At 44.9% G+C, this 72,089-nt stretch overlaps 2 protein-coding genes across 2 annotated transcripts; one reads left to right on the top strand and one right to left on the bottom strand.

Annotated features, from left to right (window-relative positions):
• Positions 1-3,504: 3,504 nt before the first annotated feature.
• LOC134338762 (C3a anaphylatoxin chemotactic receptor-like) lies at positions 3,505-4,443 on the top strand. The gene has a single exon (XM_063034807.1). It carries the CDS (start codon positions 3,505-3,507, stop codon positions 4,441-4,443), a length of 939 nt encoding a protein of 312 aa, XP_062890877.1.
• A 41,318-nt stretch (positions 4,444-45,761) lies between these two features.
• On the bottom strand, positions 45,762-47,715 carry LOC134338761 (probable G-protein coupled receptor 139). Its single transcript, XM_063034806.1, has 2 exons — positions 47,646-47,715; positions 45,762-46,636 (listed from the first exon to the last, which is right to left on the bottom strand). Exons 1-2 carry the CDS (start codon positions 47,713-47,715, stop codon positions 45,762-45,764), a joined length of 945 nt encoding a protein of 314 aa, XP_062890876.1.
• Positions 47,716-72,089: the final 24,374 nt, after the last annotated feature.

Genomic DNA, 72,089 nt, shown 5'->3' with positions numbered 1-72,089 from the left:
TGTGCTTCCTGAGGTGGTGGTGGAGGTAGATACTGTCATGATCCTGTCCGTGATGTCGGCATTCCGGTTCACAGTCTGGTCCATCGTTCCTAATTCTAGGTTTTCCAGTTTTCCCTTGTCCTGTTATGTGCCTTAATTGTGGCACATGATTCTCGTTTTGGGCTGGCTACATAAACAGCTCCTGGGTTCAGCTCCAGTGGCTGGACTGTTCCCTTCCCTTCCCTTCTTTCTGAAGCCTCTGCCTGAAGCGTTGTCTGCAACCTCTGCCGGAAGACTTGCCTGAAACCTCGCCGGCCTCCTCGCCTGTATCGCTGTCAGGTTCTACCTCCGAGCAAGGCCGGAGCCTTGCTGAATCTAGATAATGAACTGTCTTTCGTTGTGTGGAACTGTCTCTTTGTATCCACGCCTTCGCTAGGTAGGTCCAGCCGTTTGCCACTACCTGCTGTTGAGAACCGTCTCGTCGTGTTCAGCATTCTGTGTATGAGTCCCGGAACCTACGTCCTGTTCCCAAGAAGGCGTCCGGCTCTGTGTTCTGTGCATGAGTCCCGGCCCTTCATCCTGTTCCCAAGGAGGGGTCCTGGCTCTGTCTTCCATGCTCCTGTCTTTCAATCCACGGCTCCGTGTTGCCATGCTCTAGACCAAGGCACCGTGGTGCCATGCTCTCGACCAAGGCTCCGAACGCTCAGTCCTCGTCCAAGGCTCCGAGCGTCCAGTCCTCGTCCAAGGCTCCGAGTGTCCAGTCCTCGTCCAAGGCTCCGAGAGTCCATTCCTCATCCAAGGCTCCGTGTTCCTGTTCTGCCAAGGCCAATTATCTGAGTTCCTGTTCTGTCAAGGCCAAGACCCTGTGCTCCTGTTCTCCCAAGACCAAGTCAAGCCTTCGGGGTCTCGTCCTGTCCTTGTGCCTCGCTTAGCCCAGGAGTACCTCGTCCTGCCCAGGAAAGCCTCGAACGATCCAACCCTCGTCCAGTCCTGTAGCCACGTCATGTCTTCGACTAGTTCTGGAGTCCGAGCCTGAGTCAAGACCCAGCTCCTGGGTCCTTACCCAGTCTCTGGCTCGGAGTCCATACCCAGGCTCCTAGTTCCCAGTTCCTTGTTCTTGTCCCGCTTTCCCAGCCAAAGTCCTAGCCCAAGTCTGTGTTCTTGTCCCATCTCCTGGTCTGCATCCAGTCACGTCCCATGCAGTTCCTAGTCCTTCAGTGTCTGTGTCGTGCATTTGGGTCGGCTCCCTGCGCCCCCATTATGACGAATACATTGAGATTTTTAAGAGACGTTTGGATTGGCACATGAATATGAGGGAATTGGACATTGTGTCAGCAAACGCTATTAGTACTGTTGACCATGTGACTATTAATTTAGTTATTTCGGCCCAATATTATGAAATATCCCTGTGTTATATTCTTCCGCATTCTACAGTACTCTGCAAGCGTTTGGACATATACAGTGACATGCAAAAGTTTGGGCATCCCTGGTCAAAATTTCTGTCACTGTGAATAGCTAAGCGAGTGAAAGATGACCTGATTTCCATGAAGTTAATGATGACACATTTCTTTAATATTTTAAGCAAGATTGCTTTTTTATTTCCATCTTTTACAGTTTCAAAATAGCAGAAAACGAAAAAGGGCCCGCAGCAAACGCTTGGGCCCCCTGCATGGTCAGTACTTAGTAACACCCCCTTTGGCAATTATCACAGTTTGTAAGCGCTTTATGTAGCCAGCTAAGAGTCTTTCAATTCTTGTTTGGGGGATTTTCGCCCATTCTTCCTTGCAAAAGCCTTCCAGTTCTGTAAGATACTTGGGTCGTCTTGCATGCACTGTCTATTTCAGGACGACCCACAGATTTTCGATTAAGTTTAGGTCGGAGGACTGTGAGGGCCATGGCAAAACCTTCAGCTTGCGCCTCTTTGAAGTAGACCATTGTGGATTTTGAGGTGTGTTTAGGATCGTTATCCTGTTGTAGAAGCCATCCTCTTTTCATCTTCAGCTTTTTTACACACGGTGTGATGCTTCCTACCAGAAGTTTCTGGTATTTAGTTGAATTAATTCTTCTCTCTACCAGCGAAATGTTCTCCGTGCCGCTGGCTGCAACACAAGCCTAACGCATGATCGATCCACCCCCGTGCTTAACAGTCGGTTAGGTGTTCTTTTCATGAAATTCTGCACCCTTTTTTCTCCAAACATCCCTTTGCTCATTGCGGCCAAAAAGTTCTATTTTAAATTCATCAGTCCACAGGACTTTTTTCCAAAATGCATCAGGCTAGTGTAGATGTTCCTTTGCAAACTTCTGACGCTGAATTTTGTGATGTGGATGCAGGAAAGGTTCTCTTCTGATGACTCTTCCATGAAAGTCATATTTGTGCAGGTGTCCCTGCACAGTAGAACAGTGCACCACCACTCCAGAGCCTGCTAAATCTTCCTGAGGGGTCTGTTGCAGCCAAACGGGGGAAACAGTTACCTGAAGATGCTTTGCTATCTTCTTATAGCCTCCTCCTGCTTTGTGGGTATCATTTATTTTAATATTCAGAGTGCTAAACAGCTGCTTAGAGGAGCCCATGGCTGCTGATTGTACGTACAAGGTTTGAGGAGTCAGGGTAATTATAAAGCCTTGAAATTTGCATCTCCTGGCCTTTCCTAACGATGACTGTGACCACGCCATAGCCCTAACAAGCCAATTAAGGTCTAAGAACTTGATAAAATTTATCTGAGAGCGCAAATCTCTTGGGGTGCCCAAATATTTGCATGGTGCTCCTTTCCTGTTCTTCACTCTAAAATTGTACAAATGAAAAATAATACACTAATCTTCCTTAAAATGTTGAAAAGAATGTTTCATTTTTAACTTCATGACTTTCGGAGATCAGTTCAACTTCTACTCACTTCCCTATTCACAGTAACAGAAATTTTGACCAGGGGTGCACAAACTTTTGCATGCCCCTGTATTTAGAGACACATTTAGAACAGGAATATCTGCCCAACGGGGCCTCACCGCCCAGCAACCATCCTATTTAACCGTAGCCTTATTAAAAGATATTTTACAATGACCAAATAACCTCATAACTAGTACGTCTGTGGAATGTGGCGAAGAGCGGAGTACCCGGAGCAAACGCATACGGTCACGGGAACTAGTATTAGTGGTTGTAGCCACCTGATCACTCGAGTCCAGTACAGTATTCTCCTGGCTGCAGAGGCTGATACAGGATCCACATAACCGGAGCGTTCGGTTGGATACGCCTCCGTGTGACTTTGTTTCACTTGAGGAGGCTAAAACACGGGCAGCCACCACACGGGGATTGACAGTTCTGGGCGGTCGGGGTCCAGCGGCAAGTAATGGAAGAAGTTTGTGGTCTCTGCGCTGCAGCAGACTTACTCCGATTTACTGCCATATTATGTGTCCTGTTTCTGTTCCGTGCGGACCCCTTCCTTCTTCGTTTCCTCCTTCCCTCCTCCATAGCTTTTCGCACAATTCTTCACCCCTCTAACTTCCACAATTTTTCCACCACCAGACACAACAATGTCGGTCTCCAAGGGAGTGTATAATTCGACGCTCACTGGGAACATCACCCTCTGCAATTTCACGGCCGGTGGATCCAGGAGTGAGTGGGGAGCACCTTCCATCATGTCAATGTTCATCCTCATCCTTACCTTCCTACTGGGCGTCCCGGGCAACGGCGCAATCATCTGGGTGTCTGGCTTCAAGATGAAGAGTAAGGTCCACACTGTGTGCTTCCTGAACCTGGCCATGGCTGACCTGATTTGTTGCCTGTTACTCCCCTTCCCCATGGTCAGCATCTCCCATTTCTACTCTGGGTACGTTATCAATTTGCCTTGGGTATTTATTACATCCACTATTCTCCTAAACGCTTTCGCCAGCATATATATGTTATGCCTGATCAGCATCTATCGCTGCCTGGCTATTACTCGGCCCATCTGGTTCCAGCAACATCTGAGCCTCACATGGGTACGTGCGACCTGCTTCGTGGTCTGGGTCATAGCCATCGCCATATGCCTGCTATTATTCTTCGATCGAGATCATTCCGAATCTATCATAACTTGGACCGTCTTCAGCTTCGGCCTCCCCCTTGTAATTATGATCATTTGCTACGCCCTCGTTGGCTGGAGGCTGCGCGGGGAAAGGTTCGCTCAGTCCAGGAAGCCCGTACGCCTGATCGTGACGGCGGTCTCCGCCTTTATGATCTGCTGGCTCCCCATCACTCTCTGCGCCCTCATAACCATCTTCTCCAAAAGTTTTCATCCGGACTGGGTCATATTCACTAAAGCTCTGGCCTCATTCAACAGCTCCCTCAACCCTTTGGTCTACGTCTTCGCCGGCAGAGACTTCCGTCAGATCTTCAGGCGCTCCCTGTTTGCCTCGCTCCAGCTGGCCTTCACCGAGCCTGAGCTGAAGGGTGAGACGCAGAACCGCAATCCCACCTCAAATACGATTGTCTGATTGAATACATCATGGACCCTCAGCCGACCAATATCTCCTGACCACAGACACAGTAGACAGTCAGCTGCAAATATGGGCAGCACTGGAGGCTTTCCTGCACGCTTATCTCTATATTTAGAACATAGAGATTAGAACAGTACAGCTCAGGGACAGGTCATTCGGCCTACAATTGCCGGATCAATTAAACTAGTAAATTAATAGTCAATTAATCTAATCCCCTCTGCCTACGCATTGTCGATATCCTTCCATTAACACACATCAAAGTTGCTGGTGAACGCAGCAGGCCAGGCAGCATCTCTAGGAAGAGGTACGGTGGACGTTTCGGGCCGAGACCCTTCGTCAGGACGAACTGACAGAAGAGCTAGTAAGATATTTGAAAGTGGGACGGCGAGGGGGAGATCCCAAGTGATAGAAGACGACAGCAGGGTGAGGGAGGGAGCCAAGAGCTGGACAGTTGATTGGCAAAAGGGATATGAGAGGATCATGGGATAGGAGGTCTAGAGAGAAAGAAAAGGGGGAGGGTTGAAACCCAGAGGATGGTTAAGGGAGAAAAAGGAGAGAGAAAATATAATGTGTGTACATAAATAAATAACAGATGGGGTACGAGGGGGAGGTGGGGCATTAGCGGAAATTTGCGAAGTCAATTTTCATGCCATCAGGTTGGAGGCTACCCAGACGGATTATAAGGTGTTGTTCCTCCAACCTGAGTGTGGTTTCATCTTTACAGTAGAGAAGGCCGTGGATAGACATATCAGAATGGGACTGGGACATGAAATTAAAATGTGTGGCCACTAGGAGATCCTGCTTTCTCTGTGCTACACATGCCCTTACACTTCCTTCCTTACCACCATTCAGGACCCCAGACAGTCCTTCCAGGTGAGGCGACACTTCACCTGTGAGTGGGCTGGGGTGATATGCTGCGTCCGGTGTTCCCGATGTGGCCTTCTATATATTGGCGAGACCCGATGCAGACTGGGAGATCGTTTCGCTGAACACCTACGCTCTGTCCGCCAGAGATATGTCTATCCATTGTCTTCTCAAAATTCCGCTAATGCCCCACCTCCCCCTCGTACCCCATCCGTTATTAATTTACATACACGCATTCTTTTTCTCTCTCACCTTTTTCTCCCTCTGTCCCTCTCACTATACCCCTTGCCCATCCTCTGGGTTCTCCCCACCTTTTCTTTCTCCGTAGGCCTCCTGTGCCATGATGCTTTCATATCCCCTTTGCCAATCAACTGTCCAGCTCTTGGCTCCATCCCTCCCCCTCCTGTCTTTTCCTATCATTTTGGATCTCCCCTCCCCCTCCCACTTTCAAATCTCTTACTAGTTCTTCTTTCAGTTCGTTGTGACGAAGGGTCTCAGCCCAAACTTCGACTGTACCTCTTCCTAGAGATGCTACCTGGCCTGCTGCGTTCACCAGCAACTTTGATATGTTGCTTGAATTTCCAGCATCTGCAGATTTCCTCGTGTTTGCAACCTTCCATTAAGCTCAGTCTGCCGATACAAACATCTCTTAAAAGTCTCTAAACTATCTGTCTTTACCACCATCCCAGGCAGCGTATACCAAGAACCCATCACTCTGTGAAAATTATTTGCCCCTCGCGTGTCCCTTGGAATTACGCCCTCTCCTCTGAAATGCATGCCCTTTGGTGTAGACATTTTAAACTTGGATAAAATATACTGTCTTGTCTGTGCCTTTCACAACCTTCCAAAACTCGATGAACTCTCCCCTCTCTTTTCTCGGCCCAATTTTCATTCCGATATAGCAGTCCATGGCCTCCTGCACTGTCGAGAAGAGGCCACACTCAGGTTGGAGGAACAAGAACTTTTCCATTTGGGTAGCCTCCAACTTGATGGCATTAGCATAGATCTCGCAAACTTACGATAGTGCCTCCCTGCTATACCATTCCCCATCCCTTATTTCCCTCTCTCACCTTACCTGTCCATCGCCTCCCTCAGTTGCTCCTCCTGCTTACCTTTCTTTCATAGTCTTCTGTCCTCTCCCCTTCTCGAGCACTGCATCTCTTTCACCAATCAACTTCCCAGCTCTTTACTTCATCCCTCGACCTCCCGGTTTCATTTATTACCTTGTGTTTCTCTTTCACCTCTCCTCACCTTTTCATTCCACTCCTCATATCCCCCCCCCCACCCCCCGCCCCGGTCCTGCCGAAGGGTCTCAAGCCGAAACGTCGACTGTACATTTTTCCAAGATGCTGCCTGGCCTCTTGAGTTGCTCCGGAAATTTGTGTGTGTGTTTCTCGGATTTCCACCATCTGAAGATTTTCGGTTTTTTATGTGGGACATCCTTTCCACATCAACTCTGTCTCGGCCTTTCAATAATCGAAAGGTATTAATGAGATCGCATTCATCCTTCTGAATTCCAAGAGTACAGACACGGAACTATCAAACGTTCCTCGTATGATACCTTTTCATTACCGGAATCATCCTTGTGAACCTCCTCTAATCCCGCTCCAATGCCAGCACTTCTTTTCTTCGATGAAGAGCCCAAAACCGTTCACAATTCTAAAGTGAGCCCTCACCGGTACCTTATAAAGCCTTAGCATCACATCCCTGCTCCTGTATACTAGACTTCTTGAAAGGAATACTAACATTGAATTTGCCTTCTTCACCACCGATTCTACCTGCAAATTAACCTTTACGTGTTTCCTTTGCATTCTGATATTCGGATTTTCTCGCCCATTTTGAAAATAGTCTGCACACTTTTTCTACAACCATAGTGCATGACCATACATTGTCCAACATAAAACTTCATTTGCCACTTTCATGCTCATTCCCCTAATCTGTCCTTCTGCATCCTGTCTGTTTCAACACTGGCTGCCGCTCCACCATTCTCAGTACCATGTTCAAACTTGGCACCGAACCCTACAGAACACCACTAGTCACTGAAACCAGCAATAAGAGGATCCTTTTATTCCCATTCGCAGCCTGCTACCAATCCGCCAGTACACTATCCACGCCAGTGACTTCCCTGTAATACCATGGTCTCTTAATTTGGTAAGCAGCCTCAGGTGTCTCCTCGTGTCAAAGGCCCTCAGAGAGTCCAAATATACAGCATCCACTGCATTCGCTTTATATAAATTACGTGTAATCTCCTCAAAAAACTCCAACAGGCAAGACTTTCCCTTAAGAAAACCATGCTGACTTTGTCCTATCTTGTGCTGTGTCGCCAAGTAACTTGCATTACTCTACTGAAGTACTGCTACATTCCCCTCTGCATTCTCCCTATTTCAAGTTGAACTCAGCCATATTGTGATTACTGCCTCCGGTTTATTACACAAACCAATCATGCATTGCTGATACCCAAGTAGGCTCAATGACAAACTCTTCTAAAAAGCCATCTCCTCGGCATTCAACAAACCCACTCTCTTGAGATCCATTTCCAACCTGATTTTCCCAATCCACCTGCATGTTGAAATCTCTCATGACTATGATAACATTCCCTTTTTGAGAAGCCTTTTCTATTTCCTGTTGTAATCTGTAGTTTACATCCCAGCTACTCTTGGGGCGCCTATGTATATCTGCCATCAGAGTCATTTTACCCTTGCAGTTGCTTAACTCAGCCCACAAGGATTCAAAATCTTCCGATCCTATGTCACATCTTTCTACTGATTTGATGCCATTCTTTACCAGCAGAGCCGCGCCACCCCCTCCGCCTTCCATCCTATCCGTCTAATACAATGTGAAGCCTTGGATATTTAGCTCCCAACTGGAACCTTCCCTCAGCCACGGCTCATAATGAGCACAATATCGTACCTGATCATTTGTAATAGTGCAACAGGATCATCTACCTTATTTCTTATACTCCGTGCATTGAGATATAATATATTGCCGACTTTATTTGCTACCATTTTTGATTCTACATCCCTTATGCACTGATAATCACACTGCTGACTCCAATTATGTCCAATCATCTGCCTGCCCTTCCTGACTGCACGCCATTTTTGTTTGGTTTTTATTTTTTGCCATCGTCCTATCCTGAGTTTTTCAAATCACCATCAATCCAATAGTTAAGGTATATCAGTGCTATTTGCCCAGGATAGAGGTTCTATTTGCGACCCTTTCTGGAGGAAAGCACTTCAGAAAAGTAGACTTAGCTGAGGTCGACCTACAGATGGAGATGCAAGAAGAGTCCAAAGTGTTTATCACCATAAATACTCAAAAACGGCCTTGTCGCTGTAATAGGCTGATTTTGAAGTAACATCAGCACCTGCTCTCCGGCAGAAAGCTATGGACCAGGTATTTCAAGGCTCCCAGGCATTTAGATTACGTCATATTTACCAGTAGATATGACAATGAACATCTCCAAAGTCCATGACACCGTTGAAAAGATTAAAAGATTTGGGGCTCTGAGAACGACACATATACTGTTCACCTCTGCCCACTACCTGTCATTTAGATCATCGAGTTAGAATTCAAGGGGATATGATGTCACTGTGGAAGAAAAATATCAATGTTTTGCATTGTAATGGGCATTGAGGGGCGAATGATTTGCTTTAAAATGTGAAATCGAAGTTCATAAACATTTATCTGTAATTAATGTACTCTGTGTGACTGAAATGTCCCTTGCAGCCGAGATATAAAAATAACTGTATCTGTACTTCTTTGTTCTGAGAATTTTTATGTTTCTGCGGTTGAGCTAGATTGCCTGAAATATTTTTGAGAACTAACACTTTGATAAAATGTGTAGCTGCTCAAGGATTTTTTTTTTTATTGCTACTTCGCTATTCGGTAGCGTTGCTGGATTTCCACTAAAATACTATGAAACTGATTATTAAGCTTTGCATTCAAGTCGTTATGCAGGATGCAGTGGACTAATTATACATTGTTTTCTAAAATGTTAGACATTTTTCTCTGTAAATGCTAGACAAAAGTTTAAATAAGGAACTGTCTGGTCATACAATGTCCTGAGGTACGTGACTTCACTGTACTGCTGTAAAAATCCACCTCAGTGTCTCTTGTCATGTATCATTCATGTATAAATATGACTCAGTATTCTTGTTTGACGGAGTCTCAAGACCCCGCTTTTGGGAGCCTGGGCTCTCCATGATATCATGCAATCTATAAAGATTTTCCGAAGCATCTCCCTTCGGGTCCGAGCACTCTTTTTCCGCTTCAGTCACCAATCACTCTAGCAGTCAACATGTCTATTGGCAATGTTGGAACACAAGCGTGAAGGATATACAGCCTCCCAATGCAGAGATGGTGACCAGAGTTTGTTCATAAAGATTCCAACAGAATATCAGTTGCTTGGCCGAATGCTACTGTGAGACGTAGCATTCCCAAAACTGGGACACCGCGATTAGCTATAACTGGGAGTCCACTAACATAAAAAAGTAACATGGAATCCCCGAGCCTATCAAAATAAACTGAACAAGTCTGAACAGAAAGCACTGGATACCGCATCCCAAAAGAGCGAGTCACTCGAGAAAAAAAAGCACGAAGAAATGTCATTCATTGACATGCCTTGTTAAAGCTAACGAATTCGGGTGATCCAGTACTCTGAGAGCTCAACACGCTCCTGGACCCCGCACAGTCAGCGGCATTAGGACCCGAGTAGGCGGTCACTCCCGACAAATGTACTGTATACGTGCGGATGCTCTCCTCTTACGCAGATGAAAAGGCGTTTTCCATCTTCTGAGATTAACGTGATTATAGAACTGTAGTTTATATTGGTTTACGTCAGTTTTTCGGTGTTTCTTTCTTGTGGCCGATTTGCGGGGGGGCTGAACTGTTAACAGTTGCGTATAAGAGGCGCTGTTGGGGACATTGGTGTCACTGTCCCTGTTCCTTTCTGAAAGTAATGGGTCGAAAATCTGATGTGTCGGGAGTCTTTGATTGTTATTGTGGCCGATTTTTTTAAAATGTGGGCGAGGGGGAATATTGGGGTTTGCGAGTTTTGTTTCTGTGCTTTTTCGTGCCGGATAGACTATGGGGGTCGATGTGTTTTCTTTCATCAACACCTATGGTCTTTTGTATTTAATGGCCATCCGTAGTTAACAAATATCAGCGTTTAATCATAAATGCAGCGATAGTAAGACAGATGGCAATGATTTGCATAACTTATACTGAGTCAACACACACCACAATGTCAACAAAACACAATTTCATTTAGGGAGCGACCACTGCTGTTTGCCCTGGGGTTGAGCACTGGAGAAGAGGGCGGCGTCACCAGCATCTGAAGCCCCACCCACCCACACGACGCCACGCTTTAAAGTATTTGTCTTCTTCCCGCAGTCTGTCCGCAGCGACTTTCCTGAAGTGAAAATGCGTGGTGGGTGGAGGCCTCTCGGGAATGCACTCAAAATACTGTTGCTTACAGGGCATGCGCTGTGTTGCGGAACATCTTGGGGAATATAGTAGATTCGAAATACTTCAACCGCGCATGCTCGAAAGCTCATGCGCTCTTTTGGAGTGCAGCAGCCTCCTGGGAGTTCTGGTTTCACAATATTACAAGGTCTCAATGATTTCTGCACGTTAGACTAGAAATGCCCAGTATAACTTCAAAAGTTATTTTCATTTCTCTATGAGATCTAATAAGGACGGTATATATTCCCCATTTATAACAGCCCTCCAGAAAGATGGGGGTGAACTGCGACCTTGAATCGCCACAGTCTGTTGAAAGGGGCTGCAGTGGCCGAGGATGCAGGGTTCAGAGCCATTGATGGTGGTCGATTTGGTTTAACAACCCGTGATCGAATGGCAGAGCAGTCATGATCGGCCGACTAGCCTAATTCTCATGCCTTAAGGATTTATGAACTTGGGATAGCGGATGGATCGTAGGTGGTTGGTACTGCTCGCTGCACCCCCGCCCCGCCCCGCGAGAAAAGCAGCAGGATTGAGTGGGGGTGTCACCGGACTTGTCTGGGTGAGAAAACAATGTGAATTGTGCTAACATATACTGTCCGCCAGTGGTGGAGAGTGGTGTCTAACGTCAGGAGTGGCAGGTGAGATTTTTCCTGTCACACGAGTCAAGGTTGTTAGTCCTGAATTGTACCCCAAACCTAGAGGACTATTCGATCACTCTTAGTCTGGGGTCTATCCTTTGACTTGTTTGGCATGGGTGACCCTAACGAGAGCCAAAGCAGAAAGCTCTGACTCCAGCCGTCAAAGCTCGCTGGGCCACTGAGGCAAGCAAGCTCCCAAACCCAACAACAGCCTTCTTGGGGTCCTCTTGGCCGGCGCTGCGGTAGGTACAAATGGTTCGGGGAGGGGTCAAGGCCATATCCATTGGCTCATAGAATGTGAGGAGTCGACTAAGGTACTAAAAGGCACGAGAGAGACGGCACGGTGATGGGCACTGCAACAACGACTTCCAAGATCAGACACAGAGTGAAGCCCGTTCTACATTCTCTCATCCCATACTCCCGTGGTCAGTTACACAATGAAGGGCCCTCCTAATCGTTCCATCACACATTCCCCGAATCAGACACACAGAGCAGCACCATGTACCCCGTCCCATCACTCACAACCAGCGCCCGACACAGTAAGTGCCAGTGAGGAAGAAATCGCTGATAGTCGCTATGTACTGGTTATGAAAATCTTGTTCACATAGTAGTTTGGATTTCTGAAACATTCATGGACTCAGGTTCTTAGACTATATTTTGTGTCTGATCGTATTTACTGATATCTGATATGCACTTGCGGAACTTTATATTGCTGTGTTATGCGTCACTGTTGGTATTTTTTTTTTACCTTGGCCCCGGAGTAACACTGGTTCGTTTGGCTATAGTCATGTATGATTGATTGACAGTTAAATTAAACTATGAATTGTTGATGCACAGACTCATGGCGTCGTAGTTAAACATTGGGGGACGTAATTCCAAAGCACCGTCACACTGGAGACAACATTTCAGGGATTCTCCTCGCGGACCCTCGGCCAAGCGACATTGCTGGGGACCGATTTGAGCGTTTTCAGTGAGAGTGTCCTCCCCTTTTGCATCGCGGACCGAGAGCGGAGACTATTGCAGAATGCGTTCAGAACACAGAATGTTGAACAGTGAAATACGGGAACAGGTCGTACGGCACACCATTTCTGTGATAAACCCCAAACTACATTAACCTCTTTAAACTTGGTGCAGGTCCCTTCATCCATTCCATTTTAAACACCATAGGACTATTAGACGTAGAAGCAGAATAAGGCCATTCAGCCCATCGAGTACACTCCACCAACACATCGAGTCTGATTTATCATCCACCTCAACAATATTCTCTGGTCTTCTGTCAATATACTACGACACGTTTTCTTAATCGAGAGCTCAGCAATCTGCTGGGTAGCGGGATGGAAATACATATCTACCAAAAGAGGTGGAAGACGCTCCTTCCCTCCGGTAGTCTATAGGTCAACCTTTGGCACAGTGTAGCATATGCTTAGATCTCCCGATCAGTGTCACATGCAGCCGTGAGAGCAGGTGGTTTGTGTAGCGGGTGTATATCACAAATCATGACTATGCCACCTGTGACGACCTGTGTCTCTGAAGGACATCGATAATGGCTGGGCTAAACCATCTTGTAAGGATACTGACCAGAAGAAGGCAAACGAACACGGTGGCGACTTTCCGGAATTGAAAATGCGCGTTTGGGGGAGGAACACACACAAAATACCGGTGGAACACAGCAGGACAGGCAGCATTAAAAGGAAGAAGTGCAGTCGACGTTTCGGGTCGAGACCTTTCGTCAGGACTAACTGTAAGAAGAGAGAGTAAGAGATTTGAAAGTGGTTGATCCTGCTGAATGTAGTCTACAATGCTGTTGCTTACAGGGTGTGCGCTCCGTTGTGAAGGATCTTGGGAAATGTATTAAATGAGGAATAATTCAACCGCGCATGCTCTATAGCAAATGGGGTTAAATTCAGAAATTAACCACATGGCCTCTTTATATACTTAACGTCTCAAAAGTAAACGGAAATGTTTTGTTATTCACTGCTCTCTGAGTAAAGTATTATCTCATGATGTCAAGACATCAACTTCCTCATATTGAGCTTCCTGCAACTTCAAACCCGGAGTGTCTCTACCGAGGTGGACTAACTCATCACTTCGGCTCATTCGGAATTAAGACCGCTCCTTTGCTAAATCAGCATCCAATTTCCGCACAAGAAACAACTCCTCAAAATACCTCGAGCACCCGAGGAATTCCACCGTCCGTCACTGTTCAGGTCCTGTGGAAGGTTACTTCCGTGCGCTCAAGGGAACTTAACTTCCACGTGCAAGTATCCAAACCTGCTGAGGACCAGGAGGGAGCCGGAGATTCCAGGGAAAGGTGAGATGAATTTCCACGGGATTTACATCAACTTGGGAATGTACTTTCAGGAGTTATTTTCAGGAGGTAACTCGGTTAGCCAGTGAAGGCAGGACAGTGGGATTGTCAACATGCAGATCAATGAGGAGAACTTCAGAGATTACAGAGGTTGGGCTCCTTTTCCATGCGGTCGAAGACGTTGACGGAAAACCTGACAAAAGAAATTCAGATAACAGGTACAGAGATAGTGTAGACAGTCAGAATCCTTTCCCATTGTGGGAGCAACTTTGAGAGAAAGGCTTATATATATCATGAGGTCATGAGGACATGATTATTTTGGAATAGGAGAGTGTAATGCCCTGCTTCATATTTTTACCAATATTTTGTATGTATTTCATTTTTGCAGTTCTGTGAAAGCAGTTTGCTTTCAGCTTGCTCCGTTTTCAGCTTACGTTTCAGTTATTATTGAAGATGCCAGAGGGTCGTGGATTTGTGGAATTCGTTGCCACATAGAGATGTGGAGGCCCGATCATTGAGGGTGTTTAAGAAGGAGATTGACAGGTATCTAAGTAGTCAGGGTATCCAGGGATATGGGGAAACAGCCGGAAATTGGAACTAGATGGGTGAACAGTTTAGCTCATGGGGGAGCAGCGGAGCAGACTCGATGGGCCGAATGGCCTACTTCCGCTCCTTTGTCTTGTGATAGTTGTCTTTTGTGATAAGAGATGAGGAGAAATGTGTGCAATCCAATTACAATAGTCCAATTTAAGGGAGGCATCTCTGGTGAGGGACACTAAGTTGAGCTTGGGGCTTTTGTTTCAGTCGAGATGAAGAAGGTAGACACCAGAGAGAAGAGGTTGCAGGATTCGACCCGGAGCGAGACCGTGATTCGAATAGGCCCGGGGTGAGATTGATTGAGGATCGTTGATCTGAAGAAACTGTGAGCTCCAACTTGTACACATTGGCCTGTTTCATTAAAATGGTTCCTTTTCTTCCTTTTATGTTCTTTTCTTTACGAACCCCTTCGTCAAATTAAGAATCATAAAGATAATCTTTTAATCATATGCGGTGTACTGGCTGTTAGTTCGTTACACTAATTTGTATCAGGGTAACAAATTACAGAGGTTTGTGTTGGATGCCCGCTTCAATCTCACGGGTTTAGCGGGGCCGGAGGTTCTCTTCCCGAGACTTAAGTAGCCGTGGAAACCATGGTAGATCATACACTATCCACAACACCACAAATCTTGATATCACCTGCATACGGACTAACCTACTCATCCGCACTTCACTCCGGTTCATTTATGAACACCACAAATATCCCAGTAGAGTTCCTGCGGAATCCACTAATCACAGACATCCAGCTACAATAGGTCACTTTGACTGCTACGGTCTTTCTGCTCTAGGGAAGCCAATTCTGTTTCCAAACGGCAAATCCACCATCGATCCCAAGCATTTAAAATTGTTTGGACAAGCTTCCAATGAGACACCTTCTCAAACACCTTATTAAAATCCATGTAGACAACATCAACAACTCTACTTTCATCGATAGCTATTGTCAGTTCATCGAAAAGCTTACTCACTAAATTTAGTAAGACATGCGTTGCCCCATACACAACCATGCCGGCTCTCCGTACTTTAGCCATTCTTTCCCAAATGCTCATAAATCCCAACCCTAAGAGTTCATTCTAATAACTGCCTTGCCACTGACGTGAGACTCACTGGTCTATGCTTTCCTGGTTACTCCTGGTTCCTTTTTTGATTAATGGAACACATTAGCTACCTCACAGTCCTCCGAGACCTCGCCTGTGTCTAGACAGGACACGAAGATATTGGTCAAGATCCTAGTAATCTCTTACCGTACATCTCTCAATAACGTTGGGTACATCCCATCAAGCCCTGAGGACTTGTCCACCTTGATGCTCTTTAAAAGACCCAAGACTACGCCCACCTTTGTCCAGCAATTCCCTACCGCATCAATACGCAGACTCTTCCATAACAATCCTTCACGTCCTTCTCCTTGGTAAATACTATGGAAAAGTACAATTAAGGACATCATCCACATCAACAGCACTCAAGCAAAGGAAACCTCCCCCTTTAATTTGAGGTCCTATCCTTTTCCTAGTTCTACTCTTGGTCTTGATGTATGCATAGGATACCTTGGGATTCTCATTAATGCTACCTCCCAAGGCTTTTTGGTGATCCTTCCAGGTTTTCTCAATACCCTTCTTGAGTTCTTTTCTGTCTCCGATAAAATCCTCCAGGGTTCTGTTTTATTCTAGCTGTCTTAGCATAACTAGCGCTCCCATCATCTTCTTGAATACATTCATCACCTTTGTCGACATCCAAGGTTCACCTACCATGCCATTCTTGCCCTTCCTTCTGACTGGGACAAAACTGTACTTTCTGCCGCTCGTCCTTAAACACCCTGCACATGTCGGATTAGGCCTGCCAAAAAGCAGCGGTTCCCAAATATCCCTCCCTGGTTCCTGCCTAATGCTCTTCTATTTTACACCACTCCAGTGTAAATCTCTCACGAAAGGTCATAGTTATTAATTAAACTTAAGGAGATATGTCACTGTTCTCTAACTGTTCACACTGAAAGGTAGTTCGCGTCACCATACTCATTACCCAACTCAAGGTCCCGGACAGTCCCTCCTCATGTTGGATAACGGGGGCGGATCCCTTTGCCTCGATGCGCTGGATGTGGGTGTGGACCTTAATCAGTCTACACATTGATTTAAAAAAATACCTCTGAATGCTCCTAACAAATTCAGTCCTATTTAAACCTCTTGCATACGAAGGTCCCATTTCTATAAAGGAAAATGGAGATTCCCCATGGCAACAATCCTATTGTTTCTACACGTTTCCTTAATTTCTCTCAGTATCTATTCCTCAATGTCTCAGAAAATGGTGATGTCCTGGGATATTCACGTACAACAGTCTCCAGAGTTTACAGCGTTCTGTGGGACAAAACGCTTTTGTAATGAGAGAGGTCAGATTGGATAGAGGTGACGGAAGGAGGCAAAAGCTCAAATAAATATGCGTTACAACAGTGGCGTGCTGAACAGCTTAACTGAACGCACAACTCGTCGAACCTTGAAGTGGATAGGCTACATTACAATACTAGGCTCCAAGTGTACCAAATAAAGCGGCTTCTAAGTGTGTGTTCTATCTGTGAATTACTGTTTTCTAACTCGTTATCCTTATCCTTTATGTTGGTGGCCCCAAACTGAGTCAGCATACTAAACACAAATGGTCGACTCCTGCCGTCCGTCTCTACAATCATCGTCCGCCCGACTGTGAACCTATGGCTTACCCCACTACACTTGCCGGCATTCCGTCAACTACGGGCAGGGACAGGGCCTTATGTCTGCGGGGAGGTGCACCACCTGCAAGAGAATCTGCTCATCCTATCACGAAGTTTGCAGACCCCGCAGATGATTATGACGGGTATCAAGACCGCATAGGAGAAGGAGTCATACAGGTAAGTGAAGTCAAACAACTCCTCCAGCATAACGGAGCACAGGTAGTGTTCAAGGGTTCAATGTCCATTTAGGGATCCGATGGCAGAGGGGATGAAGCTGTTCCTGAATGGCTGATTGTGTGCCTTCAGGCTTCTGTACATCCTACTTGATGGTATAGAGAAAAGTGCATTCCCTGGGTCCTGGATAATGGAAGCTCCCTTTCTAAGACACCGCCTCTTGAAGATCTCCTGTGTGCTTTGTAAGCTAGTACCCAAGATGGAGACGACCTAATTTCTAACCCTTGGAACTCTTTTCGATCCCTACCTAGGACAGAAGGGAGAAGAGGAATACAGTCATAAAGAAATTATACAACTGTCCCATGAAAAAACTGAGGATACGCTTTCATCAATGAAAACAGTATTCAGCACTCCATGCAAGGATATGCAATTCTGATAAGAAGTATACACCACTAAACTTCAGTGAGAGCAGATCCCAGAGAAATAAAGAAATCATCACTCCAGAAGAAAAAGTTAACTAATGGAACACATGGGACAAAAACACCATTGGATATAGGAGCGGAATGTGACCCTTTGCCCCATCGAGTCTGTTCCGTCATTTCATCATGGCTGATTTACTTTTCCTATCATTCCAGTCTCCCTCTTTCCAGCTGTATACGTTTATGCCCTGACCAATTAAGAATCTGTCGACGGCTGCCTTAAATATACATAAAGCCTTGGCGTCCTCCCTGTGGCAAGGAATTCCATTACTTCACCACTCTCTCACTGAAGAACCCTCCTCATGTCAGTTCAAAAGGAAGCAATTTTTTGAGGATGTGTTCTCTGCTCTTAAACACTGACGCTATAGCAAATACCGATCTTACATCCACTCTATCAAGGCATTTCCCTATTCTATGCGTTGCTATTTTTTCACTCCTCATTCTTCTTAATTTCAGTGAACACAGTTCCAGAGCCATCAAATGTCCTTCATATGACAAACAATTTAATTCTGAAAAGGTTTTCGTGAACTTCCTTTGAGCCCTGTCCAGTTTCAGCACATCCTATTTAAGATAAGCACACAAGTAATGCCTCGCCAGTCCTTTATTTAGTCTCAACATTACATCCTTGCATTTGTATTATACTCCACTTAAAATGAATGCTAACATCGCATTGGCCTACACGTCACAGACACAACCTGCAAATTAACCTTCAGAAAATCTTGTGCAAGGTCTCCCAAATCCCTTTGTGTCTGTAATATTCTGTTTTCTCTCTATTTAGAAAGCATTCAACCCTTTTATTTCTTCTACAATACTGCATGACCATACACTTCCCGACAGTGCATTCCATGTGCCTCTTCTTTGCCCAATCTCCTAAATTGTCTATGTCTTTCTATTGCCTCCCTTTTTCCTCAAAATGACTTGTCTCCCATCTGTTTCCTCTCGTCTGCGAAGGTTGCAACAAGGCCATCAATTCCATCTTCCTAATCATTGATATGTGCCATAAAAAGAAGCGGTTGCAACACAGAAACGGAACATCACGAGGCTCCAGCAGCCGACCAGAAAAGGTTCCTTTTAATCCCACTCTTTCCCTCCTGCCAACCAACAACTGTTTTTTTTTTTTGCGTACTAGAATCTTTCTCGTAATACCAGGGGCTCGTGGCTTGCCAAGTAACCTCGTGTGTGGCACCTGATGAAATGCCTTCTGAAAATCTATGTACACAACAACGACCGATTCGCCATTGTCTATCCTGCTTATTATCTCTTCAAAGAATTCCAACAGACTCATTAGGCAAGATTATCCCTTGTGGAAACCATGCTAACTAGGGCCTATTTTAGCATGTGCTTCCAAGTTCCCCGAAGCCACATCCCTAACAATCGACTCCAGGATCTTGCCAACCACTGCGGTCAGACGAACTGGCCTTCAATTTCCTTTCTTCTCCCTCTCTCCCTTCTTGAAGAGTGGAAGGACGTTTGCAATTTTCCAGTCTTCCGAACTATTCCAAAATTCAGTGACTGTTGACAGATCATTACTAATGCCTTTACAATCCCTTCAGCCACCTCTTTCTGAACACGGGAGTGTACACGATCTCTTCTAGGTGACTTATGCATGTTCAGACCATACAGTTTCTCAAGAATCTTTTCTGTAATAATGATAACTTCAGACACTTCATGATCCATGATACCTAGAACTTACACTGTACGGCTAGTGTCTTCTATAGTGAATACTAATACAAAATACATATTCATTTCATCCGCCATTTCCTTGTCCCCCATTACTACCTCCCCGGCATTGTTCTGCAGTGGTCCAATATCCAAACTCGCCTCTCTTTTACACTTCATGTATCTGAGGAAATCTTTAATATCTTCATTAATATTATTGGCTGGCTTGTTTTATTATTCCATTCTTCCACCTTAATGATCATTCAATTTCCTTTTCATGTTATTCAAAAGCTATCAATCTTCTAACGTTCCACCATTTTTTTGCTCTACTGTATGCCCTCTCTTTGGCTTTTATGTTGGTTTTGACTTCCATAGTTAGCCAGGGTTACGTCATTTTGCCGTTAGAAGAAGTCTTCCTCATTGGAATGTATATATCCCGTGCCTTCCGAATTGCTTTCAGAAATTCCAGACATTACTGCTCTGTCGTCATCTCTGCCAGTGATCTTTCCAATCGATTCTAGACAACTACTCCCTTTTGTCTCTGCAATTTCCTTCACTCCACTCTAATACGATATATCTGATTTTAGCTTCTCTTTCTCAATTTTCAAGGTGAATTCGATCATATTATCGTCACTCTGCCCGAAGGATTCTTTCATCTTCAGCTTTCTAATCGATTCTGGTTCATTGCACAACAGCCAGTGTAGAATAGCTGGCCACTGCTCTATAAAAATCATCCCATAGGCACTCCAGAAGTTTCCCCTTCTGGAACCCCGCACCAACCTGATGTTCCTTCTCTGCCTACATACTGAAATCCCTCATGACTATTGTAATATTGTCCTTTTGGCATGCATTTTCTCCCTCCCGTTGTAACTTGTAGACCACGTCCTTACGACTGTTAGGCGGTCTATATGTAACATATATGAGCATCGTTGTACCCTTGCAGTTCCTTAGCTCTATCCACATTGCCTCAACAACTTTTTACCCCATGTCACCTCTTCCTAATAATTTATTTTCTATTTCTTACCAATGGCGCCACGCCGTACTTTCTCCTTCCTCGCCTGTCCTTTCGATACATTCGCAATAAGCTCGAATCAGGCGTCCGCTTCGATAATAACAGGACGCAGAGTGACCGAGCCAGTCAGAATACACTTTACAGGATGAAACACAAAATACCAGGCTTAAATGACTAACACAACACCTGAACAATTCTGCTGCTCTAAAACCCTTGCAGCAGAACGGCATCTGGCTCCTCATAGAGGCTCGAAGAGCTCGAGCTGGTGAAGCTAGCGGAAGATGGCAGTGAAAGCAGAGAAAGCTGCATCAATGGAGAGTCCCGAGTCGTCTTGCTTTCCATGGCAAAGTTGTCTGACACTGATCTGTCAAGGACCGTGTAGTGGATTTAGAGAATGTGCCTCAAAGACCTTAATACTCAACAGTGATTAGAGGTAAAAATACGCACTGGTTTCAGAGGGTTCTTTATTTGGACCACCTCCACCCTTGATTTGATCGCAATGGGAAACCCGAGCTAATTCTAATCTCCAGACGGCAGCGGTTCAGTGGGCGCGGTAACGATACAAGAGTGGTATGTTGCCTCCCTGCTGCCAGGATCAGGGATGTCTCTGAACCAATATAAGGCATTCCCAAAAGACGAGGGTGAAACTAAGAAACAAAACTTTCAGGGTGCTAATCTCTGAATTACTACCTGTGTCATGTGCTGGTCATCGTAAGAATAGGAAGAGTTGGCAGATGATTGAGTAACTGATGAACTAGTGCAGGGGGCACGCAGCGGCTTAGATTCTTCGGTCATTGGGATCTTTTCTGGGGGAGGTATGACTGGTGCAAAAGGGACTGATTACATATGAACCCGATGTGGTCAAATATCCTTGCGTGGCTGAAAGAAGATTATAGTTCGGAACGTAATGCCCAAGGATACACAATGTACCCCAAGGACAGGCAGGATGGCAGAGGGTGTGGCTTGTGTCTGATGCTGAAAAACTGAAATGGAATCATTAGGAAGAGGTGACAAAGCAAAGGAAGATATTCAATCGTTGGTGATAGAGCTAAGAAACTGCAAGTGTAAGAAGTCCCTGTCTTGGTCGCTGAGGAATTGTGTGAAAAGCTTAAGGTACAAGAACCCTAAGGAAAAGGTGATCTTAATATGATTGAATTTACCCTGAAAAAGGTACGATAAACAGAGATTTATCAGGTATTACCGCAGAATAAGGGTAATTAGAGTCATGAGAGAGGACTTGGCCGGAGTTGATTCGAAAAGAACACTTTGGACGTTGGCAGAACAGCAATGGCTGTAATGGCAGCTCGGAAGGCACAGCATATGTACATCCCAACAGAACGAAGTATTCTAAAGGCAAAACGAAATAATCGTGGCCAAAAAGGCCAAACGGTAAGCATATAATACAGCAAGGGTCACTGAGAATTCAAAGGATTAGGAAACTTTTAAAAACCAACAAAAGGAAAATAAAAAGTAATTAAGAAGGTGCAGATAGAATACCAGGGTAAGCTGAACAATTATTTTGAAGAGGATACCAAATATTTCCTAAGATAAGTAAAGTGTAAAAGAGAGGCGTGAATAGATATTGGGCCGCTGTAAATAGGTGCTGTAGAGGTAGTAATGGGGGACTGGTCCTTGGTAGATGACCTGAATATGTATTTTGCATCTGCACTCGCTGTGGAAGACACTAGCAAGTAGGGTTTGAATTAACTATACCTAGAGAAAAAGTTCTGGGGAGCCTCAAAGGTCTGAGATAGAGCAGTCACCTGGACCAGATAGAGTAACCGCAGAAAAAAACTCACTCTGTAAGGTCCCATTGGACAACGTCCGGCAGACGAAGCCTCTCTGTCTGCTTTACTTCTCAAAAATAAAAGAAATGTTTTGATCTTCACTGCTCTCTGAGTAGAACATTATCTCATGATGTCAACCCTTCAACATTTCACATATTGAGCTTCTTGGAACTTCAAACGCAGAGAGTTTGGACGGCTTTAAAAAGGTGCTGGAGAGGTACTAAAGGCGGACGCGGAAACGGCGGACAACCTGAATCGGTATTTTCCATCAATGTTCACTGTGGAAGACACCAGCATGAAGTGTGTGAATTCACTATTCCTCGAGGGAATGTACTGGGGAACCACAAAGGTCTGAAGGTAAATAAGTCACGTAACCAAATGGGGTTAATTTCAGAAATTAACCAAGTGGCCTCTGTATCCACTTCACTTCTCAAAAATAAAAGGAAATGTTTTATTTATCTCATGATGTCAACACCTCAACTTCCGTATATTGAGCTTCTTGGGTCTTCAAACCCAGAGAGTCCCTACCGAGGTGGACTAACTCATCTCTTCGGCTCATTCGGAACCAAGAACCAACCTTCGCTCAATCACCATCCAAAATTCCGCACAAGACACAACTCCTCGTTGTACCTCGAGCACTCGAGGAATCCCACCGTCCGTCACTGTGCAAGTCCTGTTCAAGATTACTGTATTTTCGTGCGCTCTAGAGAATTTAAAGCCTGGGTACAAGTATCCAAAACTGCTAAGGACCGAGGCGGAGCCGGAGATCCCAGGGACAGGTGAGATGCATTTCCACGGGATTTATATTAATTTGGAAATGTGGCGGCTGATCAAGGATCATCAGCGTGGCTGCGTTGCGGAAGGACCCCTGCCTTACTACTTTCGGGAGGTTTTTCAGGAGAGTATATTCAGTTCGGCAATGAAGGCAGGGCAGTGGGATTGTCAATATGCAGTTCAGTGAGGAGAAAGTCAGAGGTTACAAAAGCTGGGTTTGTCTTCCATGCGGCCGAAAGCCGCTTACGGATGACTTAACAAAAGAAAATAAGATACTAGATACAGAGATGGTGGAGACAGTTAGAATCGCTTTTCCATTGTAGGAGCAAAATTGAGGGTAAGGCTTATATTTATCATGAGGGGAGACTGAACCGAATGTAAGGGAGAGGCATTTCAAAGTTTATTTTAATTTTTTATTAGATTTAGAAATAAAGCACTGCAACCAGCCCTTCCGTCCCGACATGACCGTCCGCCCAATTACCCCAAAACGATCAAATAACATACTGGCGTCTGAAGTTTCTGGGGTTTGAAAAGCTTGTCATATGAGGAAAGTTCCATGATCAAGGGCTTCTATTCACTGTAATTCAGAAGAATGGGGGGTGTCTTCATAGAAATCTGTCGAATGTTAAACGGCTTCCATTGAGTGGATGAGGAGTAGATGTTTCCTATGGTGAAATAGGCTAAGACTAAACGACACAGCCTCAGAATAGAGGGCCGTCCTTTTAGAAGAGAGATTATTTCTAAAGCCAGAGAGTGGTGATTCTGTGGAATTCATTCCAGCAGCCTGCTGTATATCGATGTATTTTTAAATCAGAGGTTGATAGCTTCTTAATTGATCAAGATATGATGAGGGGGAGGAAAGAGATTGGTGCTGAGAAGGAAAATGCCGGAGCAGATTCGATGGGCCAAATAACCTAATTCTGCCCCTATATCTTACCGACTCATGCTCTTATGTGTGCGGAAACCGGAGCACCCAGAAGAAACCCACGTGTTCTCAGGGTCGACTTCTAAACTCCCCGCAGACAGCGCCGTGAATTGAACCCAGTCCTTTGGCGCTGCCGCAAAGTTATGCCAATCACTACGCTACCATGACGTCCATAATGAGTTGACACCTTCAACGTAGCTGCCAGGATGGGAAACTTCATACCCAATCACTACGTTCCAGCAGGCACATGAAGAGATGCAACATACAAGGTCACACTTTAAAAGGGTTGCAAAATTATTGGTGTAAATGGGAAAATCGTAGGCATGGTCTGCTCGACCAAGGGCCTGTTCCTACAATGATAGTTGTAGCAAGAGTACTAGTGATGTTAGTAATGCTAGTAATGGAACAGTGGTAGAAGTAGTTTATAAGTTTCTGAGAGGCAGAGATAGAGTTGACAGAAAGTATCTTTTACCAGGGTTGAAATGCCCAGGACATATCTTTAAAGTGAGAGGCTTTAAGATCAAAGGAGATGTAACCAGCAGGAATGTGCTGCCTGAGGTGGTGGTGTGGGCAAATACATAGAGATTTTTAAGAGACCTTTGGATGGGTACATGAATATGAGGGAATTGGACATTGTGTCAGCAGCCGTGCTTCGTACCGTTGGCCATGTGACTACTAATTTAGTTGTTTCAGCCCAATATTGTGGGATATCCCTGTGCCGTATTCTACAGTTCTCTACAAACGCCTTAGGCACATGCAGTGCTAGGCAAAAGTTTGGGCACCACCGGTCAAAATTGCTGTTACTGTGAATAGTTAAGCGACTAAAAGTTGACCTGATTTCCAAATGGCATAAAGATAAAGATGACACATTTCTTTAATATCTAAAGCAATATGACTTTTTTATTTCCATGTTTTACAGTTTGAAAATAACAAAAAAAAGGAAAAGGCCCCGAAGGAAAAGTGTGGGACCCTGCATGGTCAGTACTTAGTAACACCCTCTTTGGCAAGTATCACAGCTTGTAAAGGCTTTCTGTCGCCAGGTACGAGTCTTTCAATTCTTCTTTGGAGCATTTTTGCCCATTCTTCCTTGAAAAAGGCTCCTAGTTGTGTGAGATTCTTGGGCCGTCTTGCATGCACTGCTATTTTGAGGTCTATTTACAGATTTTCCATGATGTTTACGTCGGCGATTGTGCCAGCAATGGATGTTGATAAGTTTCTGGAAGCGCCAACACTGAGGCGTTAGAGGACGCCAGAAGGGTTGAGTTGTTGAGTATTGTTAAAAAGTTGAAACTTACTAGGATGAAATCGACAATGAGGAGGCCACAGATGCAGAGGACAATAGCGGAGTATTGTGTACCTGAGGATGTTTTAAAAATGGAGGAGTTGGAGTTGTTTCCTGAAAGTAAACCCAGCGAGTTTGAGCTCCAGTATAAGTTAGAAAAATTAAAGATGGAGGGGGCAGTATGATGCTAGACAAGCAGACAAACAGAGAGAGGAGGCAGAAAAACAGAGGGAGTTCGCGGTGGAAAAGATAGAGAGATTGAAGCAAGGAGGTCCAGTGTGACTCTGGCGATAGGTTTAGTGCCAGTCGAGAAGTTAAGTTGGTACCTCCATTTGAGGAAACTGAAGTTGATAAATATTTCTTGCATTTTGAAATAGTGGCTCAAAATCGAAAGTTGCTGAAAGACGAATGGCCTGTTTTCTTACAATGTGTATTTAAGGGTAAAGCCCAACAAGCTTATTCGGCCCTATCACTTAAAGAGGCAGCTGATTATGACATAGTGAAAGAGGCCGTGCTCAAGGCTTATGAGTTGGTTCCGGAAGCTTACAGACAAAGATTAGGAATTTGAGGAAATCTGTGAACCAGACTTATGTAGAATTTGCATATTAAAAGTTTGTGTATTTTGATCGCTGATGCACTTCTAAAAATGTAAATAGTGATTTGAACAGCTCGGAAGAATCGGTTTTGATTGATAAATTCAAAAAGTTTGTCCCTCTTGAGATAAAGACATATTGAGATGAAAAAGATGCTATCACTTGGCAGGAGTCTGCCAGAGTAGCAGATGAGTATGCTTTAACCCACAAGGTTAAGTTTAGCCCGGCCCGAATAGGAGCTTCCAAAAGAGTAACAGGGCTAACCCGCAGGGTAAGACAGAAATTAAATCGGGAAATACTGACAAAAGTAAGGATGAAGGGAAGCAGTTACAGGAAAAATATTCCGGTCTTAGCCGTTATTATTGTAAGAAACCTGGTCATATGATGGCTAATTGTTCCATTCTGAAGAAGAAGAAGAAAGAAAAGGAGACAGTCCGGAACGCTTGTATTCAGCAGAATGAAACACCTAAAAACCCGCAGGGTCCTGCACATTCTGATGAGGCTCAGTTAAAGACTGAGAGGTTTGACCGAGTTAAGAAAGGATTTGATCGTTTCGTACCTAATGCGTTTGTGTCCATAACGGAGGAGTCAACCCCGGTCCCAGTGAGGATCTTTCGAGATACTGGGGCTTCTCGGTTCCTTATATTTGACAGTGTTCTGAAGTTTGGTGACGAAACAAAAACAGCCGAATTAAACACTGTTAGAGGTATTGGGAAAGAGATTCTTTCCGTACAGCTGCATAAAGTAATTTTGAAATCCGGATTTGTATCAGGTCACGTTAAGATAGAGGTACAACCTGAATTACCACTGAAGAATGTTCATTTGTTGCTGGGCAATGACCTTGCAGGGGGTGAAGTTTATCTAGCAATGCAGCTAACAAGCAAACCTGCCACTGATGATCCATACACGGATTCTGATATTTATCCCGCCCGCGCAATAACACGAAACATGACTAAAAGTTCTGTCGAGGCGGACATTTCTGAGCTGTTTGATTCTGATACCCATGATAGCCAAAATCGGGGTTCAGGTTATTATTGATTAACAAAGACTTTTCTACCCTCTATGTTTCACCAGGATGTAAGTAGTAAGTCTGATGGCAAAGATTTATCTTTATCCAGCAAGGAATTTATAGCAGAACAGAATCGAGATTCTGAGCTTGTAGCTTTAAAAGAAATAGCTCTCTCAGATGATGAGATTCAGAACGTGCCAGTAGGTTATTATCTCCAAGGACGGGGTGCTAATGAGGAAGTTGAGACCAGCCACTGTGCCTGTGAGTAAGGACTGGGCAATTGTGCATCGCGTTGTGGTCCCGAAAGTTTACAGGACTGAAATTTTAAACATGGCCCATAGTATGCCTTTACATGGACATTTTGGAGTGAATAAGACTGTGAACAGGATTATGAAGGAATTTTACTGGCCTAATTTAAGGAAAGAATTTGTGACCTTTTGCAGGACATGTCACACTTGTTAAGTTGTCGGTAAAGCTAAACAGGCCATCCCAGTGCCCCACTTCGGCACTGCTTTTGCAGCACCTTTTTCCACAGTCATAGTGGATTCTGTTGGCCCATTGCCAAAGACTGCAGCTGGCCATCAGTATTTGTTAACCATTATGTGCACTGCATCTACTTTCCCAGAAGCGATCCCTCTCAGGGATATGAAGGCTAAAACTGTGGTGAGAGCTCCTGTTAGGATTCTTAATTTGGTTGGTCTGACCAAAGAGATTCAATCCGACCAAGGCAGTAATTATACATCAGGATTATTCCAGCAGACCGTTTATAAACTGGGAGCTAACGAAATTGCATCGTCTGCATATCACCCGGAATCCCGAGGAGTTTTGGAGAGATTCCATTCCACCCTTAAGAAAATGATTAAGAAATACTGTATTAAGAATGAAAAGGACTGGGATAAGGGGGTACATTTGCTCCTGTTTGACATAAGGGACTCAGTGCAGGAGTAGTTGGGGTTTAGTCCATGTGAAATCGCATTTGGTCCCAGAGCGAGAGGACCTTTAACCGTGCTCAGAGAACAATGGTCTGATGAGGAGGTGCATGTCAACTTGTTGAGTTATGTTTTGGATTTCAAGGATAGACTCAACAGGGTTTGTAATCTTGCAAAACAGAACCTACAAAGTTCTGAAAATAAAATGCAGCTCTGGTATGATAAACGAGCCGGAGAACAGACATATCAGGTAGGAGACAAAGTGCTGCCGCTGTTTCCAATATTGACCGACCCGCCTCCATTAAAGTTTAGTCGGCCGTGCCAAATAATCTGTCGATTTGATTCTTTGAATTATGTTATTTTAACAACCGACCACAGAAAGCTCACTCCATCAGTACACATCAATATGATAAAACGTTATTATGACTCAGAAACATTACCTGTGAGTATTGTTGTGAGAACACACGAAACTGGAGAGCCTGAGAAAGGGGTAATTGTCATGTCAGGAAACTTTAACAAGCCAAACATAGTCTCAGTGGGGCTCATGAATTCCGTTATCTTCGAAAACATTGATACCAAATTAAGCCATCTGGAGCCGGAGCAGCAAAAGCAATTGAAATGATTACTTCCTGAGTATCAGGACTTATTTCCCGATGTGCCCAAACAAACCACCGCCGCTGTGCATAACGTGCATGTAGATCAAGCTGACCCAATTAAACAACACCCCTACCGAAAGAACATAGAAAAGGGTAAATTAGCTGAGCAAGAGATCGAATACATGCTGGGAAATGGTATTATTAGGCCGTCAACATCTGATTGGGCTTCACCTTGTGTCATCGTGCCCAAGCCTGACGGTAGTGTGAGATTTCGTACCGATTATAGGAAAGTAAACGCAGCGACAAAACAGATGCTTACCCTATGCCTAGGGTGGATGATTGTATTGTTAAGGTTCGAAAGGTTAAATTCCTTATGAAGATTGGCCTGTTAAAAGGGTAGAGGTGTTTTCCATTGACCGAGAGAGTCAGGGAAATCTCTGTGTTTGTAACACCTTCTGGACTGTATGAGTATAACATTTTACCCTTTGGAATGAAAAATACACCAGGAACATTCCAGAGAATGATTATTTCTGTGAATCAAGGGTTAGAAAATACGGATTCCGTGATTGAAGATTTAGTCCTAGAGGGTGACACGTGGGAAGGGTATATCTCGGCAGCAGGAGGACAAAACACGAGCAGCCACCACACGGTATTTGACAGTTCTGGGCGGTCAGGGTCCAGTAGCAAGTACTGAAAGAAGATTGTGGTCGCTGCGCTGCAGTTGACTTACTCCGCCATCACTGCCATAATATGTGTCCTGTTTCTGTTCCGTGTCGCCTCCTTCCTTCTTCGTTCTCTCCTTCCCTCCACAATAGTTCTTCGCTCAATTCTTCAACCCTCTAACTTCCACAATTTTTCCATCACCAGACCCATCAAAGTCGCTCAGCGAGGAAATGTGTAATTCGACGCCCACTGGGAATCTCACCGACTGCAATTTCACGGTCGTTAGAGTCAGGATGGAGTGGGGCGCACCTTCCGTCATGTCAATGGCTATCCTCATCCTCACCTTCCTACTGGGCGTCCCGGGTAACGGCGCAGTCATCTGGGTGACAGGGTTCAAGATGAAGCGTAACGTCCACACTGTGTGCTTCCTGAACCTGGCTGTGGCTGACCTGACGTATTGCCTGTTTCTTCCCTTCCTCATGGCTGACACCGCCCAGCTCCGCGTTTCCGAATCGCTTTCGGTATTTATTAGATCCATTATGTTTCTAAACGTTTTCGCCAGCATATATCTGTTATGCCTGATCAGCATCTACCGCTGCCTGGCTATTTTACGGCCCATCTGGTTCCAGCAACATCTGAGCTTCGCTTGTGTTCGTGTGACCTGCTTCATGGTCTGGGTCATAGCCATTGCCATGTGCCTGCCTTTATTCTTCCCTCGGTATCTTTCCGAACGTATCATAATTTGGACCGTCTTCATCTTCGGCCTCCCCTCTGTAATTATGATCACTTGCTACGCCCTCGTTGGCTGGAGGCTGCACGGGAACAGGTTCGCTAAGGCCAGGAAGCCCATACGCCTGATCGTGACCGCGGTCTCCGCCTTTGTAATCTGTTGCCTCCCCGTCACTCTCTGCACTTTCCTAAGAAACTTCTCCGAAAGTGTTTCTCGGGACTGGCTCATATTCACTGAAGCCCTGGCCTCGTTCAACAGCTCCCTCAACCCTTCTGTCTACGTCTTCGCCAGCAGCGACTTCCGTCAGGTCTTCAGGCGCTCCCTGTTTGCCTCGCTCCAACTGGCCTTCACCGAGCATGAGCTAAAGGGTGAGACCCAGAACCGCAATCCCACCTCAAATACGAATGTCTGATACAATACCTCGGGGGTCCTCAGCCGACCAATATCTCCAGACCACAGACACAGTGGACGGTCGGCTGCAAATATGGTCAGCACTGGAGGCTTTCCTGCACGCTTATTCCAATCTCTTAGAACATAAAGCGCAGAACGGTACAGCTCAGGGACAGGCCATTCGGCCTACAATGTGCCGGATCAATTAAATCAGTAAATTAATGGCCAATTAATCTAATCCTCTCTGAATACGCAATGTCGATATCCTTCCATTTAGCTCATTTCGCCGCTATAAACATCCTTTAAAAGTCTCTGAGCTATCTGTCTTTACCATGATCCCAGGCAGCATATACGAAGCACGCACCACTCTCTGTGTAAGCTACTTGCCGCTTACGTCTGCCTTGGGATTACGCCCTTTCCTCTTAAATGCATGCCCTTTGGTGTTAGACTTTTCAACCTTGGGTAAAATATACTGTTGGTCTCTGCCTTTCATAACCTACCAAAACTCCATCAGCTTTCACTTCGTTTTTGGCTGTTCCAGTCTCCATTCCCATGTAGCAATCCATGGCCTCGGCCACTGTAGAGATGAAGCCACACTCAGGTTGGAGGAACAATAACTTATATTCCATTTGGGTACCTCCAAATTGATGGCATGTATATAGATTTCTCAAACTTCCATTAATGCCCTCCCTCCTACACCATTCCCCATCCCATTTTTCCTCTCTCACATTGCCTGCCCATCCCCTCCCTCTGTTGCTCCTTCTACCTTATCTTTCTTTCATGGGCTTCTGTCCTCTCCCCTTCTCGACCCCGTATCTCCTTCACCAATCAACTTCCCAGTTATTTACTTTAACCCTCGTCCTCCCGGTTTAACGTATTACCTTGTGTTTCACTCTCCCCTCTCCCCACCTTTTCATTCTACTCCTCATCTTTTTCCGTCCGGTCTTGCCAAAGGGTCTCATCACAAAAGGTCGAATTTACATTTTTCCATAGATGCTGCCTGGCCTCTTGAGTTGCTCCAGAAATTTGTGTGTGTTTCTCGGAATCCCACTATCTGCAATTTTTCTATTTGTGATGGGGGACATCATTTCCACATCATCTCTGTCTAGGCCTTTCAATATTCGAAAGGTTTTAATGACATCCCATTCATCTTTCTGAATTCCAGAGAGTACAGACCTGGAACTATCAAACGTTCCTCCTATGATAAACTTTTCATTACCGGAATCATCTTTCTGAACCTCTTCTAAACACGCTCCAGTGCAAACTCTTCTCTTATTAGATGAGGAGCCCAAAACTGTTCACAATACTCAACTGAGGCCTCACCGGTGCTTTATAAAGGTTCAGCATCACATCCCTGCTCCTGTATTCCAGACCTCTTGAAACGAACACTACCATTACATTTGCCTTCTTCACCACCGGTTCTGCCTGCAAATTAACCTTTAACTGTTTCCTTTGCATCTCTGATTTCCGATATTCCAACCTGATTTTCCCAATCCACCTGCATGTTGAAATCTGTCATGACTATGATAACATTACCTTTTTGAGAAGCCTTTTCTATTTCCTTTTGTAATCTGTAGTTTATATCCCAGCTACTCTTGGGGCGCCTATGTATATCTGCCATCAGAGTCATTTTACCCTCGCAGTTGCTTAACTCAGCCCACAAGGATTCAAAATCTTCCGATCTTATCTCACATCTTTCTACTGATTTGATGTCATTCTTTATCAGCAGAACCGCGCCACCCCCTCCGCCTTCCTTCCTATCCCTCTAATACAATGTGCAGCCTTGGATATTTAGCTGCCAACTGCCACCTTCCTTCAGCCACGGCTCATAATGAGGACAATATCGTACCTGATCATTTGTAACAGGTCAATAGGATTATCGACCTTATTTCTTATACTCTGTGCTTTGAGATATAACATATGGCGGAATGTATTTGCTACCATTTTTGATTCTGCATCTCTAATGCACAGATAATCACCCGGCTGACGGCAAGTATGTCCAATCATCTGCCTTCCCTTACTGACCGCACGCTATTTTTGTTTGGATTTTATTTTTTTGCCATTGTCCTATCCTGAGATTTTAAAGTCACCATCAATCCAATACTTAAGGTATATCAATGCCATCTGCCCAGGATAGAGGTTAATTTTTGCGAACCTTTCCGGAGGAAATCACTTCAGCAATGTGGACTAAGCTGAGGTCTACCGACAGATGGAGATGGAAGAGGAGTCCAAAGTGTTTCTCACCATAAATACTCACAAACGGCCTTATCGCAGTAATAGGCTAATATTGGAGTAACATCTGCACCTGCTCTCCGGCAGAAAGCTATGGGCCAGGTACTGGAAGGCTCCCAGGCAGTTAGAGACATCATGGTTACCAGTAGATATGACAATGAACATCTCCAAAGTCCATGACACCGTTGAAACGATTAAAAGATTTAGGGCTCTGAGCACGACACATATACTGTACACCTCTGCCCAATACCTGTCATTTAGATCATTGATTTAGAATTCAAGGGGATATGATGTCACTGTGGAAGAAAAAGATCAATGTTTTACATTGTAATGGGCATTGAGGGGCTAATAATTTGCTTTAAAATGCGAAATCGAAATCTATAATCATTTATCTGTAATTAATATACTCCGTGTGACTGTAATGTGCCTTGCAGCCGAGATAAAAAAAATAACTGTACCTGTAGTTCTTTGTTCTGAGAATTTTTATGTGTCTGCGGTTGAGCCAGCTTGCCTGATATATTTTAGAGAACTAACACTCAGATATAATGTGTAACTGATCAAGGATTTTTCTTTTTTGTTACTTCGCTATTCGGTAGCGTTGCTGGAGTTCCGCTAAAATACTAAGAAACTGATTGCTAAGCTTTGCCTTGAAGTCGTCATGCAGGATGAAATGGACTAATTATACACGGTTTCCAAAATGTTAGACATTATTCTCTGTAAATGCTAGACAAAGGTTCAATAAAGAATTATCTGGTCATACAATGTCCTGAGGCACGTGACCTTACTGCTGTAAAAATCCACCCAGTGTTTCCTGTCACGCACCAATCATGTATATATATGACTGAGTTTTCTTGTTTGACAGAGTCCCAAGACCCCGTTTTTTCGGGGTTTGGGCTCTCCGTGATATCATGTATCAATAAAGATTATCGAAAGCGGCTCCCTTCGGGTCCGAGCATTCTTTCTCCTCGACAAATTGGCGACGGGGATGGGACATTCTTTAGTATCCTAACACCTTCCAACTCAGGAGGGAATAGTTGGAGGGGTAATATTTTAGCAGGATCTCTGAAAAAAGAACCCGAGCGGAAAAATGGGACCTTCCAAGTTAAGATGATCCGGCCTCCTGGCTGAAAGTCGCGCGGCCGACGAGTCCTGGTTGAAAAGGGGACTGAAATTTTAAAAGGAAGGCCGTGGGAAATGTTAAATTGCTGAAACGGCGGGGGGGGGGGCGGCGGATATGGGGGGTAGCAGTGGGAAATGTTAAATTTTTGGCGTCCCAGCTGAAAGAGGGGCGACTAGTTCTGGCGTCCTGTCTGAAAGAGGGACGGCCGACAGGTCCTAGCTGAAAAGAGGACTGAAATTTTAAAAGGAAGGCTACCGTTAAGAAGATAAAGGAACGGAGAAATGAAGAAACTCTAAACCGGTGAGCGCTGCAGAGAAGCTTTCGGGGAAATAAGAGGGCGCGCGGCGTAACTGTTCTTTTTCAGACAATGGGAACTGTCTGCAGTCGGGCGGCTGCTGCTGCTCCTGCAGACCCGCCCCGACGAGCAAGATCGCGTGGGGCCTTGAAACTAAGTAGGGAAACGGTGAAACGGATGAAAACTGTGAAGAAAGCTCGGTAGAAGGGAGGAGATCCCCTGGTACCCCCGGAGTCACCAGCAAACACGGTAGTTCGGGAAGCAGGTAACGACCGATACGCTGTAACTTTTAGCAACGATCTGTACGGCTGGTCGCAGGGAGACTGACCGTACGGAGGGAGTTTTAAAATTGATTTGCAACAGACCTGTTCGGACGAGGTAGCGAATGGAAATGGGAACCCTAAGTGAGATTTTGAGTATATGATGGGATGTTTTGGGAAATGGATGGCGATGGCAATGAGACACCAACCCCTTAAACAAAAGAGAAAGAAAGCTAAAGAGGAGGAGCCCCCTGTCACGAAGAGTCTCGATGAAAAGCAAGGCCCGGCAGCACCAACCGCTCGGCCCCCCGACCCACCCAGCCCCCCCAACGATGCCGGCCCCCGTACCATTATACCCCCCGATACCCCAAATGGTATCTCTCGAAAGGAGAGATTCTGGTCCTAATTTCGGACCAAATGGACTGATAGAGATGGTAGCAGCCTGGGTCAGCAGAATAATCGCACTCAGGAACAATCGGCCCCCTCAGCTCCTGCTGAAAGAGTTGATGAACCCGAACAAGGGGCAGGGGGAGGGGAAGGCAGGGAGGTAGAACCGGAGGAAGGGATACAAACCAGGAGCATGACTCAACGAATGGCACTGACTCCTCCACCTCTCCGACAATTGAGCCTCTAAAAATAATGATAGGAGAAACAGCAATATTAAAGCCACAAACGCCTGCAGAGGCACGAGCTATGGTGACTGAGGCCCCTAATCCTATAAAAGGACCAACAGCGTTCCTCAATTGGTTGGAGCAAATGTGCGAAATTTATAAGCATCTCACGGCTGACTTGAGGACCCATTTTGAAATGGGTCTAGGAATGTTCCTGGGCAGCTTTGAAGGACACATTCCGGGTTCCGCCCGGGGAGAATGCAGACTGGCGTAAAGATGATGAGCAGGCACCACAGGGTAGCGAATCCCTGGGTTCTTGGCTGTCCAATAGAGGGAACGAGGCCATCATGAGCGCAGCACAACGGCATGGGGACTCAGGAGAAGTGACTAGATTCCTACAGAAGAAGGATGAAGGAGCCCCTGATTTTATAGCTCGGTTTAAGAATACCTGAGAGGAGTATGCCGGAGTTCCCTTAGAAAAGGATGGGCCATTGGCCATCCAGGCTCTGCTAAATTTAATGTTGCCCCAACAAGGCAGATTTTTAAAATGTGAGATTTGAACTGGCAGGCTATGCCTTGGTCAGAACTAGTCACTACTTTGATAAACATGGAAAGGGAGGGAATCTTCGTCGGCCCCTGGGGTGGCCTTAAAACGCATTAGGCAAAGTTTTACCAACAGGAGCAGGGGAAGGGAAAAGAAAAAGGGAGGACATAGAACAAGAGAGTTAAAAGATCCCAGGATATGTGCCGAAGATGTGGGAAAAATGGAGAATGGGCCTAAGAGTGCCGAATTTGGGCAAAGGAGGGCCGAAGTCCTTCCTATAAAGAACCCACACAATCGACTGGACAAAACGAGAGAGAGGTGACCTCCTTCTCTTATAGCAACCCTTTCCCACTGGAATAGGGGTCCCAGGGGAGTTGGTGGTATAGGGAACGGTCATATCACTTTCCCAAGACTCCGAAACGCAACCCATGGTAAACCTTACAATAGGAGTCACTCATTTGCAAGCCTTGGTGGACACGAGCCCTACCCTGTCCTCTGTACCCCCACCCTGGGATTACCCCTGAGCCAGAACAGGTTAGGAACCGTAGTAGTAGCCGGAATCCCACTGTCAGGACCCTTATCGAAGAAGTTCCCCTTGTCCCTGGGAGAAACCTTGATAGTCTCCAATACTACTCCCCTGCCCCTGTTGGGACGCCAAGCTCTGTGTAAGGTAGGAGCTACTATTTACTGCACTCCTCAGGGCATGTAGATGAAAGTACCCTCGCACCGGGCGCATCAGTTAACGTCCCTGTTTCTCATCCACGAGGCCAAACTCGACCCGGTATTGTAATGCTGGCAACTCGAGGGCAACCCCTACACAGGTAAAATGTGCCGGCTGCGGCGAGAACTTGAGGGGCTGGCGCCGACGGCTCGCACTGAAGCTTTGTGGGGCTTGTTGCAACTGGTCCGATACAACTCCCGTTTACACTGCACCGCCTGATACAAAACGGAAGATGATCCGGAATACCGAGAAAAGGCGTACACTCATGAAGGGCTGAAAGCTAAAATACACTCAGACCCTTATCTATACTTTGAGAAGTAAGGGCTAGGTATCCCGGTACGCCTGACCGCAGAGCAGCAATCCCTGTCCCATCTGGGACCTGCGTCAATACCTCACCTACCCCTTGCTGTACGGCCTCTCTGTCAGGAGAAACAGATAGGCCCAATGATTAAACGGTTATAATCAGCCCCTATTAGCGACCGCATTGGGGACTTTGAATGGAACGGGCCTGAGGAGGGAAGAGCACTCCTTCCGGGAACTTCCCGCCAGTTCGAGGACCCCCGAACCGAATTTCAACGACAACAACCGCCCGATCCGCCAGGCGATAGGAGCCCTTCATCATTGGAAAGGGTAAATGCAGACTTGTGGGCCCTCCACAAGACACACGTGGGTCGAGTGCTCACTGCGAGAGACCTCTGTGTCAAGCAAAAAAAAAGCTGTATTACCATGTGTTAGGCAGTATCGATTAGCAGCTAAGGCAGAAGAAGACATAGTCCCGGTCATAGAGTCTCTGCTCCAACAGGAAGTTTTCAAGCCTACCGTCAGCTGCTGTACACACCAATACTGCCGATACCTAAAGTTGGACGGCCTACGGAGCGGCGCGCTCTCTGCATGATGTAAGGGCTGTAAACAGCATTGCAATTCCCTTCGCACCGGTGGTACCTGACGTCAGTATGATTGTTTCATCCATTCCTCTGATGCTACTGTCTGCACTGTGGTCGACCTGCGCTCCGCTTTCTTTTCTATTCCTCTCCATCCGGATGGCCAGTATTTGTTTGCCTTCACATACAAAGTGCATCAGTATACCTGGACCCGATGCCCCAGGGGTATACCGAAAGTGCGGCCGTGTACGCTGCTGCCGTTTAACATGACTTAGACAAGTGCCATCTGGGAGAAAGTTCCATATTAATACAATACGCCGACGATCTGTTGGTAGCGTCAGCTACACTAGCAGACTGTGTAAAAGACTCAGTGACACCACTCCAGTTCCTAGCCGCCCGGGGTCATAGGGTGGCTAAATCCAAGCTGCAATTTTGCCAGCCACAAGTGCAGTACCTCGGGTTTTAATTGAAGGCTGGGACTCGCGAGATAGGACCGGAACGAATACAGGCCATTTTACGGATACGGCCGCCTAAAACGAAGAAAGATGTTCTTTCCTTCCTGAGGATGGTCGGCTCTTGTCGGCAATGGATACACGACTACCGCCTGCATGATGCAGTCCTCCGTGCCGCCACTGCAAATGAAGCGCCTACGGAAGAAGAGTGGAACTCGGAGAGAGTAAACGCATTCCGAACCCTGAAGGCAGTTATAACCACAGCCCCAGCTTTAGGGCTCTCCAACTATGAGAGTCCTTTCCAGTTGCACGTCTGTGAAAACGGAAGGTTCGTTACTGGAGAACTTACCCAGAAGCATGGGAGCGGATAGACCCCGGTCGCCTACCGCTCTACCGCGCTCCCCGCAATGGATGCCTGCATGTCTTCGCGAAGTGGCAGAAACAGCTGTTGTGGTCGAAAAGTCGTTGCCACTGGTCCTCGACCACCCCTGTGAAGTCCGGCTGCCCCATGCTGTAATGTTGCCTTTCAATTCATCCGCAGCACAACAGTTCACCGCTTCTGACGCACAGGATACGAAGTGATTTTGCTGTCACACCCCAATTATACGTATCCCCGATGACCTGCATTTAGTCCTGCTACCTTTGTTCCGGAGCCTTCCGAGGAAGACGAGCGTGACTGCATTACTGTGGTACAACACTCCACTTCTCCCAGGGTGGATCTCCGAGTAGACCCCTGCCGAATGCAGGCTTGATCCTTTTGACTGATGGATCTTCTCACAAACCAAGGGATGACCCTTGCCGTGGTGGATCTATACCAGACAGTAGAGGACTATGCGTTACCTCATGGCAAATAAGCCCAGGCTGCAGAACTTTTTCCCCTAACTCGAGCCAGTATTCTAGCCATGGACGAAACAGCCAATATATATACGTACTCTCGCTATGCCTTTGGCGTTGTCCATGATTTCGGCCAAATGTAGAAGAATAGGGTTTCATTACATCAGCGGGAAAGTCCATCAAACACTCCCAGCTAGTGTTAAATTTGCTGAGGCAACTTAGTTGCCCAGACAGTTAGCGATTATTAAGTGTGAAGCGCATTCCAATGCGACAGACGAAATTTCCCAGGGAAATGCCCGCGCTGACCAGGCAGCCAAAAGGGTGACAGCTGCGAGGAGACCAGTCCTTCAAGCTCTCTGTGCTACGAATAACTCCCCCATCCCTGTTTTAAAGCCCGCTGAATTACAGGAAGCACAGCAGAACTCTAGCCCACAGGAAAAGCGAACATGGGAGAAGGCAAAATGCCGCTTTAAAAAGGGATTTTGCTTTCACCCAGACCAGACCCAGCTGGTGTGCCCGAGAAATTGTGTTTGCCCCTGTGTCGCCTAGTGCACGCAGATGCACACGTGGGCACAGGAGGGATGCAACATTCAATCGATCAGCAGTGGTCTGCACCTGGCAGAACGTCAACAACAGTATACAGAAAATCACTCTCTCCTGCCTGATTAGTCAGCAAAGTAACCCAGGACCGGGAGCAGTTAAGTATGACCACCTTCCGATGCCTAAAATGCCCTTTGAAAATTTGGAAATTGATTTTGTACAGATGCCCCGGCCTCAGGATATAAGTACATGTTGGTCATTATGGACATGGTCACCCGATGGGTGGACGCTTCTTCCACCCGGAAAGATGACGCACGAACTGTGGTAAGGATATTGTGCAAGGAAATAATACCCAGATATGGAATACCCATGGGGTTAAACAGTAACAGAGGTGCTCACTTTACGGGCAGGATTGAGAAGGATTTAGTGCAGGCCATGGGGTTTCAATGGAAGTTGCATATTCCTTTCCAGCCACAGTCTTCTGGGATTGTGGAAAGGGTGAATGGGGAATTGAAGAATGCCCTATCCATAGTATGTCAGGACAATAACTTGTCATGGCCAGAAGCTCTCCCCATAGTGTTGCACGCTCTGCGAAATAGGAAGAATAGAGCTACAAGAGTGACACGTCATGAAGCCCTCAAGGGTCGCCGAATGACCACAGGGGCCAGACATCCAGTGTGTGCCGGAAAATTGGCGCTGATATGGAATGATGAGCAAACCCTAGCCTAAGCACAGGCCATATGGTCGTGACAGATTATCCAGGATGGTTTGTTGCCTCCCGGGTGCCAGGGTCCAGGATATGTCTGATCGATTGCATGACATTCTGAAGTGGGAGGGTGATCAGCCAGGTGTCGTGGTGCACTTCGGTACCAATGACATAGGAAGGAAGAGTGAAGAGGTCCTGGAGAGTGAGTATAGAGAGCTTGGTAGGAAAATGAAAAGCAGGACCTCGAGGGTGGTTATCTCAGGATTGCTACCTGTGCTACATGCCAGTGAGGGTAGGAATAGGATGTTCTGGAGGATGAACAAGTGGCTGAGGAACTGGTGTAGGGGGCAGGGTTTCAGATTTCATGATAATTGGGCCCTCTTCTGGGGCAGGTGGAACCTGTACAAGAGAGACTGGTTACAGTTGAACTACAGGGGGACCAATATCCTTTCAGGGAAGTTTGTTAGTGCTATTGTGGAGTCTTTAAACTAGCTTTCCAGGGGGATGGCAACCAGAGTGCCAGAGCTGACAGTGTGGCTGGGGTGAAAATAAATGATGTTAAAAGTTCGAGCAAATTCGCTAATAGAAAAGTTGTGAGTGGTGGTAAAAATCTTCTGAGGTGTATATATTTCAATGCTAGGAGTATTGCGGGGAAGGCGGATGAGTTGAGGGCGTGAATTGACACGTGGAATTATGACGTTATAGCAATTAGTGAAACTTGGCTACAGGAGGGGCAGGACTGGCAGCTTAATATTCCAGGGTTCCGATGTTTCAGATGTGATCGAGGCAGGGGAATAAAAGATGGGGGAGTAGCATTGCTTGTTAGGGAAAATATTTCAGCAGTGCTCAGGCAGGGCAGATTAGAGGGCTTGTCTACTGAGTCCTTATGGGTGGAGCTGAGAAACAGGAAAGGTATGGCGACATTAGTGGGATTGTACTACAGACCACCCAATCGTCAACGAGAATTGGAAGAGCAAATCTGCAGAGAGATAGCAGGCAACTGCAGGAAACATAAAGTTGTGGTGGTAGGGGATTTTAATTTTCCATATATTGATTGCGACTCCCATACTGTTAGGGGTCTAGATGGTTTAGAGTTCGTAAAATGTGTTCAGGAAAGTTTTCTAAATCAATATCTAGAGGGACCAACTGGAGGGGATGCAATATTGGATCTCCTGTTAGGAAACGAGTTAGAACAACTGACAGAAATATATGTAGGGGAGCACTTTGGTTCCCGTGATCATAACACCATTAGTTTCAACTTGATCATGGACAAGGATAGATCTGGTCCTAGGGTTGAGGTTCTTAACTGGAAGAAGGCCAAATTTGAGGAAATGAGAAAGGATCTGAAAAGCATGGATTGGGACAGGTTGTTCTCTGGCAAGGATGTGATCGGTAGGTGGGAAGCCTTCAAAGGAGAAATTTTGAGAGTGCAGAATTTGTATGTTCCTGTCAGGATTAAAGGCAACGTGAATAGGAATAAGGAACGTTGGTTCTCAAGGGATATTGCAACTCTGATAAAAAAGAAGAGGGAGTTATATGACATGTATAGGAAGCAAGGAGTAAATAAGGTGCTTGAGGAGTATAAGAAGTGCAAGAATATACTTAACAAAGAAATCAGGAGGGCTAAAAGAAGACATGAGGTTGCCTTAGCAGTCAAAGTGAAGGATAATTCAAAGAGCTATTACAGGTATATTAAGAGCAAAAGGATTGTAAGGGATAAAATTTGTCCTCCTGAAGATCAGAGTCGTCGGCTATGTGCGGAACCGCAGGAAATGGGGGAGATCTTAAATAGGTTTTTTGCGTCTGTATTTACTAAGGAAACTGGCATGAAGTCTATGGAATTAAGGGAAACAAGTAGTGAAATCATGGAAACTGTGCAAATCGAAAAGGAGGAGGTCCTTGCTGTCTTGAGGAAAATTAAAGTGGAAAAATCCCCGGGACCTGACAGGGTGTTCCTTCGGACCTTGAAGGAGACTAGTGTTGAAATTGCAGGGCCCTGGCAGAAATATTTAAAATTTCACTGTCTACAGGTGAGGTGCCGGAGGATTGGAGAGTGGCTCATGTTGTTCCACTGTTTAAAAAAGGATCGAAAAGTAATCCAGGAAATCATAGGCCAGTAAGCTTAACGTCGGTAGTAGGTAAGTTATTGGAGGGAGTACTAAGAGACAGAATCTACAAGCATTTGGATAGACAGGGACTTATTATGGAGAGTCAACATGGCTTTGTGCGTGGTAGGTCATGTTTGACCAATCTATTAGAGTTTTTCGAGGAAGTTGCCAGGAAAGTGGATGAAGGGAAGGCGGTGGATATTGTCTACATGGACTTCAGTAAGGCCTTTGACAAGGTCACGCATGGGAGGTTAGTTGGGAAAATTCAGTCGCTAGGTATACATGGAGAGGTAGTAAATTGGATTAGACATTGACTCAATGCAAGAAGCCAAAGAGTGGTAGTAGAGAATTGCTTGTCCGAGTGGAGGCCTGTGACTAGTGGTGTGCCACAGGGATCAGTGCTGGGTCCATTGTTATTTGTCATCTATATCAATGTTCTGGATGATAATGTGGTAAATTGGATCAGCAAATTTGCTGATGATACGAAGATTGGAGGTGTAGTAGACAGTGAGGAAGGTTTTCAGAGCCTACGGAGGGACTTAGACCAGCTGGAAAAATGGGCTGAAAGATGGCGGATGGAGTTTAATACAGACAAGTGTTAGGTATTGCTCGTTGGAAGTACAAACTAAGGTAGAACATACAGCGTTAATGGTAAGGCACTAAGGAGTGCAGTGGAACAGAGGGATCTGGATATACAGATACAAAATTCCATAAAAGTGGCGTCACAGGTAGATAGGGTCGTAAAGAGAGCTTTTGGTACATTGGCCTTTATTAATGGAAGTATTGAGTATAAGAGCTGGAATGTTATGATGAGGTTGTATAAGGCATTGGTGAGGCCGAATCTGGAGTATTGCGTTCAGTTTTGGTCACCAAATTACAGGAAAGATATAAATAAGGTTGAAAGAGTGCAGAGAAGGTTTACAAGGATGTTGCCTGGACTTGCTAAATTGCTTGCAGCACAGAAGGGTCATTCAGCCGGCTGAGGTGGATCAGATAAGAATGGATCGGGCAGCCTGGGGCGCCCAGTCCCAGGGTCTGATCGCTTGGGGTCTCCGGAAGTCTCGTAAGACGCGCCCCCTCCATCTTTTGTTGAGCTGATCAGAGAGGTGAGGGAAGAGGAGAATGCGTCGGAGGCGCGGGTGGCCTCCGTCAGCATGGTACAATCCTCGGTAGTAGTCTCCTGCGTAAACTGACTACGGGAGCGGTAGAGGAGATTGTGACAGAACTGAGAACAGAGATATGTCAGCTGTTATCAGTGGGTGTGACCGCCCCCCCCCCCCCCCATATTATGGAGCTGATGTGGGATCAGCGGATTGCCTAAGGGGACGAACAATGAAGAGGGCTGCTGGCAGCAGGTGTCACACAAGAGGTGAGTGAGACCCCGGGTACCTAAGAAGAGAGATTCGGTGGGAAAACTTAGAGGAGACTCAGTGAGGGAACGCCCTGGTGTCTCTGACGAAACATGTTCGCAGCAAGGAACCAAGGAAACCCCGAAAGAGGAAGGCCCAACTCCTAAAGACTTGGTGGGACCATGCTCCAGTGTGTTGCTACGGATGGAGGGTATTTATGCTCAAGCCATACTCGACACCGGGTCGCAGGTCACGTTTTTGTACCATTCGTTTTACAACCGGTATCTGAAGCATTTACCATTGACCCCATTCAGGGCACTGGAGATCTGGGGGCTTAGTGCTGGGGATTATCCGCATGAAGGTTATACTATCTGATGTTTAGGCGCGAGGCGAGGACCTCTGTTTTGGAACTGATAAGGGCGACTTACCACCGAAGACGTATCTGAAGTATATGTCTGACATGAGAAGAGAGCTGAAAAGCGCTTATGAATTAGCTGGGGTCGCGGCTGCCAAGCAGAATCAAGGAAATAAGAGGAGGTATGATCAGAAGGTGAGGCTCTCCAAACTCCTGCCGGGAGACCGAGTCCTTATAAGGAACTTGGGGCGACCTGGAAAGCAGAAGTTGGATGATCGTTGGGTGGCTATGCCCAACGTGGTACAGAGTCAGATGCCACATCTACCAGTTTTCCGAGCGAAACCAGAGGATGGGAATGGGCCTGCCAAAATTCTCCATCGGAACCACCTGCTGCCTGTGAGACAAGAGGTGCAGGCAGACCCCGAGCACGGCTTCGAGCCTACGAGTGGAAACGCGGGGCGACTGCAGAGCTAACGGCAGGAGAGGTTAGGCAGGCCCCAACACGTAAGGGGAATACTGATTCGGTGGATCAGGACCTGGATGTGTGGTATATGCTGCCTTTAGCGAGAGGGTGGCAGCGGTGAATGTGTGCAATTTGTTTCTGATTGGCTCTGGAGGACAAGTTATTGGGTATACATAACGCAGAGACTGACAGGTTCTTGATTGGTCAGGCGTCAAATGTTACTGAAAAAACTCAAGAGAATGGGGTTGAGAGGGATAATAAATCAGCCTTGCTGGATTTGTGGAGCAGACCCAGACCGATCTGATTTATGCTCCGATAAGTTCAGGCTTCCCTAATCTCGGGACCAAAATGGGACTGCTGCTAATTCACCTTATTCTCTTGAATCCAGGCGCCAGAATTTCAGGACAACTGGCGCTGGCTGGTTAACCCCTTCATTTCCAAACTCAAGTAACAAAGGATAGGAATGGGGGCAGATTTTATCCCCACCCTTAAAAAAAATGAATAGAATGGAAGGAGGAATTAGCGCAGCTACCGTTGCTGTCACGTCGGTCAGTAAGAATCAGCAGGACCCTTTATTGATTTCGAAGATGATCACCAGGGTGCTGATCGGAATAGAGGACTTCAACTGTTAGGACCTACTTACCTGCTGGCCGTTACACAGCTGCTGTTTCGACCAGTAATGATGGTCCTCCATCTCTGGTGGTGTTCAGAGCTTCCTTCATCATGTCACTAGCTCAGTTTTAACTACTCTCAGAGGTATAAGAAGAGATTAGCGAAACTTGGGTTGTTTAATCCGGAGCGTCAGTGTCTGATGGGGCAACTGATAGAAAGTTGCAAGAGAGACAGAGATCGGGTGAATAGGAAGGACCTTAATAATTCCCAAAGTACAAATGTCGACAAGCATATATTAGAGATGAAAGGATATATGAGATGTCACATGAGGTTCCATGAAAACACTACACGTCTTTCTGAAGTAAGGCTTGATGATACATTGAAAGCTCCACAATACGCATGCTCAGAATATACAGAACGTCACGTGATAACTATCCAATTGCATTTTGTGCACGGACACTTTGTGCTGGATGGTTATTTCATTCTCCGGCTACTAAAATCACTTGAGTGAGATGCTTCATTTGGTTTAAACAATAACAGGCAGTTCATAAGCACATGCGTTTCTGCAGACGCTGAAAACCTTTGAGCAACACACACAAAATGCTGCAGAAACTCAGCAGGTTAGGTGGCATCATAGAAGGGAATATATATTTGACGTTACAGCCCGATGCTCTTAATCGGGGATGGGAAAGAAGGGAGCAGAAGCCAGACTAAAAAGTCAGGGTAAGGAAGTGAGTGCAAGGTAGAAAGTGATAGTGAACGCCGATAACGGGGCGGCTGAGGAGTGGCGGATATGTTGAAAGAAAAAACGTCAGTATTGCCTAGGTGTGGAGATTGGTCAATGGAGAAAATTAAGCTGCAAGGACACTAGAGAGATGTGGGCAGGGGAGGAGAAGAGAAGATGTAAGAGTGGAACTAGAGTAGGAAATGGAGAATAAGCGAAGAAGTGAGTGGAAGATGACTGGAAGTTAGAATAATCGATCTTAATCCCTTCAAGCTGGAAACTAGCCTGACAGAATATGAGGTGTTCCTTCAGCCTGAGAATGGCATCATCGGAAATGTAATAGCTATGAATAGATCAATATGTTGTAATGGGAATGGAGAATGGAATTGAAATGGTTGGCCAGATAGAAATCATTTTATTGTGAACGGAGTGGAGCTCACCCAGTCTACGTCGGTCCTCACGGATGTAAAGGACGACGCAGCAGGAGAACCCGGTACACCAAACGGTACTGGCAGATGCGCAGGTGAACTGTCGCCACACTCGGAAGGACTGTTTGCGGTCCTGAATGATGCTGAACGAGAAATTAATAGGCAGGTGAAACACTTCTTCCGCTCGCAAGGATAAGTGCCAGGAGGAAGACAAGTGGGTTGGGCCGAATGGACAAGAAAATCATAGACAGTGTGATTCCTGCGAAAGCCGAGAATAGGGTAGTGGGAAGTCATATGGTTCTACGTCTCCCACAACCAAAGATGAGACCATTAAATTAATCTTTATATTAAATAATGATTTCCGATACGCAATGACGGGGATACTATTAAGTCAAATTAAATCTAGACTTTTGAGCAAAACTTACTTGTGACCACGGAAAAAGTTCGCTCACTTCATGCATTATTTTTCAGCAGGAACCTCCTACTTCCTTGACGGACCTGACGAATGTGAAGCGGTCAGCGGAATTTCATCAGAACCTTCAATTCTTCCCGGAATTTGTTTTGAGTCACTGCGTAGATAAACGTGTTTGTGCAGCAGCTCAGCATCTGAAACGCATTGCTACTTTCCATTAGGATAAATCTGGGGTCGCTGTAGCCAGTGATTGTAAAACCAACTTGAAAATGTTCGATAAAGAAGTAGACAACATACGGCATCCACAGAAGGATGAAACATCCCGAGATTGCAAAGAGCAGGACGATCGACTTCCTGCGGCTTTCCATCTCTGGGTCGCTCTGTCTCTCTCCCATGGCGCAACTGCGGAGTCTCCTACGGGCCCGACTGGCTGCCAAAATGTGCCTGACAGTCAGAGCGTTGAGCGTGAGAATAAGCAGGAACGGGAGGCAAGGGGTCAGAAGGCGATCGGTCCAATCAAATATTATCCAAGGCAGAATAGAATAAAGGATACCCTTCGGTTTGCAATACCAGGGCACGTTGTCAATGATGTAGATTGGTTCGTACAAAAAGTACCAGGGGATGTTGATCATGCAGCCAAAAGTACAGACGACAGACACCACAATCCCAGCGTTTCTGTGGGTGCAGTACTTTGCTTTGAGCTTCTGCCAGCAGATGGCGACATATCGGTCAAAGGTGAACACTACCGTTAACCAAACCGAACTGTCCCTGGCGGCGTAAATTAACGCAACGCTGAAACTGCAGACAGGCGTGATGGAGAGGAAACTACCGGGACAATAAATAGCGGGAATCCTGTTTAATATCACGGCGGTGATAACTACCAGCAGGTCTGTCGCCGCCATGGACACGAGATACCGGGTGATACATCTGGACAGGCCACATTTTCCTCGGGACAGGATCACAATGGCCACTATATTAACTGTGAGAGAAACAATTGGAGATTAGTGACTGAACAAACCCACAGCAGAAGTAATACAGAGCTTTGAACGTAGAAGTTTACTTAACTTCGGCATACCGCCAAAAGAACTATGACAAATTTTTGTGGATGCTGTAGAATTGAAAGATTCCTAATTGACATCACAACCTGGCATGGAAACGAGAATGACCAGTAACGAAAGCAAGTAGAGAAAAAAAGGCTTAATTAACACATGGTAATCAAATATACACTCTGTGTCCACTTTATTATGCACACTGGCTCGTAGATGCGAATATCTGATTAACTAATCACGTGACAGCAAGTCAATGCATAAAAAGATGAGAAGTGATCGAGAGGAGGCGTTTTTAACCTGAGGTCCACGGACTCCTCGGTTACTGGCATAAAAATTTTGGGCTCCCTGGTCAAGTTAGTTAGACCAGACATGAGAATGGGTTGCAAAGTGATCCCAGTGACCTTGACCGTGAAACATTTTTTGCTGCCATACGGCGTGGTTTCAGTGTCTCAAAGCTGCTGATCTTCTGGGATTTTCACACACAAAAGTCTTTGGAAAATGACACAACCAAACACAAAAATCCAGTGAATGTCAGACACACACACACACACACACACACACACACACACAAATATTTCATATATATATATATAGCTAGTGTATCTAAGAGATTTCCACAGTACTGGAAGCTGTTTCTTTAATGTCATTTCCTTCCTGGGTTAAATTTGATTTGATTTGAAGCATGTGGTGGAAAGATATCTCTATCTCTATTTGGCCTTGAAACAGTAATATTTGTCAGTCTTTAAGTTTTGTTAATATTGGTAAACATTTAGTAGATACAGTATTCTGCAAAAGTCTTAGGCATCCCAGAAAATATGTGGTAATTTGTATTTAATTGTCTTATGTATCCGTTCACTTTATTAGGTACACATGTCAGCAGCAACTCAAATCGTGAATACCACAAGAGCATCGATATTTAATCAGTAAGAAATGCTTTACCTGGAACCGCGATCACCGCAAGAGCCGTGTAGTAAATGGCGTACACCAAGCCTCTGGGAGGCGCGTGCATTTTCCGTGACGGTAGGCGAGCGCCGTTCCTGACCCCAATCGCGCTTTTGTTAATTTCGGAAGGAGTCCTAAATATACTTGACGTTCCAACGTGAAAACCAATTAAATAAGTTCATTTTGTTTACAATTCAATCATGTGGAATGATATCAATTTAAGATACAGTCAGTGAACAAACATAATGACTGACGTCACAATTAGCATTGCTAACAGCTAACAAACTTTCCCATGAGGGTGACTTCGTAAATTAGAAAATTGCTGCAATTCTTCTCCATTTCTGACAAGGTTGGTCGTGGGGTTGGCCGGGGGGGCGGGGTGGATGTGGGCGATGGGGAACGTATTGTATAAACATTTAATTCCCAATATTCAGTATTCACAATTGGTATTCTCTTTACCTACCTTGGCATTCCGAGAACATCAATCTGACGTTATATGACTTAATTATTGAAACCTGATTTATACATTGTAAATATATATAATGTATATTTAATAATATTTTTTAGAGATATAATGTCTACATACACTCTGTGACCACTTTATTAGGTACATCCACAGACCTGCTCGTTGATACAAATATCCAATTAGCCAATAATGTGAGAGTAATTCAATAAATAAGGACGATCTGACTAGAAGACAGAGAAGCAGAATTAGGCCATTCCATCATGGCTGATATATTATCACTCTCCCCACTAGTTCTCCTGCCTTCACCTCATAACCGTTGACGCCATTACGAATCAAGAACCTATCAACTCCACTTAAAATCACTCCCGGTCATGTCCTCCACTGCAATGAATTCAATAAATGCATCCCCTTATGACTAAAGATCTTTGCTCTAAACGGGCATCCTCCAATTCTAATGTTGCGCACTGTGGTCCTAGACTCCACCACGATAAGAAATACGCTGTCCACTCGATGTAGGCCTTTCAATATTGGATTCAATAGGTTTAAATGAGATTCATCCCCCACCGCCTCATTCTTTAAACCACCAGAGAGTACAATCCCAGAGCCAGCAAACGCTGCTCATACTTTAAACCTTTATCGACATAGACGGCTGTGGGAACAAGTCGCTGGGTGTGTTTTATTTTAACCCAGAGGTTGATCGGTCCTTGATCAATAAGTGTATCCGAGGAGGCAGGAGAATTAAGTTGGGATAACAAATCAGTCGTTATGAAATGGCGGTGAAATGATGGGCCGAATGGACTAATTCAATTCCGCGGCCTTATTTTCCTAGGACACTTATATATTCGGCTGGAACAGGGGAGTTCAAAATTCCCCAGCTCACACCCTCAGCTAATGAACTCATAGAGATTTCAGAAAGCTGAGACACATAGAGAAGAGTTAGGTGAGTGCTGAATGGGAGCTCAATAATGCCGTTTAAATAGTTAGCGCAGTCACTAAGAGTAGCATGGCCCACAAACACAGCAGGAGAGGTACACAACAAGTGAATTGCAACCTTAACTTGAAATTGCGCGGGTACAGGAATAGCAAAGTTTCAATTTCGAATTTGACACTCGGAAGTTAACACGGTGACATTAGGTAAGCCACCCAGTCAAATTTCAAATGATGTTTATCTTCAAAGTACCCATATACAACACCGAGATTGATTGACATGCGGGCGATCACAATAAGTGCAAAAAAAACTGTGAAAAACTCCACATCAACAAAGACTGCAAAACAAGCAAGGTACAAATGCATCAAATTGTGCAAATACAAACTTCATAAGTCAATAAGTCGGTAAATAAACAAATAAATAAACAGATAGATTGATAGATCAAAAGGCAGACTGAAAGACAGGAAGACAGACAGTTAGATGGATAGATAGATAGATAGATAGATAGATAGATAGATAGATAGATAGATAGATAGATAGATAGATAGATAGATAGATAGATATAGAAAGATAAACTGATAGTTAGATCTATCCATCATTACAAGGCAAAAAGCCAGCCAGACAGACAGGTAGATAGTTAGATAGACAGATAGAAAAACAGACACCATGACAGACAGACAGAGATGGATAAATAGACAGAAAGGTGGATAAACAGACAGATAGATGAATAGATAGATAGAGAGATAGACAGATAAATGGATAAAATTCAGCGTGTTGCCCGGATAATTGCCATATTGAAAATCACTTATCTGTGGGACAGAGTGGTTAGATTCATTCAAACTGGATTGCAACATTCATATCAACGTTCATAGAAAAATTATAGATAGATAAATTGAATTCAGCATATTGCCATATAAAGACCATACTGCAACACAAGTATCTCTAGACCAGAGTGCTAGATACTCATTTAAACTGGATTACAACATCCATATCCTTCATATTAAAGTTCAAATAAAATGTATTATCAGGGTATATATATGTCACGGCATACAGCCTTGATATTCATTTTCCTGCCGGCATGCTCAGTACATCCATAGAAGAGTAAACATAACAAGATGAATGAAAGGTCAACTGGAGTGCAGATGACAACAAATTATGCACATACAAATACAGATTATTATCAATAAATAACGAGAACATGAAATAACAAGATAAAAAATTCCTTAAGTTGAGATCGTCGGTTGTGGGAACATCGCAATGATGGAGCAGGTAAGTGTAATTCGAGCCTGATAGTTGAGGGGTACTAACTGTTCTCGGACCTGGGTGGTGCGAGTCGTGAAGCTCTCTCAGCTTATACCTGATAGCAGCAGCAGAGAAAGCAGCATGATCTGGGAGGAGAGATCACTGATGATGGATGCTGCTTTCCGACGACAGCGGTTCATGTAGGTGTGCGCAATGGTTGTGAAGGACGTAATCCATTCCGTCTTGCAGGAATTTCCGTCAAAAGCATTTGTGTTTCCATACCATGCCGTGCCGCAGGCAGTCAACATACACAGAGTTGTAGGTGGCTGAAGAAAAGCATCTGATTCATTGGATCCATATTAGTCTAAAATAATTACAGTAACTTATCCTTTTCTCTGTAAGTTCATGTTGGTGTCATAGTCCGGTCCGTGATGTCCGTATTGGGGCTGGCTGCATAAATACCTTCAAAGACCCACGCGTGGCTGCTGGATTGTTCTTGCCCTTACTCCTGGTATCCCTTGCTCTGCCTTCTGTTTCTTCGCCTGAAGCCCTGCCTTGTCTTGCCGGTAACTCTCACCTCGCCTGAAGATCAAGTCTTGCCCTGCTTTACCAGAAGCCTTGCCTCGTCTTGCCGGTAACTCACACCTCGTCTCGCCTGCAGTCTTGTCTTGGAGCCACCCTGTACCTAGCTCCCTTCCTGTCCCTTGCCTCCGCCCAGGTAAGTCAGGCCGTCTTCCCGTTACCTGGGGTTGGTGCTGTCGCTTCCTGTCCCTTGCCTCTCTCGGGTGGTAATCCGCGCCCTGCCCAGGAGGTGCCTGCCTCCAGCCTCCTGCCAAGCCGCGCCTCAAGTCTCCTGCCTCCAGCCTCCAGCCAAGCCTCGCCTCAAGTCTCCTGCCTCCAGCCTCCAGCCAAGTCTGGCTTCAAGTCACCTGCCTCCAGCCTCCTGAGAAGCCTCGTCTCAGGTCTCCTGCCTCCAGCCTTCTGCTAAGCCTCGCCTCAAGTCTCCGGCCTCCAACCTCCTACCAAACCTCGCCTCAAGTCTCCTGCCTCTAACCTCTTGCCAAGCCAAGCCAAGTATCTAGCCTCTAGCTTCTTGCCAAGCCAAGCCAAGTCTCAAGCCTCTAGACTCAAGCCTGAAGACTCCAGCCTCCAGCCTCCTTCCAAGCCAAGTCTCTAGTCTCTAGCCTCTAGCCTGAAGACTCTTGCCTTTCTAGCCTCGTCATTACCTAGTTCTGGGGTCCGAACCGGAGGCAAGACCCAGGCACTGGGTCCTTGTCGAGTCTCTGGCTCGGAGTCCAAGCCGGGGCCCCTAGCTTTTTTCTACAGTCCTTTTCCAGGTTCCCGGTTTTCGTGTCCATGTCCTTGCCATTGCCCTGTATCCTAGTCCTGTCCCTAGTAATTCAGTGTCTGTGTCTTGCACTTGGGTCCCTTCCCAGCCACCTCCTTATGACAGAACCATCCAGCCAACCATGGACCCAGCCACACAGACACTGTCGTTTTCCTCTTGACACCCAGGGTTCTTTTCTGTTACATACCCTCTCACCCGCCCGGGTCGTCCATAGTCTGGATACACTGTTGGGTCGCCAGGAGGGTCCCGTAGAGGGCGTGGGGGGGGGGCTGTTACTGTCATGGTCCGGTCCGTGAAGTCCGTATTCTGATTCACGGTCAGGTCCATTGACCCTTGCTCCAGGTTTTCCTATCTACCCTGTTTCTCTTCTTGTTGAGCTAATTGAGGCAGTTGATGCTCGTTGGGGCTGGCTGCATAAATACCATCAGAGACCAGGGTGTGGCAGCTGGATTGGTCTTGTCCTTACTCCTCGTATCCCTTCCACTGCCTTCTGTTTCCTCGCCAAAAGTCCTGCCTTGTGTTGCCGGTAACTCTCGCCTCGCCTGAAGTTCTCGTCTCGCCTTACTTTGCCAGAAACGTTGCCTCGTCTTGCCGGTAACTCTTACTCCGTCTCGCCTGCAGTCTTGTCCTGGAACCACCCTGTACCTAGCTTCCTTCCTGTCCCTTGCCTCCGCCCAGGTAAGCCAGGCCGTCTTGCCGTTACCTGGGGTTGTTTCTGTCCATTCCTGTCACTTGTCTCCGCCCAGATAAGCCAGGCCGTCTTGTCGTTACCTGGCGTTCGTTCTGTCCCTTCCTGTCCCTTACCTCTGTAGGGTGGTGATCCGCACCCTGCCCAAGAGTACCGCGCCCTGCCCATGAGTTCCACGCCCTGCCCAGGAGAACCGCGCCCTGCCCGGGAGGAGCCTACCTCCAGCCTCCAACCAAGCCTCGCCTCAAGTCTCCTGCCTCCAGCCTCCTGCCCAGCCTCGCCTCTAGTCTCCTGCCTCCAGACTCCATCCAAGCCTCGCCTCAGGTCTCCTGCCTCCAGCCTCCAGCCAAGCCAGGCCTCTTGCCAATCCAAGCCAAGTCTATAGTCTCTAGCTGCTTGCCAAGCCAAGCCATGTCTCTAGCCTCTAGCCTCTTGCCAGGCCAAGCCTGTCTCAAGCCTGTAGCCTCAAGCCTGAAGACTCCAGCCTCCTGCCTCCTGCAAAGCCAAGTCTCTAGTCTCTAGCCTCTAGCCTGAAGACTCCCTCCTCGTCCTGCCTGCCTGCCAAGCCTCGTCATTGCCTAGTTCTGGGGTCCGAGCCGGAGGCAAGACCCAGGCACTGGGTCCTTGTCCAGTCTCTGGCTCGGAGTCCAAGCCAGGGAACTAGCTCTCTTGTCCAGTCCTGTTCCAGATTTCCGGTTTTCGTGTCCATGTCCTTGCCATCGCCCTGTATCCTAGTCCTGTCCCTAGTAATTCAATGTCTGTGTCTTGCACTTGGGTCCGTTCCCAGCCACCTCCTTATCACAGTTGGTGCTTCAAAGACTCAGCTAGAATATTTTCGGTGCTGTGAATATCAGTTTTAGAATCGTCTAATATCACTGGCATATGACGTGAAATTCGTTGTTTTGCGGCAGCAGTAGATTGCAACACATAATAACAATAAAGTATAAATTACTATAAGAAATGCATATTTAAAACAAAAAGGAACAAAGATTTCGAGATAGTCCTTACCTGTGAGATTTATGAATTCTTTGAGTTAATCCTCCGACCCATTTTTGGATCGATGGCGGGTATCAGGATGTAAAACAACCCAAAATTGTGGGTACCTCTGGTTTAAGGGATGGGATTTACGAATACCTACATAAGTGGCTGAGAGACCTTCTATAAAACTTGGCCATACTCTGAGTAACGTAAATGGGACCTGTTATTGCCATACCGGAGGAATAGAGGAAACGTTTTTTTGGGAAATAGCTCTTGTAGAGAAATTAGGACTGATCACCCTCCGTACGCTGTTTACTGGAACTCATTGGGTATGTGGTAAGAAGGCATATCTATGGCTCTCAGGACCTTATGATGACAAGGGAACTATCAGGGTGAGGAATTGGACGGGATTTTGCTGCTTAGCTTATGTAGTACGCTCTATGTATTCATCAGCCAATATTTCTCATCATACTCAGCTAGAACGGAAAAGGAGAGAAATTACAGAAAGCGAGAAATTTTGGATGATAGCTTTTCCTTCTATGGGACAGCCCGAAATTCACGAGAAGTAATGAAGCTGGCAGCTGCACTGGAGGAATTGGCGAATAATCCTGCTGAGGATTATTCCAGACCCAGATGAAGGATCTTACTGCTGAAATAATTGCTCTGAGGATGGTAGTTTTACAGAATAGGACGGCATTGGATTTATTGCTAGCTGAGAAAGGAGGGACATGTGCTGTCATAGGAGAGGTATGCTGTACTTATATTCCGGATGAAGCTTCTAACTCAGCATATCACTCAGGAAATCGAGAAGATTAAGGGAATTGGAGAAAAGATGCATGGATTTACCGATGGTAAGGGAAACTGGCCACGGCCTTATAACATTTTTGGAGACTTCTGGGGAATGCTTCCGCATGTAGCTATGATAATAGTTTTAATTATTACCGTAGTAATTCTTATAAAATATGTTAATCCCCTTCTTATAGCTTGTTGTAAATATGATGGATTACTTTAGCTTATCATCAAATGATAAAAAGGAGGGAATGATAATGTCTTAAGGGGATTCTCGATTCCTGTAAATAATGGTTAAAGTTGAGTCTGTGTATTCTGGTTTGAGAATGGTTGCAGCGTGTTTGAGCAGCTGCTCTTTAGACTGAGATAATGTCTCCTGGTTTTTCACACCTTTGGTTCCGACAGTGGCTGATAGAGACTAAATAGGACACTCCTTAATTAAAGCATAACATTTGGTGGATGTCCTTACCTTTGTAATTAAGTTTTGGCTCCAACACACCAGGTAGGGCACTCCTGTCTTAATTAAAGTGGCTGGAGTATCCTTTTGTATCAATAATCAACTTACTTGACGGGAGTATCTGTTTTGTTTGAGGTGATATTTGTCTCGGACTATCACTGTTGCTGAACATGTGACTGTGGGGGTTAGCTAGAAATTGTTTTCTGCATACGAGACAAAAACTCTCTATCTCTGTGCTTCGACAGAGAGACTTCCGTAGCTGACTCTGTGAGAGTGCAAAAGGAGGGTTCTTTCTCATGACTTGCTACTAATAAAGGTGGAAAAGAATCAACTGCGGTACTTGCTTCATTACATCGTGTTGATCACCGTTAAGACGCAGATGCTTGAAACATTGGAATAACATACACAAAATACTTAGAAACCCAGCAGGTCAAGAAGCATTATGGAAGGGAATACATAGTAGAGGTTAGGAATGGAAAAGAAGGGAAGAGAGATCAGAATAAGAAGGCGGGGGAGGGAACGAGTATACGGTAATTGATAGTGAACACAGGTAAGGGAGAAATTGAGGGGTGAAGGAAGAAGGTAGGACGTGAGACATGGAAAAGGTAAAGAGCTGATGGGAGAAAAGAGTAGACCATGGAGAAAGTGAAGGTGCAACAGCAGAGGGAAGACATGGGAAGGAAAGGGGAAGAGAAAATATCAGAGTGGTACTAGACTGGGAAATGGAGGATAAGCGAAGGATACAGCGAAAGGATACCGGAAGCTAGAGTATTGAATGTTCACGTCTTCTGGCTATATGCTATCCTGATGGAATATGAGGTTTTCCTTCTCCAACCAGACCGCGGCGTCATCGTGGCAGTAAAGAAGCCATGGGTCGACATGTTGGAATGGTAGTGGAGAATGGAATTAAAATGATTGGCGAGATGGAAATTGTTTTATTGCTTATGGAGCGAAACTCACGAAGTCAGCTTCGGGTCTCACCGATGTAGAGGAGGCCACAGCAGGAGAAATTGATGTAGTAAATGGCAACCGACAGAAGTGTCTGCACATTGATTGCGGCCCTGAATGGTGGTGAAAGAGGAGGCGAATGGCTAGGTGTAGCACTTCTTGGGCTCACAGGGATACGTAAAATGAGGGAGAAAAATGGGGTGGGACGAATGGACAGCTGATTCCCGCGGAACGCTGAGTTGGGGTAATAGTAAATCATTGGCATCTAATTCTCCAACAATCGCAAGTCAAACCATTAAATTAATCTTTATAATAAATAATAATATCTGATACACAATGATGGAGTAAGGTATAATTCAAATTTTGTCTAGAAATTCGAGCAAAATTTACTTGTGACTAAATTGAACGAACTTGCTGTTTTTTTTCAGGGATCTGCTACTTTCGGGACGGAACTAATGAATGTGAAATGTTCAGCGGGAACTTCATCAGAAGCTTCAACTCTTTCCGGAATTTATTTTGAGTCACTGCGTAGATAAACGTATTTCTGCAGCAACTCAGCATCTGAAACATGTTGGCACTTTCCATCAGGATAAATATGGGGTCGCTGTAGCAATTGATTGTATAACTAATTTGAAATCGCGATACGATGAAGATAACATACGGCATCAACGGAAGGATAAAACAACCCGAGATTGCAAAGAGCAGGATGATTGACTTCCTGCGGCTTTCCATCTCCGGGTCGCTCTGTTTCTCTTCCGAAAGACAACTGCGGAGTCTCCTACGAGCCTGACTGACCACGAGAATGTGCCTAACAGTCAGAGTGTTGAACGAGAGAATAAGCAGGAACAGGATGCAAGGGCGCGGAAGGCGATCGGTCCAGTCAAATATTGTCCACAGCAGAAAAGAATAAAGGATACCGCTCGGTTGGCAATACCAGGGCACGTTGTCAATGACGTTTTTTTCATGCGAAAAAATACCAGGGAATGTTGATCACGCAGCCCAAAGTACAGACGGTAGAGACAACAATGCCAGCGGTTCTGTGGGTGCAATACTTTGTTTTGAGTTTCTGCCAGCAGATGGCGACGTGTCGGTCAAAGGTAAACGTTACTGTTAACCAAACTGAACTGCCCTGGCGGCGTAAATTAAAGCAGTGCTGAAGCCGCACACGGGCGTGATGGAAAGGAAACTACCGGGGAAATAAATTGCGGGAATTCTGTTTAATATCACAGCGATGATTATTACCAGAAGATCAGTCGCCGCCATGGGCATGAGGTACCGGCTAATACATCTGGACAGGATCACAATGGCCACTATATTAACTGTGGGAGAAACAACTGGAAATTAAAGACAGAACTCACACACAGCGGAAGTAATTCAGAAGTTTGAAAGTAGGTTTGCATAATTTCGGCGTGTCACCAAAAAACCTTCGACAAATTTCTATAGATGCTCCACAATGAAAATTATCCAAACTGGTTGCATTACGACCTGGTATCGAAACCAGAATGACCAGGAACTAAAACAAGTGCAGAAAAGCCTTCTAAGCTTCATTGTCACACGATAATCAAATGCTCCACTTTAATAAGAGCACTTGAACACCCGTTCGTAGATGCGAATATCAGATTAACTAATCACGTGACAGCAACTCAATGGCCTAAAAACATGTAAACATGGCAAAGAGGAGGATTGCCCAACTGGGGGTCCACGGACACCTCGGTTAGTGGTAGGGACTATGGAATAAAACTGTTGGGCATCCCTGGTCAAGTTGCTGTACAGCCCAAATATCAGAATGGGGATGCAAAGTGATCTCAGTGATCTTGACCGTGGACCGATAGTTGGTGCCAGACGGGATGGTTTCAGTGTCTCAGAAACTGCTGATCTTCTGGGATTTTTACACACAGAAGTCTTTGGAAAATGACGCAACCAAACAAAACAATTCAGTGAGCGTCAGTTCTACGGACGATGGTCCAAAGTAAGGCGAATTCAGCGCATGAAAAGTTAAAATTGGTTCAAATATTAAACAGCGTAGTAATAACAGAGAACTAATTTATTCCCGTTACAGATGCGGCGACACGTTGGCAACATTCAAAAATGCCATTTAATTATTTCAGTCCCTACCAATTATTTGCAGCACATTTAGTGTGTTAAGAAAGTCGTCCAGTTAACTACCTAAAGCTAATGGTGTCAGATAACACTTATCATTCCCTACCCTCTATACATTCTTGCCTCTCCGATCATTTCTATGACTTAATGTATAAGTCATATTTTTACATTATGAATAGTACTGTGCAAAAGTCTTGGGCAAAAGTCTATAGCTAGGATACCTAAAAGGTTTGCACAGAACTGTAAGCTGTTTTTTTTTGTCATTTCCTGCTTCGGTTAATTTTAATTTGATTTGAAACACATGGAGGAAAAATATCTCTATCTCTATTTTCCGTTAAAACAACAATATCTGTGAGTCTTAGGCACTCTATATTATATGCTGAAGACTTTTCATAGTTTTGCAGATATAATTGATGTTATGTATTCGTTTTTCACATATACTGTATTAAACAAAAACATTCAGTGGCCACTTCATAGGTACATCTGTAGGCTGCAATTCAATTCATTAGGACAACAAGAGCATAACATATAAGACCACAGATCTCTATGTAGCTCCCCTGGCCAGCCTCAGGATCTCTCAGCTCGCTGTCGTCCAGGGAAACAGACCTCGGCCCTGCCATACTGGGTAATTAGTTTGTGTGGATGCTGTGTAATGTACCCCACCCCGCCCAGATAACAGACAATACACCAGATACGATTAAGTGAACTACAGTTCATAGATATTACTGGAACTATATAATTAACACAGATAAAATATAAAAGGAAAATATAAGGCGCCACATTTATCAAAGTTCAATCTCTTCGTGCACAAACAGTTGGAGCTCAGAACGCTCCTTCTTCACCCTGCGTCTCCCCTCGGACCAGCTCGACCTGCCGCATGGGACCAACAACGGTGGTCGACCAGACGCTCCACACGAGTCCTTCTCTGTCTCCACTCCTCGCTGAACACCCTGGAACTCGGACTCCTGCGCGGGTCCGATCCCCTTAGCGGACTCACAGCACCTTGTCTATCCTCTGCCTCTCTCTCCCGCCTTCTGCTAAAATCCTGTGCATCACACTAATTTACAGACACACAGAAAGTATAACATCTATTCCAATTGCTTTGTTCACCGTTTTATGCGTAACATAATCCAAACAAACTGCTAGCGGGAGGACTTTCTCAGCAGTTAACATAACAAAGATCCATTTGAATTATAATATAACAAAGAAGCCATTTTAATTAGACTACGCAGATACATAAAAGAAGAAACCCCTTACAACTAATTAGTGAGAAATGCTTTACCTGGTACCGCGATCACTGCAAGAGCCGTGTAGTAAAGGCGTACACTAGGCCTCCGGGAGGGGCGTGCATTTTCTGTGAGCGTATGCGAGACCCGTTCCCAACACCAATCACGCTTTTGGTCGATTTCAATAGGTGTCCTTATATAGTTGACTTTCAAACGCGAAAGTCAGTTAAATATGCTCATGTTGTTTACCACTCAATCACGACGAATGATAGTAATTTACGGTATAGCGAGTGAACAAAGACAATGATTGACGCCACAATTATCACTGCCAGCAGCTAACGAGTAAACACATTTGGTAACATCCCCATCAGAGTGCCCTTAAATTAGGAAATTGCGGCAGTTCATCTCGCGGTCTCATGAGATCGGTGGTGGGGTGAGTGGGGGCGGGGGGTGCGTATTGTATACACATTTAAATGTCAATATTGAATATTCATCAGATGCTATTCTCCTTAACGACATTATCATTCCAACCACACCGATCTGACGTTATATATTTAATATATATTATGTACAGTTTATATATGTAATATCTACGTACATTCAATGACCAATGCATTAGCTACACATACAGACCTGCTCGTTAATACGAAATTCCGATTAGCCAATCATGTGAGAGCAATTGATTCATAAGGACCATATGAGCAGAAGACAGAGAAGCAGCCTGATCCTATTCTGCCGTTGCAATCATCGCTGAAGCATTGCCGCTCTCCAGCCCGTTCTTCTGCTTTCTTACCGCAACCATTGACGCCCTTACTAATCAAGAACCTATCAACCCTCGCTTGAAATCTTTTTTCCAAAATCCTCCGCAGTCTCTGTAGCAATGAATTCCACAAATCACCACCTTCTGACTTAAGATATTTTACCCCACCCACACCTCGCCACGTACTTCAAACCACCAGAGAGTACAAGACAGAGACAGCAAACGCCACTGATGCTTGAACCCTTTATTGCCGCAGACGGATATGAAGCCAGGTCACAGGGTATATTCAAGGCAGAGGTAGATCGGTTCTTGCGCAATCAGTGTGTCAAAGAATATGGTGGAGAATGGGTTGGGATAACAAATCAGCCACGATGGAATAATACCGTAAGGCCATAAAATATAGAAGCAGAAGTAGGCCATTCAGCTAATCAAGTCTGCTCCACTATTCAATCATGGGGTGAACCAACTCTTCCAGTCATCCCCTCTCCCCTGCCATCTTCCAATATCCTGTGATGCCCCGGCTAATCGAGAACCTAGCGATCTCTGTCTTAAATGCTCCCAATGACTTGGCCTGTGCAGCCGCTCGTGGCAAAAAAAGAAATCCACAGATTTACCACGCGCTGACTAAAGTAATTTCTCCGCATCTCTGTTCTAAGTGGACGTCCTTCAGTCCTGAAGTCTTTCCCTCTTGTCCTGGACTACTCCCCAATCATGGGAAATAACTGCGCCAGACCTTTCAACATTCGGAATGTTTCTACGAGATCCCCTCTCATTCTCCTGAACTCTAGGGAATACAGCCCAAGAGCTGCTAGACATCACTGCGGAGCCTATGGAAGAGAGAGGTACAATGAGGGCATTCCTGCTCGTGAGCGTGGCGGTGAAGCTGACGATGGGCCTCGTGCAGGCGAAGCGGCAAATATGATAAGGATTCTGGAGGAGATAAGGGAAGTCCAAAAAGATATAAAGCAGCAACGCAGAGGTATAAAGTCAGAGCTCGCCAACGCTAATCAGAAAATAGCGGTGGCAGAGACTCGAATTGAGAAGGTGGAAGATCGCGTGCAAAACGTGGAACAGATGCTAAGTAAGACGATAAAAATATTAAAACAACAGGAAAGCAAATTGCTTGACTAGGAGGGAAGATCGCGACGGAAAAATGGACTTTGTAGACAAGCTGCTGCGGGAAGCGCTGGAGATTCCCCAGTCCATGGAGATTGAAATTGAGAGGGCACATCGTTCGCTCGGCCAGCGGCCTCCCGGAGATAAACAAAGTAAACCGCGCTCAATAGTACTTAAATTCCTTCAATTCAAGAGCAAGGCGGAGATTCTACGAAGGTCCTGGGGTAAAAAGAGGGTTTTGGGAACGGGAAGTTAATATACTTCGATCATGATTACGGCCCGGCGGTCCTACAGAAACGGAAAGAATATTCCAGTGCGAAACAAATATTAAAACAAGAAAAGACTACATTCCAAACCCCGCACCCTGCTAAACTGACGGTATTTTACCAAGAAGGGATGCGACTGTACCAGACGGTGGAGGAGGCGACTACAGACATGAACAACAGAGGACTGTCCATTAGCGTGGTCAAACCAAGGGAAAGTCTGGCTCAGCAGTTGTCCCGAGCAGCTTCGGAAATAGTAAGAGAACCTACAAAGCAGGGGACGGGAGCAGGACGAGAGGAGGGTATTAGTAAGAGACAATCAGTTCGCCGAGGGCAGCCCTTACCTCCTCCAGAAGGTTTGGCTAACTTTAAAAATGCTGATAAATTAAACGGAAGTAAAAATAGACGGTGATATACCTATCTCGAGAAAAACGTGTTATGATATGGATTTTATATTGCTCAATTTTTTAAAAATTCATTTATTCATTCCTTTTTCCCCACCTGAATGAGAATATGTACATGGGAGGAACACACAGGGAAATAATTTCTGTGTAATGGGCATAGTTTTTTTTTTACTTACTTTTATAGGTACTGTAGCGGGGGCCCTCAGCACACAGGTCGGAAAGTCTATCCCCCACGGCTAGACTTTTCTTCTAGCCCAACCCAGGGTCATCTAGAGACCACAGCCCTGGAATCACACCTTCGTTACCTTTTTGTTTTATTATTCGCGGTTCTTGGCTCTTATTTGTTCAGGGAGTAGATCGATAAAGTTATATTCTGCAAATTTCAGTGATATACTAACAGATATCATTGTTAACACATGACTAAGGAAAAAGTAAAATTCATTTCTTTTAATGTCAATGCGCTGTTGAATCCAGTCAACCTCAGTAAAATTCTACCAAAAATGAAAAAAGAACAAGCCCATGTAGTATATTTACAGGAAACTCACTTAAGTGATAATGAACATGGAAAATTAAAGAGAATGGGCTTCACTAATTTGTTTTTCTCCTCATATAAATCAGGACATAGAAGAGGAGTTGCTATTCTAATCTCAAGTAAGCTAAATTTTGAAAAAGTATTCGAAATGAGAGATAAGGAGGGCAGATATATTCTGGTAAGGGGGAATATAGATGGAAATCCAGTTACTTTATTGAATATATACGCACCCCAAGGAAGTGATATTAGTTTCTTCCAGAAAATTACTAATATTATTGTAATGGAAACAGAAGGTCTCTTGATATGTGGGGAAGACTTAAATATACAATTACAACCAATGTTAGACTCTTACAATAGAAAAAACTTATGAAACAAAGTCCTTACGTAAGAAAGTTAACATTCTTTTTGAGGATATTGGTCTAATTGATATATGGAGGGACCTTTTCCCCGACAGAAGAGATTATACTCATTATTCTGCCCCCCATTCCGTATATACAAGAACAGACTATTTCATAATATTTGGAAAAGATAGAGACAAAATAATCACCTGTGGAATTGAGACAGCAGATGTAAGTGACAATGCACCTATATATTTATCTGTTGATTTTGACCTACAACCAAAGAATACTACGTTTGTATTTGGAAACTAAATTCAAGTCTACTCAATGATCACCTATTTTAAGGAACAAATTAAAAAAGAAATTGCTCATTACTTAGAATTCAATGATAATGGAGATGTTTCACCTCCCATTCTATGGGATACTCTGAAGGCTGCCTTAAGAGGGAAAATTATAGCGATAACTTCACATGTCCGTCTGTCTGTCTAGGTATCATATCCGATGCGGACTTTAGTGACCATGGTTTTCCATATACATCTATCCTTCGTTTTTTTGGATGACTTCCATTTCCTCGATATGTAGCCACCTGGCTGTGCTTTTGATGTACATAAGCCGAGGTCTTCCTCTAAGTTTACTCCGCTCAAACTTTCAAGAGAGTATGAGTTTTTCTAGTTCATCCTTCCGCATGATGTGGCTTAGGAATATGAGATGTCATTCTCTTATTGTTTGTATGAGTGATCGAACTTCAGAAAAAAATATATACTGAATAGAACATTAGAGGAATTCAATAGACAATAGACAATAGGTGCAGGAGTAGGCTATTCAGCCCTTCGAGCCAGCACCACCATTCACTGTGATCATGGCTGATCATCCACAATCAGTACCCTTTTCCTGCCTTCTCCCCATATCCCTTCACTCCGCTATCTTTAAGAGCACTATCTAACTCTTTGAATCCAGAGAATTGGCCTCCACTGCCTTCTGAGGCAGAGCATTCCACAGAACCACAACCCTCTGCGTGAAAAAGTTTTTCCTCAACTCCATCCTAGATTGTCTACCCCTTATTCTTAAACTGTGACCTCTGGCTCTGGACTCACCCAACATCTGGAACATGTTTCCTGCCTCTAGCATGTCCAATCCCTTAATAATCTTATATGTTTCAATCAGATCCCCTCTCATTCTTCTAAATTCCTGTGTACAACCCCAGTCACTCCAATTTTTCAACATATGAAAGTTCCGCCATCCCGGGAATTAACCTTGTGAACCTGCGCTGCACTCCCTCAATAGCTAGAATGTTCTTTCTCAAATTTGGAGACCAAAACTGTACACAATACTCCAGCTGGTGTCTCACCAGGGTCCTGTACAACTGCAGGAGGACCTCCTAGCACCTATACTCAATTCCCCTTGTTATGAAGGCCAGCATGCCATTAGCTTTCTTCACTGCTGCTGTACTTGCATGCTTACTTTCAGAGACTGATGAACAATGACACCTAGATCTCGTTGTACTTCCCCTTTTCCTAACTTGACACCATTCAGCTAGTAATCTGCCTTTCTGTTCTTGCCACCAAAGTAGATAACCTCACATTTATCCACATTAAACTGCATCTGCCATGCATCTGCCCACTCACCCAATCTGTCTAAGTCACCCTGCATTCTCATAACATTCTCATAACATTTCACACTGCCACCCAACTTTGCGTCATCTGAAAATTTGCTAATGTTACTTTTAATCCCTTCATCTAAATCATTAATGTATATTGTAAATAGCTGCGGTCCCAGCACCGAGCCTTGCTGTACCCCCTATTACCCCCTGCCATTCTGAAAAGGACCCATTAATCCCTACTCTTTGTTTCCTGTCTGCCAACCAATTTTCTATCTATGTCAGTACCCTACCCCCAATACTATTTGCTCTAATTTTGCACACTAATCTCTTAAGTGGGACCTTATCAAAGGCTTTCTGAAAGTCCAGGTACACTACATCCATTGGCTTTCCCATGTCCATTGTCATAGTCACATTCCCAAAAAAATTCCAGAAGATTAGTCAAGCATGACTTCCCCTTCGTAAATCCATGCTGACTCGGACCTATCCTGCCACTGCTAACCAAATATTCCGCTATAACATCTTTTTTAACTGATTCCAGCATCTTCCCCACCACTGATGTCAGACCAACTGGTCTATAATTGCCTGTTTTCTCTCTCCCTCCTTTCTTAAAAAGTGGGATAACATTAGCTACCCTGCAATCCGCAGGGACTGATCCTGAATCTATAGAACATTGGAAAATGATTACCAATGCATCCACGATTTCCAGAGCCATCTCCTTAAGTACCCTGGGATGCAGACCATCAGGCCCTGGGGATTTATCAGCCTTCAGTCCCATCAGTTTACCCATCACCATTTTCTGCCTGATGCAAATTTCCTTCAGTTCCTCTGTTACCCTAGATCTTCTGGCCACTATTAAATCTGGGAGATTGTTTGTGTCTTCCCTAGTGAAGACAGACCCAAAGTACCTGTTCAGCTCATCTGCCATTTCCTTGTTCACCATAATAATTTCACCTGTGTCTGTCTTCAAGGGCCCAACTTTGGTCTTAACTAATTTTTTCCTCTTCACATACCTAAAGAAGCTTTTACTATCCTCCTTTATATTTTTGACTGGCTTACCTTCGTACCTCATCTTTTCCCCCCGTATTGCCTTTTTAGTTATCTTCTGTTGCTCCTTAAAAGTCTCCCAATCCTCTGGCTTCCCACTCATCTTTGCTATGTTGTACTTCGTCTCTTATATTTTTATACTGTCCTTGACTTCCCTTGCCATCCACGGTGGCCCCTTACTTCCCTTAGAACCTTTCTTCCTCTTTGGAATGAACTGATCCTGCACCTTCTGTATTATTCCCAGAAATACCTGCCATTGTTGTTCCACTGTCATCCCTGCTAGGGTATCTTTCCAGTCAACTTTTGCCAGCTCCTCCCTCATGTGTCCATAGTCCCCTTTGTTCAACTGTAATACTGACACTTCCAATCTTCCCTTCTCCCTCTCAAATTGTAGATTAAAACTTATCATATTATGGTCACTACCTCCTAATGGCTCCTTTATCTCAAGTTCCCTTATCAAATCTGGCTCATTACACAACACTAAATCCAGAATTGCCTTCTCCCTGGTAGGGTCTAATACAAGCTGCTCTAAGAATCCATCTCTGAGGCTCTCCACAAGCTCCCTTTCTTGGGGTCCAGTACCAACCTGATTTTCCCAGTCTACCTGCCTGTTAAAATCCCCCATAACAACCGTAGAATTACCTTTGCAACATGCCAATTTTAACTCTTGATTTTCTTGCACCCTATCTCCAGGCTACTGTTTGGGGGCCTGTAGATAACTCCCATCAGGGTCTTTTTGCCCTTGTAGTTTCTCAGTTCTATCCATGCTGACTCTACATCTTCCTGATTCTATGTCCCCCCTCGCAAGTGACAGAATTTCATTCCTCACCAACAGAGCCACCTCACCCCCTCTGCCAATCTGTCTGTCCTTTCGATAGGATGTATATCCCTGAATATTCATTTCACAGCCCTGGTCCTCTTGCAGCCATGTCTCTGTTATTCCCACAATATCATACTTGCCAGTTTTCAACTGAGCCTCAAGCTCATCCACTTTATTTCTTATACTCTGTGTATTCATATATAATACTTTTAATCTTTTTAAAGTAATACTTTTACTCCCCTCACCTTTCACATCGATTCCTATTGCACTTGTCAATACTCTCCGATCCCTTCCTGATCTTTCTGCCCCTTTAATTCTGTTGTCTTTCTTAACTTTTCTTATTCTCTCATTCCCTATAACTCCATTCTTATATTTCCAGTTCATCCCCGTCCCCCCCCGTCCCCCACTACTTAGTTTAAACACACCCGTCTAACAGTGGCAAACCTGCCTGCCAGAACGCTGGTCCCCCGTCTGTTAAGATGCAACCCGTCCCTTCTGTACAATTCGTCCTTACCCCAAAACAGATCCTTTGATTTACAAATGCTTTGATTTACGAAGGCCAATGTGCCAAAAACTTTCCTTACAACCCTTTCTACCTCTGACACCACATTCAATGAATTATGGACCTGTACTCTCAGATCCCTATGTCCTACCACACTCATCAGTGCTGTACCGTTCACTGTGTAAGACCTACCTTGGTTGATCCTACTGAAGAGCAACAGCTCGCAGTTGTCTGCATTAAATTCCACCTGCCATTTTTCAGCCCATTTTTCCAGTTGGTCCAAATCCTGATAGTCTTCCTCGCTGTCCACTACACTCCCAGTCTTGGTGTCGTCTGCAAATTTGCTGACCTTGTTCTCCAAGCAGCTTGGCATGGTAGTGTAGGGTGGCACTTTAGCACAGTGATTAGCACATCACTTTACAACACCAGCAAACTATCCCCCAACCCCCACCCCCGCCGTTCAGGGTTCAAATCCCATCACCGTCTCCATGTTCTCATTTTGACGTATGGGTTTCCTCCGAGCGCACTGGTTTTCTCTCACATTCTGAAGACATATGGTTAGGGTTATTGAGTTATGGTGGTGCCAGAAGCATGACAACACTTGCAGGCTGTTGCCAGCACATCCTCAGACTGTGTTCAAGCTAAATGGCTCTCAGAGTTGTATATGGTGACATATATGTACTGTACTTTGATAATAAATGTACTTTGAACTCTGAATTTCACTGCATGTTTTGATGTTTCAATGCACATCTGAAAAAAAAAGCAATTTTTGCTCAAACAGAATGAGATAACAATCAAATTCTTTTTGATAACGCACATATTGACTCAATAGACTTGATTCTCATGCTGGAAATAGAAAGATCTAGAACAGAGGAAAGGCATAAGCAACAAATCTTCACTAGCATCCACTCCTCTGTCTATTGATCAAATTACATGAATGAACAGGGAGACATTTATTCTCTTGTTTTAATTATCAATTTACTGTGAATTTATATGAATGAACAATTACTGTATTTTGTGAGTGACAAAGAGAGCACCAATGCTTTACTTGGCTTTTCCTTCATCTTTTTCAATCAGGTGCCTTCCACCCCATCACGCTTCAAACTGTCTCCTGAGCCTAACAGCAGTAAGGTGGGTTTAGGTTCCTGTTACCCACCTGTCCAGGGATTAGGCCTGATGTTAGAGGAGAAATGAGACTAACATGGAGGACAAGCAATTCTGCAATCCATCCCAGGGAGATGTAAGGTTTGCATCAATGAATTATACTCTGCGATCAATAGTATTGAAACGGTATACTCTGAATCTTTGTTCATCATCATCAAGGACTTCACTTCACAGAGCATGCTACCAAAATACTACCAGTGCATCTCCTGCCCCTCCAGGGGCTCAGGCACACTCTGCTACACCTCTTTCAAACTCTACCAATAGAGATTAACCAAAGTCAATTCAATGAATGGAACAAGATGCTATCAAGATATATATGGCAAGTTAAAAAGCCTGGGGTTCGTCTCACAACTTTGCAATTAGCCAAGGAAAATGGGGGGATTGAGCCTTCCTTATCCTAGAGATTATTATTTTGTAGCACAGTTGAGAGCCGTGATATGCTAGTGCAACCCATCATATGGCGCTCAATCGAAAAACATTGAGGAGAGGATGCTTTCCATCCCTATACAGTCAATTTTGTCTGATAACAACCTAAAAAGTTGCATAAATAATATTGACAACTCGTGGGTGAAATAGACACTTAAAATATGGAAAACTATTATAAAAGAATATAAACTAGAGAGAGACATTGCAATTCTTAAATGGTATGCACTATGACTCGGATTTTATGCCGAATAAACTGGATGCTAGATTTAACGGCTGGACAGCTAAAGGAATAATATCTATTTGCAATATAATGAAAGAAGGAACACTGTTCAGTTTTGAATTGCTCAAAGAGAAACACTTATTAGAGAAACAAGACTTTTACCGGTATTTACAGATGCGAAAGTATGTTAATAGGACGGTTAAAGATGCAACCAAGGCAAGTACATATCTGATAGAGCTATTTAGAAAAGCATATAATTCAGACAACGGTAGTAGAACCAGGAGGATTGGTTGCTGCCCCGAATGGTGGTGAAAGCGGATATGAAAGGGGTCAGGAAGAAGATAGGTGGTTGGGCCAATCGGAAAAGAAAATGACGGACATCGCGATTCCCGCGGAAAGCCGAGAGTAGGGACAGAGGGAAGTCATAGCCATCTAATTCTCCTACAATATAAAACCAGACTATTAAATTAATGATTACAGTATATTAAATAATAATTTCAGATATACAATGACGGGGTAGTGCCTACTTAAATTTCGAGGTCTGAGCAAAATTTATTGGTGACTAAACGAAGCGAGTTTACTCATTTAATACTATTTTGCAGGATCCTGCTACTTCCATGACGGAGCTAACGAATGTGAAAAGTTCAGCGGAAATTTGATGAGAACCTTCAGTTCTTTCCGGAACTTGTTTTGAGTCACTGCGTAGATAAACGTGTTTGTGCAGCAGCTCAGCATCTGAAACATGTTGGCAATTTCCATCAGGATAAATCTGGGATCGCTATAGCCATTAATTGTATAACCAACTTGAAATCGCTGAACAAAGAAATGGATAACATACGGAATCCAGAGAAGGATGAAACATCCCGAGATTGCAAAGAGCAGGAGGATGGACTTCCTGCGGCTTTCCATCTCCGGGTCGCTCTGTCGCTCTCCGGTGGCGCAACTGCGGAGTCTCCTACGGGCCCGACTGGCTGCCAAAATGTGCCTGACAGTCAGAGCGTTGAGTGAGAGAATAAGGAGGAAGGGGAGGCAAGGCGTTAGAAGACGATCGATCCAATCAAATATTGTCCACAGCAGAAAGGAATAAAGGATATCCCTCGGTGTGCAATACCAGGGTACTTTGTCAATGACGTAGACTGGTTCGTATAAGAAGTACCAGGGAATGTTGATCACGCAGCCCAGAGTACAGACGACAGAGACAACAATGCCAGCGGTTCTGTGGGTGCAGTACTTTGCTTTGAGTTTCTGCCAGCAGATGGCAACATATCGGTCAAAGGTGAACGTGACAGTTAGCCAAACTGAACTGTCCCTGGCGGCGTAAATTAACATAGCGCTGAAACTGCACACGGGTGTGATGGATAGGAAACTACCGGGAAAATAAATAGCGGGAATCCGGTTTAACATCACAGCGGTGATAATTACCAACAGATCCGTCGCCGCCATGGACACGAGGTAGCGGCTGATGCATCTGGACAGACCGCATTTTCCTCGGGAGAGGATCACAATAGCCACTATATTAACTGTGGGAGAAACAAATGAAAATTAGTATCAGAAGTTTGAAAGTTCAAATTTGCATAGTTTCGGTATGTGACCCAAAGAAACTTTGACATATTTTTATAGATGCTTTACTATGGAGATGGCATCACGAAGTGTTAGGAATAACAGAAGGACCAGGAACTAAAACGAGTGCAGAAAAAAAGGCTTAATTAATACATAATAATCAAATATATAATCTGTGTCCACTTTTTTAAATCCACCTGCACAGCGGCTCGTAGATGCGAATGTCTGATTAACTAGTCAAGTGTCAGCAACTCAATGTTTAAGAAAACATGCAGACATGTTCAAGAGCAGGGGTACTCAAACTGGGATCCACGGACCCCTCGGTTAGCAGTAGGGACAATGGCATAAAATGTTGGACATGTCTGGTCACGTTGTTGTTCATACCAAACATCTGAATGTGGATGCAATGAGATCTCAGTGACCTTGATCGTGGAGCGATTGCTTGTGCCAGTCGGGGTAGTTTCAGTATCTCAGAAACTGCTGAAGCTCTGGGATTTTCAAACACAAAAGTCTAGAACAACAAACAAACAAGCAAAAAAAGTCCAGTGAGTGTCAATTCTGTGGATGAAAACGCCTTGTTAATGAGAGAGGACGGAGGAAGATTGGCTGTACCGATTGAAGCTGACAGGAAGGCGAGAGCAACTCAAGTAACTATTGGTTATACCCGTGCACTCGGAGAAGTCTGCGGCTTCTTTGCTCGTCAGTTAATCCACTTTAGAAAATTAGGTTGTCCTAAATAAGGTGGCATCAGCGAAAGAAATGTTTAATTTGGTTCAAGCATTAGCATAGCGTGGTAAAGACAATGAAAACAATCAGTCGTGTCACAGATGCTACGGCGTGTTGGTAACATGCAAAAATGTAAGTTAAGTACTTAATATTACCTGCCAAATATATATATATAGCTAGGGTATATAAGGGGTTTGCACAAAACTGTAAGCTGTGCTTTAATGTCATTTCCTTCCTTGGCTAATTTTGATTTGCTTTGAAGCACGTGGTGGAAAGACTTCCGCATCTCTATTTGCCATTGAAACAGCAATATCTCTGTGTCTTAACGTTTTGTCACTATGGGTAAACATTTGGTAGATACGGTGCTCAGCAAAAGTCTTAAGCACCCAAGACTGCATGCCGAAGACTTTTGCACAGTATTGTGTATATAATGTAAGTTATGTATTCATTTTATACATACAGTGGCTTAACCAATTTAGTGGCCACTTTATTAGGTACACCTCTCTGTAGCAGTTCAATTCATAAAGATCACAAGAGCATAAGACATAAAACCACAGATATTTAATTAGTAAGAAATGCTTTACCTGGAACCGCGATCACTGCAAGAGCCGTGTAGTAAATTGCGTACACCAGGCCTCTGGGAGGGGCGTGCATTTTCCGTGCGGATATGCGAGAGCCGTTCCAACACCAACCGCGCTTCTCGGAAGGAGACCTTGATATATTTGACGTTCAAAGGCGACAATCAGTTAAATAAGCTCATGCTGTTTACAGTCAATCACGAGGAATGACATCAACTTAAGATACAGTCAGTGAACAAACACAACGACTGACGTCACAATTAGTATTTCTAACAGCTAATGAATATTCTCATTAGAGTGACCTCGTAAATTAGGAAATTGCTGCAATTCTTCTCACTTTCTGATGAGATAGTGGTGGATGGGGGTATGGGGAACGTATTGTTTGCATGTTAAAATCTCAATATTCAATATCAACAATTGGTATTCTCTTTACCGGCCTTGGCATTCCGAACGCACCGATCTGACGTTATAGACTTGATTAATACCTATGTATATAAATAACATAAATATATGTAATGTATATCAGGTATACTTTTTATACACTTCATTAGATACAGCTACAGAGCTGCTCGTTAATATAAATATTCGACTAGCCATTCATGTGAGTATAATTGCATTCATAAGGACATATGACCAGAAGTCAGAGCAGCAGAATCAGGCCATTTGCCGCATTGATATAGCTCCGCTGTTCCATCGTGGCTGATTTATTATCGCTCTCTAGCCCGTTGTCCTGCCTTCTGCCCGTAACTGTTGACGCTCCTGCAAATCAAGAATCTATCAACCTCCGCTTAAAGTCACTCTCTGACGTCCTCCATAGCCGTCTCTGGCAATTCTTTCAGCACATTCACCATATTATGTCTATAAATATATGTTCTAATTAGACGCCCCACAATTCTGATGCGGTGCACTCTGGTCTGAAGGTCCACTAGGATCGGAATTAACCTCTCCCCATTTCCACTGGATGTAGGCCTTTCAATATTCAATGGGTTTCAATGAGATATCCCGCCCCGTCCCATTTATTAAACCAGAAGCCTAGAGTCTGCAAATTCCCTTTCACCCTTTATCGCACAGACCGCCAGGGAACCAAGTCGTTGGGTGTATATCAGGCCGAGGTTACCCGGTTATTGACCAATGATGTGTCAAAACAAAGACTGCGGGAGCATTAAGTTAGGATATCAAATCAGTCATGATGGAATGGCGGAGGAATGGCCCAGTTCT

Source organism: Mobula hypostoma, chromosome 28 (assembly GCF_963921235.1).
Source record: "Mobula hypostoma chromosome 28, sMobHyp1.1, whole genome shotgun sequence".
Classification (NCBI taxonomy): Eukaryota; Metazoa; Chordata; class Chondrichthyes; order Myliobatiformes; family Myliobatidae; genus Mobula; species Mobula hypostoma.
The sequence above is the reverse complement of the archived record's forward strand: the minus strand, read 5'-3'. Positions and strand labels throughout refer to the sequence as shown.

Bases quoted from the DNA above. Each gene is read 5' to 3' on its own strand.
- LOC134338761 (XM_063034806.1), bottom strand. From the start codon at position 47,715: ATGCACGCGCCTCCCAGAGGCTTGGTGTACGCCATTTACTACACGGCT. The intron at 46,637-47,645 runs GTAAAGCATTTC...TTTCTCTCACAG, and splicing joins TGCGGTGATCGCGGTTCCAG to TTAATATAGTGGCCATTGTG.
- LOC134338762 (XM_063034807.1), top strand. From the start codon at position 3,505: ATGTCGGTCTCCAAGGGAGTGTATAATTCGACGCTCACTGGGAACATC.